We start from the raw sequence: 60,357 nt of genomic DNA on the forward strand, positions 1-60,357 counted from the left end.
TTTAAAATAGTGTTAGCATAATGTACGCTAGTTGAAACAGAAACACTACAAACTCAGTGTCAGTGTTGGAAAAGTATTACAGCAGGTGAGTAGGTTAGTTGACGTCTGTCAGGCCCTTTCAACTGCAGACCCTGGGCCACCCATCAAGTCAGACCGGCCCACTGATCAGTTTACAATACAATTTAAAACCTGATGAAAAAAAATCCCACAAATGACAGACATTTTTGACACAACAAATCCTTCAAACCAGCAGAGCGCACCTGCACTGTCAGTAACAACCAGCCATTTGTGTGGTTACAATGTCCGGCTCAACGTACATCTGCTTCTCTCACATGAACGCTATAAAAATGAATGCTCGTGCCTCCTTGACAAACCAGTGTTTGCATCAATTGCACAATCAAACGTGTAATCTCTCTCATTGATAGTCTATGCTAGGCCTCTCTGTGTTTTCTGATTTGTGAGAGTTACAAGAAATTGAATGGATGCGGAGCAGGTTAACTGATGTTTATCTGTTTAATATAAGTTAACTGAAGATGGAGTAGACAGAAAACAAGATAGATGTTATAAATGTTATAAATGTAGCTTTTGTGTTTTTTAGTTTATGATTTTAGTATATGCTACTTTTACGATGTACTGTAGCAAAATAAAGCTTTTGAAAAGGTGGCTGCGTGTTGTGTCAAGTGTACATTCATTAAGAGAATAATAGCTCAGGGGTATGTCTACTGTAGTGACTGTTGTTGTTTGGATCATGCAGGGACGTCAAGGATTTTTTGGCTTGGGTTGTCCAGCTGGTGCTTTAACTTATGCAGAGGGGCATGTAGTTGTGTATTTCCTATTTCTGTCTCCACTAATTATATTCACCTTAACTTCTTACATCAAGGTGTTACATTCCTGTGTACGTATTTTCTTTTTTTTTTTCTTTTTTTTTTTTTAAGTGCCAACATAAACATGTTCTCCAACTGTCAGGGTGAAAAGTACCAATAAAAAGAAAATGATACATCAAAAGCTTCCTGTAGCTGGTTGCCAAAAAGTTGGTTTAAGTCCTCCTTAAGTACATCTGACCAGACAGAAAGCAGATCATACTGTAGTTTATTGTGTGGCACCTGGGGTGGCCATTCAGATTTTATAGGGGAACCAATCCACCCCAGGCCACCCCGTAAAACGCCCCTGGCATGATGATTTAAAAATTCCTCCATAGAGTAGAAAAAGTGCCAAAAAGTGAACGTGCCATTTACACTAATTTCTGCAAACAAACTCACAATGAAATGCTATTTATCTTTAGATAAGGAAATTACTGTTGTGTTAAAGAAAGTGTCTGGAATCTATATTTGTATACTGTAAGAATGAGTGAGTGAGTGAATGAATGAGTGAGTGCTTTCAGACATAGCCAGTGAACGTTCTTGGAGCTGGGTGCAGCCTGCAAGGAGAACTCACAGACATTACTCAGGGTTGAATTTTCTCTTGCCAACAATGTTTCTTTTTTTTAACTTTCATATTTATTAATATTTGAGGCTTTGTTGTTGTGGGAAAATGAATAACTTCTGTCACAAGAGATCAGCAATAATGGCTGTGGTGTTTTCCCAGAGATCAGCTGTCAATCAAACTCTTATTTTTCTTGGACGTCTGTTGCTGAGGTGGTGCTCTCTGTCTTGTCTGTTCATCTGTGAAGCTCGGCTAATGTGAGCTACCCAGTGCTCCAGGTTCTAATAAAAAAAACTGGAAACATTTCACACAAAATCTCAAGTGCTAAAAATGATCACCAGTTTAATATAATAAGACCCAGTTAAATAATTAGCATCTTCAAATCTTCAGACTTTGGATGGTTTGGTATCATTAAATAATTTAAGTAATTTGATCCCAAGCTAGTCACAGTGTGAGTGATGCATTTCTTTTTCATCTTTACCTGAACACATTTCATATCAGGAATAAGATAAGATGTGTATAGGCTGCCTCATAGCATTCACAACGTTATAGAAAGCCTAAATGTTGCATGTTTTCCTCCACAGTTTATAAAAAAAGAAATACTGTCCTATATGACATCCCAGATCTCAGCAGTTAATTTAGTGAGTACCATGTTAGCATTACCAACAGAATAAACAAAACAAAACCACTAATTGAAACACCAATTAAGAGCTGTAAATCCTTAATACATCTAAACCTGTGCCTTTATATAACATTTTAGGGTACTGTATTTGGTACAATGTGTTCAGAGAACTGGCAAAAAAATGAGCGCTGAAACATTAACAGCTCACCAAATGTGAGTATTTGCATTATTTTATATCATATGAGTATCTTTGAGTTGTGGACCAAAAATAAATTTGAAGATGACACCTTCAGATCTGGGAACTTCTGTCATTTGTTCATTTTAGACACATTTGACATTTGTATATATTGTATTGTAGACTTGTATATATAATTCACATATTTTAAATAGGTTGCAGTGGTTAGTGCTGTTGCGTCACAGCTGGAAGGTTCCTACTTCAAGCCCCGGTTCGGACATAGGCCTTTCTGTGTGGAGTCTGCATGTTCTCCTCGTGCATGCGTGGGTTCCCTCCAGGTACTCCGGCTTCCTTCCACAGTCCAAAGGTTGTTATGTTCATTGGTGACTTTAAATTGACTGGTGATCAGTCCAAAGTGTAACCCCGCCTCTTGCCCACTGACAGCTGGGATAGGCTCCGGCCACCCCGTAACCCTGAACAGGATAAGCGGTATACAGTATATAATGAATGGATGGATGGATATTTTACATTTCTTACTTCTATTTATAGTCCTTCATGCTGCTTGTCTGTATAAGAGCAACTGTAACACCCACATTTCCCCCGGGGTTAATAAAGTATGTTGGATACTGATTCTGATTTCGACTGTCTGTAATTTTGTAGACTAATTTCAAAATCAAACATTTACAAAAAATAATCAATAATCATAATAATCGAAAAATCATCATGAGTTTCAGCCATAATCCAGAGTACATGAGTATTTGTTATGTGAAAGCTGCACAGTGCAACAACCGTGACTGCTTCTTTGACAAAACAGCCCCTGAGAGAATCAAGTGGTGCTTTCAGGGTCCTTATTTAAGGAGCCTCTGCAAATCCACCTGTTTGTACTGAACACACCAACCCAACTACTAATACTTGAGGTAATAACATGACTTCCCCTTTAACTTCAGCACTAAACATGCTCTGTTTAGCTTTAAGAGTCAGTCTGAACGATAAGAATCAGCAGTCAGAAGTGCAGTAGCTCCAAAGGCTCTAATGTTTTCTCACAGTGTTTCTTTGCTGTTCAAACTAAGTTTCCGCTTCTTGGGTTTCATCTGTTTTCATAATCTGTATCACTTAAGACACAGAGGGCTTTTGCATGCTTTCGACCGTTTAGTCAGAACAGAAACACTTCACATTATCTGCTGCATCTAAATGAGAAGCAAAATATGAACACGATACACATCCATAATGAATTATGTTAGGATTTAATGAGAAATGAAGTTGTTTACACACACTTGTGCTGTGATAAGATGCCGCTAGTGAAGGATCTGTCCAAACAGCTCTTTGCAAGCAGTTTGAAGAGGGCATGTAAACCCGTCATGACATTTGTATTTTGTTTTAAATGTTGTGGAGGAAACTATTAATCAGTTCCTTGATCAGACTTTTCTTAAGGGGAAATGTTATATGAAATAAGTGCATTAGGTTTGGTTGTGTTCTGCAGAAAAAAATAAAAGAGTAATCTTTGTACAACTGGCTAAATTCACTGGCAATGCACCATGGGTAACATATGTCTTGAAGTTGTTACCAAAGATAGATCGCGGCCCTGTCATGTCTTGCTTCAGGAAAGCCCTGGAAAGAGGGATTGACTTTCATGCTGGATTTTGAAAGGGAAGGGGTTTTGCGCTGTAATTGCTATATAATGAGGGCTTCACTGACCTCCTGCCACATCTTTGCCATGTTTTTTTATTTACTCGTCTAGCGAAAGGCAACGACTCCGTTAAACAGATGGGAAAAATATGTCTCTGCACCTCCTGCAGGAATTTGATTTCTCCCAACAGCTGTCTTGCTTTATACAAGCATGAAGTCAGAGAATCGCCCATCTCAAATCAATCAGGCCAACTGACGTTTCCTGCAAACTGTGCTCGCAGGGCTGACTGAGGGGGCAGAGAGGGGAGCATCTTCATGGCTGATGGGCTGATGGGCTTTTGTTTATGTCCTCTAATGTCTTCTGCCATTAGCTGCAATACTGAGAGCTGTGATCTGAGACAGGAAATCACCTGACACCTGCAGGAGGAAACTTTGCTTTGACTTCAGCAGGTCTGAAAAGGACTACGGTATATTTACGCGTTGAGGTGATGATGGACGAGTTTGCTTCTAATAAAAATAATATAAATATTTTTCATTTTGTAAAAGGCAACAAGAACATTAAACCCATGATATTTCTCACGATAAATGTCTGTTTTGCTTCTCACAGAAAGCTGTTATATTCACTGCTATTAACACAATGATAAACATTAACTACCTTTGCAGCTCTATAATTGAAAAGGATTTTGTGATTCAGCACGAATAGATTTTGTGTTGGTTTAGGAAAATGTATCCAAGGTGCACAGGCAAATGATAATAATTTTTCTTACAGTAACACAAACAACCCTTCTTTTTTCTCCCATACAGGCGGAGGCTGCGGGAGTAATTGAGAATATTTTTTTCATTTAGATGCAATTAATGAATTAGAAGAATTAATAAATTTTTGATTGTTGTGACCTGCAATTGCAGAATATCTTGTCATGTTACTGCCACCTGTAGATCAGTGATCAACATTGTCAGGAATGTGTGTTGCATCACCTACAGGCTCGTGTGCATGTGCATCATCCAGCACGTGCAAACTGAACAGGGACTCACACAAAGAAGAACTGTGTCAAAGTCAAATGTCATGTCAAATGTAATTTTTAACCGTGATAGCAGATACAAATATTGTGTTTCATTCACTTCCATTGTCTTGATGTAGCAGTGGAACCTGAGAGGGAGATATCTCAACACCTGGACGGATTAAACAAAATATATCTGCATGCATAGATAGGGTCATTTAAGAAACATTTTGCCGAGGAGACCAACAAAACAAGATCAAAATGCTGAGTATTAAAATGTTTCAAAAGCATTATTATTATCATGACAGTACTATCACTGTATTGTTTCTTCACAGCCAAATGGTGCGTATCTGAAAGAGTAGGACGAATACGAATAGGCTGAATGCTTTGAGGAAGAAATACGATTACATAATTATAAAATATTTAAATAAATATTTTTTTATATGATTAACATTTCAGCTAGATTGATCATTCTGGTCATTGTAAATTATAAAATGTGACTGTGAGATGTGGAGATCTGACTACACATATAAAATGGTATTTATTTAAAGTGCAGTCCTGTGAGTGCCCTCTCACTGGTGTAAGTTGTTGTAGAGACTGAAACAGTCAAGACTTTATTCCTGCACACTTCAAACTGCAAACGGTACTCTGCAGTTCATTTCAAGTCCCCCTCAGAGTGCTGAGAGCTCAGCCTCATAATGAATGGGAGTCACACTGAGCTATTTATAAAGCTTAGAGTCTGTGAATGCATCACGTGTCATGACTGCAGCTAATTGCCAAAAAAATTGATTATCATGCAAAATGTTTAATTACTTTGGAAATTACTTTTTCTCTCAGAGCATGTTTAAACCTCACCATGACTTAAGAAGACTGGAATGGCTTGGCAGCTCATCCATCATCCTTGATACTTTGAGGTTTTTCTAGTACTTAAATATTAAACGCTCAGTTCACCCACATTAACAACACTTCTCACTTACCTTTTGTAGTATTAAGCCAGGCACATATTCTGCTTCCTCACTTTTCTTCTTCACGTTTTGCTTGAGGATTTGTGGAGGGGAAAGGCAAGGCACCTGTTAACCCTTAATTCCTCCTACTTTGACTGTATTTTACATAGATGCAAAAAGAAAAAGGACCACCTCAAAGTTGCAATCACTGATTTTTTTTGTCTGCCTGTCAGCAGCAAAAACAAGACATTCTTACTGTGGGGAACATGTTAGACAACGTTAGACAATGTTAGGGTTTATTTGGTTCAGCGTCCACTTTTTGCCATTAGCTTGTTGTTTACTTCATCCGTCTGCCGTCTTGGAAGTTAGAATTAGCTTTGACACTGAAAACATCTGCTTACTGTTGGTTGATGAAGCGGTGAGAGTGAAATCAAATAGTAAAGCTGTGCCTGTAAAAGCAAATAAATAAGCTGACAGACACCGACTCACTCTTTAGATCTGAGGATAACTGCAGAGTCCTGTGATGGTTCTCTGTGGCTTCAATAATATATGTGAGGCCTTTCAGAATAAGTTGATGAAGCCATTTAATGTTAATAAAAACATTGATTTGCTCAGCTATAAGGCCCATCATGTGTGCTTTTTATCTTAAAATCTGAGTCTATCAAAGCAAAACAAAATAATAGGTCAGATACCTTGAAGAGGAAATGTGTTTTTATTGTTTTGGCAAATTTAAAGGGCCAGTTCGCCCTTTTCCAACCTCAGTCCTATCATGCTATTATGGGGAGCTAATATCATTATGGTAGGAAAAAAATGCAATTTGGCTCTGTGCCTTTGGAGGACGCTATCCGCTTCTCCAATGGGCCCTGGAAAACCTCCGCCAGGCTACCTAAAACGCGTCATCTGGCGGAGGCCAGGGAGCTTGCTAAACTACATTTCCTCAATCTAGGACGCCCTCCTCCGATGCCATGTCTCGTTCCTGACCTGAAGATTCCTTAGACGATCCACCGGTATATTCTCGTCGAATTTCGGATTCTGTACCTCTCTGAGCCATTGCCTGCAGCGAAAACGGTAGTATTTCCCTCCAGTGTCTTTGCTGGGCCGTTCCTTTCAGTGGGAGGGGCACAATGCACGCTGGGTGTTGTAGGAATGTAGAATGGCTGTTTGTACAACTTTCTTCACAGCTATGGCGCCAATTTAAAATATTATTGCTTCTATTGATTACAGAGAACACCAGCTTTGATTGACAGTGGCTTTTTCCAGGGGAGAACTGCTCCTTTAAACTTTGATTTTCAGATGTTATAGTGCTCACAGGATAACAGGACTTACCTAAAGAATGACGTAATACAGTTTTTTCATATTTAGCTCATCATCCTGAACCACATTATCTGTAATATTTGTAGACTTATAATGACATGCTGATTTAGTTTAGCAGTTGTCTTCTCAGTCCATGTTGGATGTATCTTTGTGCTGTCCTGGCTGTTTCAGTAATGTTTCTCCTCTGTTTTTTACCATCCAAGCCCCCTGCCTGTATTTCCATCGGTTACATATTGAACAATGATAACAGGCCTCCCCACAACATCAACATCACTCAGTTAGAATTATCCCCACAAGCAGCAATTGTAGCAATCGTAGTTTTAAAAAACAGCCGTGTTGTCGGGGAGCGTCCAGTGAAAACAAAGAGAAGAATGGCAGAGCTAATGTGAGCTGGGCCTGCACAGAGTTGGGTTTCAGTCTAATTGGGATCATACGCCGCATGTGCAGTTTTGGCACATACGTTAGATTAATCAGGGGCTCTTTAATCGTGGAGAAATTCTTCTGTGCGTGGCTGAGCAGACGCTGGGCCCCCCTTCACAGACCCCCAGCCTGCATGGGCTCCTTCTAAGCACAGACCTTTTGACTCCATAAACACCCGCTCTCCAAAATTGGGGTCAACCTCTCATTGCTAGCACCAGAGCGCTATCATGCCACCACAAAGGGTCCCCTTAATGATTAAATTACATCGAGTGTGGATGTTCCGAGTCTGCAGATTCCTGGCGGCTGACTCTTCCTCCTGATTGTAATTTATGTCGGAAGTCATTGCTGTCCAACACTCGGCCCGTTCAAAGCCCAGGAGAGAGGATGTGCACGTGGATGAAGTCTGCATCATGCAGCCGGCTGCAGCTTTAATCTGCTCCGAGCAGCAGGGGCGACCTCACACAGTCACCTTGTTCCATTTACAAACTGACAATAGTCATAAATGCATGTCTGAAATGTGCTCATGTTTTTCTTTCTTATTGCCGGGACTCTTTGCCAACCTCAGCTCAGCCCTGTTGTTTAGGTTAACCTGTCATTAATCTGCATATGATTAAGCCCTGACATAAATTTGACATTCTGGGCAAGGACTGATTAGCCATTTGCTTGGATGATGATGATGGTGTGTGTTTGTGTGTGTGTGTGTGTGTGTGTGTGTGTGTGGTGGGGACTCACAGATGGCCATGTGGATCTTTAGGTGAAACTGAGAGCTGTTATATATGAGACCACCGTGTAAAAGGAGAGGTGCACTTTGAAAAAAAAGAAGATATTTGGGATGATTAGCAGGAATTTGAAGAATCTGGATTCTATAATTTGTAAAGAGCTGCAAGTGAAAATTATTATAGAGAGTTTTTGATGGCGTAAAGGCATCACTGCCTCTGCTTCCTCTACTAATAGGCTATAAATATTGTAAACTAGGTTCCATAATTTAGACTTGAAGATTTTCCACCCATGCAATAATTCAAAATATGCAGCTATTCAACATAATGAAAATTCTTTATATAGCCTATTATAGCCATGATAAAGGGGTTTTGGTTTTACATAATAGTAAGGCTCAAAAAAGCTGGTAATGCTGGTAATTCTATATGAAAGGAGGGTAGCTCTTAAGGATGGATTTCAGGAAATAATAGGCAGACGCCCTGTACAAGCCTGAAAGTATAATGTGTGTTGATGCAAACTAAAACATTTCAAACACCAAATGATGTGTTTTGAGCTTGAACCAGCAGATAAAGACCTTTAATTTCCGTATTTAAGATGCGTTTAAGCCACATTTCCTTTGAGTGAATGATCCCGGCGCTCTTGCTTTGTTCTTTTGTTTACAGCACTTTGAACGCGCTGACATCAGGGTTCGTGTTTGCCACATTATGAGCCAGCTGCTTATTGATTCCAGCTTCAAGGACAACACCTTAACCTCAAGGTCATCAGGCACAAAACAGAGCTTGAAAACAGACAGGAGTAAAAATTCAGAAGGACAAATGTTGATCTGCAAAACATTTACATGCTTCAGCCCTTTTAGTTTCCAGTTTTGTTTCCTGCTGACTTTCACATAGCACAAATGATAAAGTTTTGAGAAATATTAAGTCATAAATTGCATCTCAGGGGGAGGTTTTGTGATGTTAAACGTATTTCCAGACTCCACTTGAGACTTAAACATCATATCTTTGAATCAATGGGGTTTTTAAGTGATTAAAGTAAATCAAATGCCATTTTAAAGAACATTTCCTGCTATCATAACACAGATGTTTCTCAAATCATTTCAGCTTCCAGTGTCTCTTGGTTTTGCACAATTCTCATGTATGTATAACAAAGTCAACTGTGCTTTATTTGTATATTTAGGTTTAAATATTTTCTACATATTCTACTCATTTTCTATATCCTAAATTTCTTCCTACAAGCTCGTCGTTCAGGCAACATTTACCGGTGTCTGTACAGTACGCTTCGTTTTATTTTTATTTATTATTTTCTGGTTTTTAGGCCTTTGATTTAGGCTATTATTGTTTTTTTTGTTTCTTTTGTTGTCACGGCCTGTGTTTCATGTGTGTCGTTGTTTGGCTGATCGGGGAAAGTGGGATGTTAACACTTAATACATTTTAGAATTCTGTGACGGCTTTAATATATTACATTTAAAACAGAATACCCTGAGATAAAAAAAAAAAAGACCCAAATGTTTTCAGAAAAATTTAAATCAGTAAAATTGGCGGTGACATTTCCCAATATCTGTCAGCGCGTGCATCTGCTTTGATCATGAACACAATCAATTGAGGGTTTTATAGCTAGTTAAATTAACAGCGTGGCTAAGGCTAATAAAATTAAAAGCTGACAGTTTGACACACAGATTTTATATGACTGCTTCGGCCTGTTCTATAAAGTTGTCTTGCTTTTTCACGCGGTAGCCGCTCGTGCAAAATAAATATTTAATACAATGTTTCATTTTCCTTCATTAGAAATATGAGTAGGCCTATATGATAACAAGCCATTATGCCGTTAGTGAGGCTATTAGGGTATTCCAAAAGAAAAGAAAATAGTCTCAGGCATGAAAAATTGTCTTTAAATGACCTTTCTGTTTAACACACGCAATCTCCTTGTTAACTACAAACACTGAGCCATAAATCTCCAATGAAACGCTTTATTACTGATGATAATAATAATAAGTAGCCTATTGAAAGAGAGTCTGCGTGATTTTAGCGGTGATTTAGAGCAAAGATAGTCCTAGTTTATTAATATCACACCGCAGTGCTCTGAGTCTGATCCGCGTGCATTAAAGCTGGTTGGGTGTGTGTGTGAAACCATCATCCCGCAGAGTCGAGTTTCAGCGCTTTGTACTTCACACACTCACACACACACAGACACACGCACACACACACACACACACACACACACAAACACACACACACAGAGCTGGTGTTATGAAGGGACAAAGGAGGAGGCCTCGAAAGTTTACAGTCAACAAGATGCGTTCAGATATATGTTATTTCACCAGCACAGGCAGACTCAATAATGTGTATCTTATATTATCTTATCGTACCTTATCTTAACACCAGAGAAAAGGCCTCACGCCTTTACGCATCGTCCCTAAAGAGAAGCCAAGTTCAACATACAGACAAGGACACATAAACTATTGAGCCGCCTAGATAAATCCAAGCACAAAGGAGTCCTCTTCACCCCCCCCCCACCCCCACTTTTTTATTATTTGGTTTATAGTTTTATAAAAATAAAAAAAACTCGTATAAATTGATTATTGTTTACATTTAATTATTACAGTATTTTTCTGTTCGGTGATAAAAGCAAAAGATTTTTCGGACACTAAAATCTAAATAATTCTTCGACTCCGAACACAGACTGAATTTAGGTTATTGGTAAACACGTACACCTTGCAGACCTGGATATGACGATGTCATCTGCTGCGATTAAGCTGCAACAAAATTCCTAGTTTTTATTTAGCTTTCATATTTCCTGCGTTTTAGGTGAGCCTGAACGCGTCCGACACTAATTAAATCAAAGGGCTTGTGAAATATTGACGAAATAATAATTAATCGTGTATGTATGTGGACACGATTTACGCTCGTTTTCTTTGTGTCAGTCAGCACTAATTGCCATCTATTCATATTGTAAAGACATGTTTACCTCCAACACGACACACAATGGGTTTGAACAGGTGGCCAATATCCTCCCACTGCTATAGAGACTTCAACAGCAAGTGTTAAAAATAGACTAAGAAACGTCTTATTTTCGAGGTTCGAGGTTTCTCGTCACTGCTGAATCTCATGCGGTGTTGAAGTGTACATTGTTCACTTTCTTCAATCAAACCACTATTATTTTAGATAAATGCATTCCAACATGTAATTGGCTTTTGATAAACTGTGAATAAATGTCAAGAATTAAAGCAAAGCTTTGGCCATTTTGCTGTAGGCAGTGGCTTAATAACAACGTACTCATCTTGATAGCTGTTGGCTCTTCCTAAAAACTTTCAGTGAATCACCACACCTCATGTAAATATTCAGCATGCTTTCTCAGCCTGCAGCAGAGTTTTAGAATAATTTGGGGAAATAAGAAATAAAAAGCAAGACATTTCTTTGCTCTTCAGAGACAGCGTCACTTCCCTATTTCAGAATGACCAGTACAAATGCATGTGTGAATCCGCATCTTAACAAGTCCTGCATGTCTGCTGTAGAATCACATAATGGGAACATTAAACCAAGGCTCATATTCCACCAAAGATTTGTTTGATTTCCAGCCTGGATTTCCTTCTTTGCATAAGAAATTGCAACAAATCAGCTGCATTTGCCACTATCTCTCTCTCTCTCTCTTTCTCTCTCTCTCTCTCTCTCTCTCTCACTCTCTCTCTCTCTCGCTCTGTTATTTCTAACATGTGGTATATGACTTCATAGCTAAATATGAGAGGAATCAATGAGGGAAGGTATGTGACCATATTAGGCCCTGAGCCATGAGAGCATGACTGTGTGACCGATGAGCGTGTAAACTATCATCATTAAGTACTTGTGCTGTACACATGCTGCACTGAGAGCTTATCATGTCCTTCACAATAAACAGAGTAAACAGTATTAGTGAAAATATATTTAATAATTAAACAGAGTTACACAAAAGGAATGTAAAACAGACGAGTGATAGTGGATCCTTAGAATATAAAGGTGAGACCTACTGCAAAGTTTGAGTTCCCTCCTCAACAGCAGCAAGTTCATCATGAGGGAACACACACACGGCTGTTACAGTTCAGGTTTGAGCAGGGCCTCAGAGTCTCTGCTGTCTGCACACGACGGTCAAGGAGCATCAGGACATCCTCTCCACGCTGTGTCGGGATGTCGCCCCGTCCAAAAGTTACACACCGAGCGTCCCAGAGTTCTGCAAATAGAGCTAAAGTTCAGCAGGGCTGCAGCCGGGTCATTCCTCCTGAGTGCTCTCTGAGTGTGAGCTCGAGCCCTCTGACTGGGGGTCAGCGTCAGTCACAGATCTCTCCTGCTCCGAGAGCTGCTCGCTGCTGGGGATGGAGTTCTTCTTTGGACGGCCTTTTGGTTTGGTGGGCGACTCCAGGCCTCCTCCCTGCAAAACCTGCAGGTGGGAAAGAAAAGGCAGGTTTAAGATCTCACTTTGATGTAAGTTTAGGTAAAAAAAAGGGGTAACATATAGTATGTGACAAATGTAAAAGTCGCAATGCATCACACCAACACAGATAAAGAATAACAGTTTACTTGAATTCATACAACCTCCTGAAAAAGTTTGGGCAATCCTGCAAATAACAATCTGTCACTTTTGACTATATATTTAATTTGAGCCCTCTGCAGCTACACCGTCAACCTCTATCTAATAAATACTTTTTTATAGCACTTATTCTTTCTTATTGTTTTAGACTATTGTATTATTGCGTTAGACTAGATAAATAATACAGCATGCTATTCTCAAAAAATGACCACCACCACATCATAATCATCATCATTATAATCACATATTCATGAAAATAACTTACAATTTTCTTCCATTTCATCCTTCTGTTCTGGTACCATGTTTTCACTTGCAGCTGACTGAGACCCAAAGACTCAGCGAGGTCTATTCTGTGAGGAACAAACACAAGGAGAGGATCAAACATTTAAAACCCACATCTGATCAGTTTCCTGTTTTTTTTCTGTCTGGGAAAATAATTGGAAAAGCAAAAGTGCAATTTATGGTGTGATTTAAGTTAACAAATAATTAATGTTTAGAGGACCCTGTTAGGTATTCACAGTAACTGCCTGATGTGACCTGCAACAATTTCACATTGCCAATATAATATATATAATGCCAATGCCAACAAGAATGTACAGCCTGCCATCAACACTGAGGTCATGTCCTCTGTATTTCATTTTGAAATTGACTTTAATCAAAATGGGAAAGATGTTCTGTCTACCGTTAAAAACCCCAAATAGTGGCTCATTTCATAGGTTCTCCAGTATTTTTCAACTGCATGTATATCTTGACCACTTTTAGGCAGAAAAAAATAAAATTATAGCACCAAATAGAAGGCTTTGAAACATTATAATTTAAAGAAATAGAAAAAGCGGGCCTACAATTAAAGAGTCAAAGGAGAAATCTCTTTTTTTTCTTTCTAAAGTGGGCCTACAAATGTATATATTTTCTGGTTGCATTTCTGGTGCCAGCTGCCAATTACGCTCCACACCGGCTTCAGCTCACCTGTCAGGCGTGGAGAGATACTTCTGCTTCTCGAAGCGTTTCTCCAGGCCCATGAGCTGCAGCTCGGTGAACACGGTGCGGCTCCGGCGGCCTTTCTTGGTCTTGCTGCCCCCGTCGGCTCCGTGCTCCAGCTTCCCGCGAAGGTGCAGGTCCAGCGGCAGGTGGTGGGACGCCACGCCGACCTGCAGGCCCGGAGCCGCGGACAGCAGCGGGGAGCCGAGCGGGGAGCCCAGCGAGCAGGACAGCGGGGATATGGGGAACTTGAGGAGGCTCGTCTGGTCGGCTTTTAGCACTAAAGGGACCGAGAAGGAACAAAGACATACGAGGCTTTTATTCTGGAAAATTAACTGTTGATGAAATGAAGTTTAGGCTGTGTAATATCTTTTTTTTTTAGAAAAGAAACAAATCATGACGGATCCCGGGGAGCAGGGTCAGTGAACAAGCTCACAGCCAAAGAAAAGCAATTATAAACACTGTATGCTCCAACAGTTTGAATTAGGCTAATATCAAATGAACAGACCGTTAAACTAAACTCCACTCTAATGCCAAACATCAACAACAATGACTTGGATGGGCCTAAACCGGAAGAATAAAGCAGGCTGTGCCATGTTATTATTATCATTGTTGGTAATATTTTTGCATCTGATTTTATTTCCATGTTCTGTTCCGGATTTATTTGTTTCTTTAATTCAGGTTGGTAATGGCGCATGGTTTGAGTTTCTCTTGAAGACTTATAAAAATGCATGCGACAAATTCAAAAGGCCTGCGTGTTAAAAGTAATCAACATTTAAGCACATGCAATTATAGTTTATTATAAATGACACAACGGATACATTTTTACGGCAGTTGTAGTTCTGTGAATCAGCGTATTCAGGCTTTATTTTAAACAGATAAACAAACTTCAGCCACATAATCTTGTTTTACAGTATGATATGTTCATATTATAAAAATCCTCTTTTATATCAGATTTTTCTTTTAATCCGATGAGCTCATTTGAGTTGCTGCTACAATGAAACAGGGGAGTGAATCCCAATTTTACGTATCACACTTAAAACGTGATGGTTTTATATCCTAGTATTCAAACTTGTTTATTGCCGTACGTTTTTTTTTTTTTCATTTTTACAAATTAATACAACTACCATACTTGAATGTATCTTTTTTCCTTTATTCGAAGGCACCGTTATGGGCCTGTCAAATGTTCGCTTAATTATTGCAAATCATGAGCTGTTTCTCGATTATAAAAACAATCCTGCGAGTGACAAAGGCTAAATTATTTTTGCTTGGAGAGACACTGTTTTTATCAGGAGGAAAATACGCACTCACTGTAATATTTACTATTAAATAAAACCTAATTACAAATCTATGTTACCATTAATATGAATACAATTATATCCTTAGGCTATCTGTTATTTCATCATCCTGCATGAAACCAAAGACGTCTCTTCTCTTACCTAGCTGGTTATGGAAAGGCCGGGAGGATAGGAGCGCATGTACCCCGAATTTAAGGAATTCTCCGGCTGGAGCCGAAGCTTTGTGCTCCGGATGATCGGTTAGGATCTCCTCTATCATGAAACTCCTGTAGCGATGAGTTCTGTGGTCGGGATGAACTTCCGGAGGATAGAAATGCGCCCCCATGTCCAAAGGATGCTGCATAATCTGGCTGTGCGGTCACCTACAGACACCAAGCGCGAACACCGATTACCGCTCCTTCAGTGGCCCAAGCCAGCTGTCATATTCCCTCTGTAGTGCCTCTATGGTCCGGAGCTGAAGACTGTAGATCAAAGTTATCCTCAGGGTCTGGATCAAGGCAAATAAAGAAGCCTACAGGTAGCCGACTTCTTTGTGCGTCTGTGCGTCTTAGTTGTTTTTTACGCGTTACTTCTGGCCGGATTTGGTTCTTTTTGGAGAGGAAGTCTGGAACAAAAAGCAAACAATTGACAAAATCTCCCGAACTCGGCCGTGTTCATGCCCCCTCGCTGTGTTGAGCCGCGGAGGTTAGGAGCTATTTGTCAGCCGCTCTGCACGTCACCTTGGCAGTGAGTTGAGGAATAAGCTTTGGGCTTTATGAGTCTCGTCATGGCTCCACCTCCTCTCAGGGTTTGTCTGCTCGGTGCCTTCACTGAACCAAAGTTGAATGCAAAGCTGCACTTGTCTAGCATGGATTTATATGCAAAAGGGAAGAAAATAAGGGCCTGAAAGGACGGAGATTTTAAATAGGCCTCTCTGTAGATGACTTTGCGAGTTATACATCAGTTTGAAGACGAGGATGACGCACGCAACAAATGCAACACGGGAAGGTCAGGTGTTCAGGTAAAGTTAGACAAATAAAACAAATACGAGACATTTGGTGCAAAGTCATCAATACTATATTATTGTTGTATAAAGATTGGATTACGGGGCATTGCATGCTAATAAAAGCATTCATTTGTTGCATGTAGCCTAGGTGTATTTGCATGCCTGCATGTAGTGTCGAGTAGGCCCATGCAGGTTGGACAATAATCGTGCATATTTTTGCCAAGAAAAGGATCAAGAAATCAGTGTTTTTGTTTGCTTTTCCTGTTGCGTCTGATTATACCTTGTAATAATGTGTTGTGATTTTATTATTGCCAAAATGTTGTTTGTAATGACATTACAGACTTAGAGAAGAAGAGCTTTCTAAAAGAAAACTCTTGTGCTGAAAACTTCAAAGAATCATTGAATGCTTCAAAGTTTGTTTTGTTTTCTTCTTTTTTAAATCTCATTTTCTTTGAATGTGCTCTTTAAAATATAACTAATACAGTACACACATGATATTGGAGCAGTGGCTGTTGTGACAAACTCATGCCAAGAGCACATAGCAAACAGCCGGTTGCCATCTCACTAACACATTAGGGGAAGAGCTTGCAAGTAAAAAACAGTTTGTAATCACATAAACATTTTGGTATCTAGTAACTGGCGTGCAAGGGAGAAGAGGTACAAATGTGTGGCACTCAACAGAAAATTGTAGTTAGATATAAATATATCACACAGTCATATATATGATCAAGAATTTATTTTTAAGATAATTCATTTTTAAGATAATACATATGATCAAGTAGGCTACTGTTTGCCAAAAGTATACCTCTTTATGGACAGGAGCAAAAACCTGCTTTAGTTTAAATAAATGTATAAATCTCTAAGTGCATGTGTTGTTTGGTATATAAAATCATGTTTCAGAGGAAAGCAAAGATTAGACATTACGTCATAAATGTGTCTTTTTCAAATGAGGTTCATAAAAATCATCATCAGTTACTTGTCATATCCATTCTATACAATGTAAAAAGCCCGTCGCCTCAGTTTGAACTAACCTTTCCCTTTCACAAGCCATTACAAAGTCTGCCAAGTCAATTAAACATTCTTGCTTAATGTGCGAAGAAACTTATTTTATCTTCTGAACAATAATGGATTTGTTTAAGTGTTTCTAGTGTGGGCTACATGTTGCCTAAATTATGTTGCAATCTTCAGTTTGATTGCCTGTCATTGTTAGAACATCCTCCCCTGGTGGTCACTTGAATGAATGAAACACACAAAACTTAATGATAAGCAGTAACATGTCAGGTATCAGAGAATGAAGGTATATCTCTTTTACTGGGAAAATGTACAAATATAATATATTTGCTGTTTAGCTTATCCAAGCCTCTCTGCCAATGAGAGCCCTGTATCTGCCACGTTGAGTGTTTAGGCCATAATCCGTAGTATCTGCATTCCTGACAAATATACCATCTCTGTATCCAAACAATTATGTGCATATTTACACACTATACACATAGGAACCAGCACCTGCATTTTCAAAATCTCATAACATTCCTAATATCTTTGAAATGTATGTTTGTATGATGTAGAATCATGTTTTGCAGAGTTCGATGTTTTCACATTTAGCCACTGCAGAGGATGCTCAACTAATCTCAGTAAACACCTGGATGTACAAGTTTGATTTTTGTGACATTACGAGTAGTTTGGAGCCAATTAAAAAGTGTGATGTGTGAGGTGGAAACTTGGAGTCTCTAGGTAACACGTTGACAATAGATTGGTCAGTGAAGAAGTGTTCTGTAGTCAGACTTTTGAAATGAAAAACATTTGCATATTTACAGATCCTGCATTTGAAATTTAGGATGAGGGACAGTTCCTAGAATTTCTAATGAGGTATTTGTTTTTTTTTCTTTGTGAAAAACATATCAAATTAAAACCTGTCTGGAGCTGATCTATCTAACGTATGTTTTTTGTGCATTTCATATATGTTTATCATGCTGACACCTGCAATAATAATACCTTTGTACGGCTGTGGACCCAACCAGTCATGGCAGATGCTGCTGATTTAATTATTGGTACACATGTACCAAATTAGCACAAAATTGCATACAATTAATTCTGCTCCATTAATTATGCATTACTTATGCTCATAAATTGTAGCCTGTGTTTGTTATTGAGATGTATTAAACAGCTGACTTGCAGTAGGATGAGTCATCTCTTTCTCAGTCTGATGATACCCAAGGACCACAACGCTTCTTTAATTTTTTGAATAGCGTTTTGTAATAAAAAATGATTCCGATTTTTTTTGCTTATGTATGAAGTACACCTTTTGATATTGTTCAAGTATAGAAATAAATGAATCAATCATTTATCTGCAGTTTTTCAGTGTTTGCGTTGCAAGTGGACTTCATCATTTTAATAACCAGCCACTAGGCTGTACCAGAGGACTTCAGAAAAACAAAGTCAGCAGCCTTTCATCTCTGAGGTCCTTATATTGTTTGCCAGTGGCAGCTGAAACAGTGCGTCAGTAGAAGAGTGAGGAATGGTTATTTCAAAGGTTAGGAAAAAATTATTCATTTTCTTTAACATCATTGTAGAATTCAATCATACCCCTAAATGAACAGAAAAAACAATGCCAAGTAAACTACATCTTCATGTTTATATCTTCTCTAATGTGTCAGGATGGCATAAAATAACTTTCCATTGAGCACAAGAAGTTACGTTTATTACTGACTCAAGTATAGTTTTAATCACTATAATGTTTCATAATAATGGGTCTACTTTGATTTTAAAGAAAATCAGTGAGATTAAAGAAAAACGTTGTTACGGAGCTGTCTGACAGAAAATGTGTAATGTAAGTATAGATGTTCACCAACAGAGAGCAGAGAAAATCTACTATTTCCCTTTTACCGTTGAAGAAAATATAAACAGTTTTATAAAAAAAAAAGGTTTAACAAAATGTTTGAACTAATGTATTCCAATTGCCACCATATAATAATTAAAATACGCTGAGCGCTGTCTGTGGTCACGTGACATAACGGGACCGTTCTACATGACAACATGTCAGGTTGCTAGGTTAGCTAGTATGCTAGCTGTACTTAGCAGACCAAATGATGTGGCTAGAGGAAAATCCTGGTTTGCTACGTGCCAGCGATGAAACAACGATGGCTGTAACGCGATGAATAGACTGTGTGTAAACTGTAAAGGTCCCCGGACTCAGACGTCAGGAAAACGGTAAGTAAGGCCTTCTTTAGCCGCAGTGCTAGCTTCAGCTAACGCAGTACAGTAGGCTAATAAGCTCGCGTTTTCCGCTTGCAGCATCAGCACCAGACCCATACTGTAAGGATAACATTACACAGTACTGAAGAAGTCCCTCAACGTTTGCCATTGGTGGCCAAAAGAAGCGTTGTTACTTTTAAAGTTGTCAGTGAGTTTTACACACACGCTTATTAACTTGTGATTTGACGTAAAGTGACATTAATGAAGGAGCTGGCGTTTAACCTGTTGCAGCTCCTAAGACCGCTTCATAGCTGACAGAACTGTCCAAACATTGATTTGTATTCTCCGACATATAGTATCAGGAACTCAGAACTAATTAACCCATAACAGCATGTCTCTCAGAAACCCTATCTGCCTCTGATCTCTGTATCGTTACTGAAACCACCGCCAGATTAGGAGGAGCGTATGCTTCTCAGGTTGCAACTAGGTACCTGCAGCTGTAGTCAGGAGGTGCTGTGATAAGTGCTATTATAAAAAAGGCTATTTGTACTCTGCTTAAATTGTCAAATTGTTTAAGGGACATGTTTTAATTTTGTAACTCCCCACTGTGTTTTCCTCATCATCTTATGTGGATGAGAATATGCAGTTCTGGATCCAAGATTAGTAATTCTTATTAGTTGCAATACATCTTTGTCACTGCACACCCTTCAAAAACACAAGTGATATAACAACATTTATGATGGCTCGCTCGAATGAGACATAACAAAATGAACAGTACCAGGAACCGGAACTGGCACACTTAGCCTAAATGCAATGCCAACAACATTATCAGTCATTATTTTTTTGTCATCATAACAGCATTGCCTTTACTGCTAAGTCAAATCAGAGGCAGTCTGAAACCACTCCATATATGTTTCAGCTATCTGAGTGATTGAGTGTGATACCATAATATCCTTAGAAATCAGTTAGTAATAATGCAAAAGTCTCTAAGGTGCCTGTTTAATAGGAAATAGTGATTGATTGGATCAGGAGAGCGATTTTTGACACAGCCAAGAATGTCTGTTGTAAAGAAAACCTACAGTTGTCCTGGAGTTTTTATTTGCTTTATTTGTTCTGTTATTGAACACCTGTTGCTGTAACTTGTATCCTCTGTTCAGCCTTCCCACACACAGATAAAAATTACCGAAACAATTTTCTTCAACACCTTTTGCATCATTTTGTTCACATAAACTCCTACATAAAATTAAGCCTTGTACTCCACATGTGAATTCTTAAATATTACTATACCCCTGCTGGATTAATTTCTTTAAAATGCTGATCTGGACCACTTAACAGACCTACAGACAGGCTTTTTTAAAAGAACATTCTAGAACATTTTTACAATTTACTATTCTTAGCCCTGAGATCCACTCAAGAGTTATAATTCATGTTCGATTTTCTCGTTTTAGCAGACCCTTTCTCTTCATATCCAGTAAGATGAGATCCCTCCTCTTTCCTCGCTCCTCTGAAGTAAAAATAAGAGCTGTTGGGCGACCTGAAAGATAGCTGACCAGAATGACTTCTGTTTCAAACGAGGAACCAAAGGGCGAGGAAAAATCAAAAAATAGATTTGGGATGTACCCATAGTAATATAGACTGCGAAGAACACCATCTTGTGTGCCATATTTCTTTATTAGCACACTCAGTGGAAATGACTCTCACATCCCACACTCTTTAACAGCGTCTCTGAAAGCTATCTCTCAGCCTTCACACCATCTCTGTCATGTACGCCAACACGCTGGCATCCTGGTGGACATGAGCTTATGGATCCATCACAAATGTGTGAAGCCTTGGTTAATTTGTTCTTGATTAGCAGATGAGTAAAGGAATTAATTTAATTTGCTTGGGTTCAAAGAATTGTTCATGTTTGATTTACATTCATCACATTTACCAGCTAGTCCTCGAGAGCCTCCTATTAACATTGCCAAGTGGTGTCGGGCTCCAGCCAACAGACTGCTGAACCGATTGGGTTGGCTTCTTTATGACTGTAATGTTGGAATCACTTCAACCAGTGTTATACTGGGTTTTGGTCTAAAATTGTTAAAGATGCATTTCAATTACAACTTGTCTCCCTTTTTATAGAAAAATTGTTTTAGTAAATAAAACAACAACTTAGCTTAAGCTGTAAAGTATAATATTATTCAGATAGTGGCCCTTAGGCAGCAGAAACTGCTATCTATTCTTCTATGTTTAGAATTCTTATTTACATTTCTATTTATTTTTTTGATTGATCAGTGAGTATCAACACTACAGCATCAAATAATATATGACGTACTGAGAACACTCAACCTCTACACAGGTGACGTCAGGAATTCAATGAACGTTGATAAATATGATAGAACTGTTTGAATGATGTGCCAAAAACAAATTTTCTCAGTAAAAAGACGAGAAAATTCATAGTGTTCATTTAGTTTAAATGTAACAACTTTATCACTTGCGAGTCAAAAGTTAACGTAACTCTTTAGTCATATAATAATAATGTTTGTTGTGGCTATTTGTTATATTCTAAAAAGGTGTTCTTCAAAAATATTTATGTTCAATAAAAGGCCACTGATGCACTGTGCCAGTTGGTTCGAACACCCCTGCATTAAGAAGTTCAATGTCCAATGTCATGATACAAGCTGATTTATTTCCACTTTAAAGCAAACATCCATGTTTCCCGCTGCCTCTTATCGTCCTGGTAAAAAAAAAACCTGCGTCCCCTTCCTGGTGCATCACCTGACAGTGACACACCTGCTGCGACGCACCTAGCTTTATCTGAATCCTGTCAGTGATTGGTCAGGTGCTTAATGCCCCCCTGTGTTTACAAAGAAAAACAAAATGCAAAAATAACAAATAATTGTCTACCAATGAAATAGCTCAATAGCTTTTAGCTCTCTGTGTTTTATCGAAATCTATCAGTGTTAGTAAGCTGTCAATATTCACTTGTTTTGCTGTCACACTCATATTATTATTCTTTGCTACATTCATGTTCATTTCACAGCAAGATCTCGCACATACGGAACAACATTCTCATCTTTGACAGCTTGGCTCTCTTTTTCTATTTGTATTTTCTTGTCCATCTAGGATAAGCTAGCTAACACTGACAGGAAGGCTTTTAAGTAACATTGAAAGATGATGATTTAGTTGAAGCGTAGTTACTTGAAGTGGACATTGCTGTACCATGGCAGGAGCTGCCATTGTGTTTATGCAGTGCTCCAAAATATACCACTTAGCTAGGGGAAATAATGTGCATAATGGACAAACTTTAGAGTGAAAGGTAGTCTATGCAAACGTTAACTGGGTCCTGGTATTGTTTATGCTCACTGTCATACTGTTGTTACTTATTCGGACACATGAATAGAACAGACCCCTCGTTTTGTCATGACCAACACCTGTGCTCAATTATGGCACACAGGTAAAACTAACTCCTAGAGTCTCCTTGCTCTTTGATTAAGCCCTAATGTACTTTATCAAAGAGGAAGGAAAACTCATAGGTCAAGGAATCATTTGCCCATCAAAAAGTTAGTACAGCGACCTCGCTCAATTGTTAATGAGCCACAGTGAGGCAGAGAGCTGTGAAGGTGCAGAGTTTCACTCCTGCAACAAAGTAAGCACAAGTGATGAGGCCTATTGGAGCTTTGGGTGTAACGTGAGAAACAGTTGGTCCCTGGAGTTAAGCTGACACTCTGGGAGATCTCGGGCTACATAAATCAGTTGTACAAGTCAACTTGTGTTGTTCTGCAGCTGCACAATAGCAGATGGATGTGTTCACTTGAATAATAGATGAATTGATAGGAGCCCAATGAAAAAGGAGGGATCTTTACTTAATCTAGAATTAATGAAACTCAACACATATTGAAATGGAGCTTAGAGCAACGATTCTGCATAACTGCCAGCTCATTCTGAGGCCTCTCTGTTTGTCCTGTGTGAGTGCTGCTGAAGTCAGTGCTTTTTGTAACTCAGCACCTTGGATCTCGGATGTGCCCCCAGCTCCCGCTGTTGTCCCCAGGCCACGCCCACCTGCTCCCAGAGGTGCTGCGGTCAGACTGACACATGAGCTGCTGACATGGTGGCTCAGTTTGCACATTTCCCTCTCTCTCCTGGGTTTATCTTGCCAGGCAACGCGGCTCACATCTCATTTGGTGTGCGCCTTGTGACTGCTTGCGTTATCAGCACCACCAAAGCTTCTGCTTATAAGCTGCTTTTTTTTGTTTTCTGATTCTGCCTTTTGTCACACAATGTTTATTCACACCTTTCAGCTCCTGCCATGGCAGCAGGTGTCAGCATACTGAGTGACCTGCCTTACTCGATGACTGGAGCACGCACTGCAGAGATCAGCACAGAGATGGAGCGAGGTAAGAGAGATATTCAACACAAAAACAAAACAATTTAAGCTGCATGTTTTTTTTATTTTTGTATTTTGCAAAGAAATGGCACGGGGCTGTTAACTTGAAATGTAAAAATGATATGGTGTGTAAGTAGCTGCATCTTTTTCTGTAAGTTGGGGAGTCATTTCTACAAGATGGACATGGTAGACTATAGACAGGCTTGATATGGGGGGCAGCAGTTCCATTTTCTGACCAGTGTTGTTGCTCTAGTGTGTGTCATAAGAACTGAAGCTGATGGTTAACAGGTCATGAAACACCTATCCACTCCATTTCCATCAATAAAAGATCAACATTAGTGTATCTTTAGTATTGATTAGACATGTGTTGCAGTGCAGGACATCATTATTATGGCAACAAAACATGACATATTATAAAGACCTGATAGGTGCCACGAGGCAATTTTTTCCCATATTTACTTTAAGTTTTTGTGTTGGGTGCACTTTTATCAGTTAGTCGCCTCAGGCGCCATTTTCCTTGGTAGACTATCTTTAAAATGTTTTCATAATGAAAAAACCCAAACACATTATAAATCTGTTGACAGGCGTACGTGTTCTGTTTTTAATGATGCAACTAAACTAAAAGAAAGGGAATCAACAAAAAAAAAGTTAAAATTGCCTTTATACTATATAATTTACATATGTACAAACTCAGTAGAGTGAAGGTAAAACAATATGGCCATTCCTGATCAGTATAATTGATTAATTTGTTATTACTTAAAATAAAGGGATAGCCTTGATATTTCAGAGACCAACACATGACAAAGAACAGTTAAAAACGGCTGTCTTTTTATATGTGCATACTGTAGGCTATTATTAGCTATATTGGGGGGACTTGGGAAGAAAATTAGGCCTGCAATTCATTTATTTTTTTTATCTTAGCACCCTCAGTTTGTTGTGTATATTATAGGAGAGAAATAGCATTACTCTGGTCCTGATTGTAAGAATAAATAAAATGGCAGTTTATTTTGTGATCTTAATATTAGAAGCCAGTCCTCCCCTGCTGTCTGCTGCTGCAGCCCTCTGTCATCTTTGCTGTTTGTCAGTCTGCCTGCTGCTCCCACACACTGAGAGCCTCAGTTAGCCGGCAGTATCATTTCACCTTTTGGCTTCAGCTCGATAGAGGACAAACTGCTGAATTGTTCAGCAGGCTTCAGGCACAATGTCAGTTTAACAGTTACATAGACTCCTCTTAAACCAGTGGATACAAGTTTTCCTTTCTTACGGCTCTTTGATTGATATTCAAGTATGCCAAATATACTGTATTTATTCACATAGCGATGCTTTGAATTTAAGGATTGTCTCACTTCATTTTGTTTCATTATTAACTGGGTATTCTTAGACAAAATAATCATCTTACAGAATAAACGTAATCAGTTTAATTTCGGGCAGTATTACCTTTTCATAAGATATTTTTGATAATAAATACTACTAATGTTACCAATAATGCCTTAAAAAATTTGTTTTATATTAAAAAACCTCATAATGTTACGCAGCATGTTAGATGTGTAGTTAGTTTTACGTAAATCACTACTACAGTTTCTTCAATCACAAGCAGAAAAATATGTTTCATTGTTAACAGTTCTCCACCAGATGTATGGCCTTCTATGCAAGCATGTACTGTGTTTTCCTCTCTCATTAACAAGCCGCCTGCTTCAGATCAGTACATTGTGTATGTGTGTAATTTGTGTGCACAACATTCGCCCCCATCTACCTCCCACTGACGACTTTGGAGATGGTTGTCATGGTGACACTTCAAATGCTGCAGATGAACTCTGTGCCAATGGGTGATTGTTGTGTGATGATTCACCATGGGCACAGAGCTGTCCAGCCACGAGCTGCTGTCAGTGCAGAGACGCTCACAGTGCAGGCTGCAGCACAGTCCGCGCTGCAAGATGCCGCTGCACAGCGGACGTCACTCCTTAGCCGGGGAGATGGCGGGCAGCACGAGAAGACACAATCGCAGGCACTCTGCCTCGGATATCCTGCTCAAGGTCCTGCAGCGAAGACGCAGCTCCACCCTGGCGTTCCTCTCCTCCTCCTCCCACAGAGTCATGGTGGCCGTCAGCATGAACCAGCCTGAGCATCGCTCCGAATGCATGAGCCAGAGATGTAAACACACTGATAAAATAACATTTTTCTTTTTTCCATTTAAGGGTTTGATGATGACTTCAGCCACAAGGACAGCATGCGGTAAGTGCTGATCAGTAAACCGTTCTTATGTGTCCTTTTTCTGTCGTATATTTCTGTCCCCAGCCAATGCTAGGATCCCGACAGCAAAGTACACCAAGATGGGGGAGACCCTGAGGCACGTCATCCCCGGACACATGCAGTGCTCCATGGCCTGTGGAGGGAAAGCCTGTAAATATGAGAACCCCTCTCGCTGGAGCGATGAGGAGCAAGCCGTCAAAGGACTGTACTCGTCCTGGTACGTTGGCCAGTCTTACCAATACCTTATAGACAGCCCTCGTGTTTATGTACTCCTCTCAGCGCTGTGCTCTGTCGGGGCGGGTTACTAAAGTCCACATCAGTAGCTACATGAAAAGTCAATACATTTGTCCTGGTTTTTGCCCTGCACTACGTTCTGTTTTAAAAATGGAATCATTGAACATGTGAGAACTTTAGTTTCACTCCATCAGTATGCTTGCAGGGTCAGTTAAAAGTTGTGTTTAACCTGCTAAACCGTCCTAATTCAACATTTATTTTTTTTAAATTTTACTGTATGTACTGCAACTCCCCCTAACTTATCATATTCTCCACTTACAGGATTACTGACAACTTGTTAGCTATGGCAAGGCCTTCCACTGAAATCATAGAGAAATATAATATAATTGCACAATTTCAAAGGTACAGTAGTCTCTTCCTCACATCTCATTTCAATCAATAATTTTTTATTTGTTAAATAACATTTTTTGATTAACAGTGAAATGGAGGTTGTTGCTCTAGCTTTCCATGTTGACCTACGTGTTAATAAAGGCAGTGCAGAAATATATATATATATTGCTGACTTGTTCTGTGTGGATGGTTTGTACTTTGACGTTGACCTGTTGCTGTCTTCAGGTGCGGTCTGAAGACGGTCATAAACCTGCAGCGGCCTGGAGAACATGCCAGCTGTGGCAACTCACTGGAGCAGGAGAGCGGCTTCACTTATCGACCTGAAACTTTCATGGAGGCAGGCAGTGAGTCTCTATATCTCCCCCTACAGAAGAATGCAATGTATAAATGATAGCAAAGCCTTAGTTTCTTCACTTTTTGTCCCTTTCGAAATTACCACTTTGATGTATTGTTTCAGCTCCTCTTGAGGCAGTGGCAGTGTTTACATTGTCGATTGCTTTCTGATTGGATGCTTCTTGGAAGTTTCCTAGCAACCACTATATATAGATGATAGTTTTACTATATAAGACCTTCCTTAATAGCAGTAGCCATGAAGAATTTAAATCCATGATTTAGTTAAAATCTACACTTAATCAGTAGTTCAACAAGATGTAGAAGAGACTGTATGAGTTGAGAGTACTGGTAGTACATGAGTTGCTATAAAACACATTTAATCTGTAGCTTAGAAAGAATTATCTGAGAGACTAAAGGTAGGTCTAACATTTGTGCTTGGACTTACTTAAGATTTGTGTCTTTCCTACATGTGGAGCATGTGAGGGTCTCTGGTAACCAAGTCATTACAGAGTGATTACACATTTGTTGTGTCTTTGGAGGATGGCAATCTTGATTCCATTTCCTAACAAGCACCCCTGAGATCTTTCCCCGAGTCACCTCATCAAAGCGCATCTCTGTGCTGTCTTTCATTTGACTCAGTTAAAAGCGCCAGGTATAAACACTGGCTTGTTATCTTGCTGGGAGAGCTGTCAAAAATATCAAAACTTAAGTAGTTTTTAAGTAGAAATCTGATCGTGGCAAAAGTACTGAATCTAAAAGCTGAACACAGACCCACAAACAGATTTCACCCAAGGCTGCAGCGAGAATAGTGATGCTTGAAGGAGAAAAGGAAGCAGTGCTGGCAAGAACTACTGATTTTTCTCAAGGCTGCTACATTCTGAAGTAGAAATAAACACGCCCACACTTCTTCTCAACCTTGTGGGAAGGTGTGGAAAAATAGAAAATGCAAGCATAGGGCAGGGTGATTACAGCACATACAGACACCTCCACACACTTCTAGTGGGTCAGTGTGATGATTGAGAAAAATTGCTTTAGTATGAGTCTATTGACCACACGGCGGCCATTTGCCTCCTAAATCATGCACAGGGTGGGCAGATCAAATGCTGTAATAATGTCATAATGCTGTATTCCAGTTTGTAAGTTGCATTAATGTAGGAAATCAGATATAATTTGAACCCTTTCCAGATTGATCAGCAACTCAAAAGACAATAATCAGTGAAAATCTAAAATAACGTTGGACCATTCTCCAAGTTAAAACCTCATATTTGATAACCGAGTAGCTTTCCTACTTATTATGTCCTTAATTACTATTTATAATTAAATAAAAATAATTATAGTGTTGGTTTGTGTGACTTGTATTTTTTTTTCCTGGTCCGGTGTCTAAAGATTCATTGAGTATCACTGTAGTTTCAACTTTTAATGAACTAACAAGTCTCTATAATTCATTTTAACATTTCAGTCAGGAGAGACTTCATTATGAGGGAACAATTATTTATTTACAAGTTTGGAAAGATCAGAAATGTGCAATGTCTATTGGTGATTAGACCCCATCGTGATGTCTTCAGATACTCGAAGGGTTAGTGAGGCGGAGAGCAGGATAGGATACCCCCCGAGGGAGTCTAGACACTGGTGTTGGTGGTGAAGAAGGATGCATGAGCTGAGGAGCTGATGAGATGGATTGGAGGTGAACGTCATGATTGGTCGATAGAAGTCGAGGCTAAATGTGGTCTGTTCAGTACTTTAAATAGTAGACGTCCATAATCAGCTGATCACCAGACAGGAAGGACTGAGAATGGGAAAGCGAGAGAACATGTAATGAATGAATGATGACTGAATGAATGAATATGAAACAGTCTTCCTGCTTGAAGTTATGCTAAGCTTCATGTCTATTTCATTTCTGAATAAGCATTTCATGTTAAAGTCATATCAATCAATCAATCAATCAAATTTTATTTGTATAGCGCCAAATCATAACCAGGGTTATCTCGAGACACTTTACAGAAAGAGCAGGTCTAGACCGACTCTTTGTTAAGTTATTTAAAGAGAGGCCCAACATGAATCCACCATGAGTAGCACTTGTTATATATAGTCATATGAGCAATCTCTTTCAACTCTGCACAAGTCTGAAGGGACTGCTGTCGGGTTTTTAAATAGTTGGTTATGTAAAGGCTTCATAATTTAAAGATTATTTTTTGGGCTTTTGCCTTTATTTGATAGGACAGCTGAGGTGAGACAAGAAATGTGGGGAGTAGAGAGTGGGGGAAGACATGCACCAAAGGATCGACAGACTGGGAATCGAACCTGCGATCAGTGCGTTGAGGACTGTAGCCTCTGTATGTGGGACGCCTGCTCTACCAACTGAGCTAAACCAGAGCTCCAAGCATATCAAACTTAATCTATGTCTGAACAGTTGCACTGTGGGTAACGTGGGTAGTTGGCATTTTTTGCCAAGGAAAAAGAATGTGTGAAATAAAAAAAACATTTTCTTTAGTTTGCTCCATTTACTTTGATCATTTTATCAACTGTACTTCACTGGAGAACTCCTGTGCTGTAAGATGAAAACAAAATGAGCCATGTAATTAGGAATTCTTCTGCTTTTGTGTTTTTCAGTTTATTACTACAACTTTGGTTGGAAGGATTATGGCGTGGCATCTCTGACTACAATCCTTGACATGGTCAAAGTCATGTCATTTGCTATCCAAGAAGGGAAACTGGCTGTCCACTGTCATGCTGGCCTTGGAAGAACAGGTTTGTGACACCAACAATTTGGAATTGCTCAAATCTTAGTTGTGCGTGTACAATATCAGTTTTTTAGTTTACTTTTCATCATGTAGGTGTGTTATTGGCTTGTTACTTGGTTTTCACGTCCCGGATGAACGCTGACCAAGCCATCCTGTTTGTGCGAGCCAAGAGGCCCAACTCCATCCAGACCAGAGGCCAGCTCCTGTGTGTCAGGGAGTTCGCCCAGTTCCTGGTTCCTCTCCGAAGCGTCTTTTCATGTGCAGAACCCAAAGCGAGTGCCGTCACCTTGTCCCAGTACCTCACCCGGCAGAGCCACCTGCTTCATGGCTACGAGGCTCGACAGATGAAGAATGTGCCAAAGATCGTCCAGCTGGTGTGCCGGCTCCTCGTCGACATCGCAGCCAACAGACAAGTGGTGATCGAAGAGGAGTGGCTAGAGATCCCCGACCTCACAGCTGAAGTGGAGAAGACCGTTTCCCAGCAGGCGCTTCAGCAGCTCGGGAAGGAGATGAGGGGGAAGGGGATTCCTGTGCCACCTTGTTTATCTCATCCTCTCAGCCCACCCCCTCTGCAGTCCAGACCTCCTCAAGATCAGCCTGCATCCAGTGATAATGAGCTCGACCCGCTATGGAGAGAGCAGAATGAAGAGAGCCCTCTGAAATCCTCTTTGACCAACAAAAGGAGCCTCAGCTACAGCGATTCTGTCCTTTACAAACCTGAACCACAGCAGTACCATTTAGAAAATCTAAAGAGCTACAAACCAATAAACTGCCTGAACAAACATTCCTTCTCCCAGAGCAGCCTTACAGAATGTAACACCCCCAGATTGTGTGATCTCTCTCCTCAGGACATTATCAGCATCATTCAGGACCCCAATACGGATGCAAAGCAAGACATAGGACCACCCTCCTCAAGAAAGAAGCTACACAAGTGGCATCATAGTTTATCCTTAGATCTCTCTGAGCAGAAGAGAAAATCCCACTGTTACTCCACACTAGCAGCCTTATCAACCAAGAGCAAACTGGTGACCACTGAGGCGCAGTCAGAAGTGGATGTGTCAGCAGATGGAGAAGATAGAGGGAGTGTTGCAGAAGTTCCCTTCATCACCCTTCCTTCTGAGCTCTCCGCTGAGAGCAGACACCTGCTGGTGGCCAGAGCTCTGGCCATGGACCTGACAGACAATGATCTCACCTCCAAGGTGTCACTGTGGCAGGTAGGCTACCCCATACTTCCTAGTTTACCGTCATGTAGCAATACAACCTGTCGACTACTTTAGTTTTGTGTACCTTTGGTAAGTTCAAGCACATTTTCACTGCAAGGAAAATCTGAGTTTTCCAACTAAGAAGGGAAAGTAAACTTACTGTGGTTTTCTGCAATAGTGTTGCTTCCTCTTCCACAACACCAACCTGGTATCATGCAAGCATGTTGCACTCAGTGTCCTGACGTGTCTTAATGAAGCCATAAGAAACATGGATTTGTGTCACTTTAGGCTTTTGAAGATCCAAACCCTCAAAACACACCCAGACTGACATTAGTGAATTATTTAACAGACAGAATTATCCCTGATTTTACCCTGCATTTTTTTTTGGCTATTGACACTTAATTTCAATCAGTTCATTGTCATCTCTGTGTTGTGATATGCAGACAGAGCTGAACTCCAGAGAAGGAGCGTGGGAGAGGCTCTGCATGGAGAGAGATCCTGTGGTCCTGTCTGGTCTCATGTGGTCGTGGCTGGAGCAGCTGAAGGATCCCGTCATCAGCAGCGAGGATATAAAAGCCCTCAGTGAGAAGAATGTAAACCCACAGAACGCCCTCGACTCGCTGGAAAAGGTAGCCAACTTGGATATTTTCCACAACATCACTGTCTGAAGCAAACAATGACAAAACTGTTTTTAGACTGCAGTTTAACTCAGTGTCCAGTAACACTGTAAAACTTAGGTTTGGCAAAAATTAAAAACCTGGTAGTTTGCAAAATATTTTAGGTCCAGTTTTCATGATTAGTTTTTAAAAAGCAGTCCAGACTGGAGAGATGCCCTTCTTTTCTACAAATTTCTTTAGTTTTGTACTAAGCAAAAATAATGTTCGGTATGTAATGTAAATATTTTGAAAAAGTTATAAAAATCTGGTCAAACAAAATATTTAATTATCTTCATGTATACTATTGACAACATTGAAACTCTGCTCCCATTTTTGCAACATTGTCCATTCATTTTACACGTTCTAATCTTAATTCTGTCATTTTCCATTAAGAATATATACTTACTTACTTACTGACTCACAACATTCAGAATTATGTTTTCTGCAGTTTGGACAAAGTGACAGTAAGGATTGGGAATACAGCTGCACACACAGGGCCTTACCTTCACATATACCTACTGCTACTTGCCATCATTTAGCTTGTCACTGGGCTTTCTTTCTGTTTGTATTATTTATTTAATACAGTCATTTTTTTTATAACCAAAAACATAAAAATGTTCTTATTTAATCTGATAGTATTGTTCATCCCCTTCCCTACTGACAGGGTCACAGGCTCACTCTGCTGTGTATCCTCGATTGTGCTGCTCATGTGCTGCCAATGCCTGAAAAAGTGGAAACTAGTTTTCTCAACCAAACAATTAAAGTGTTTACTAAGGTGAGTATTAACATACGATGTATACGAAACATATCAAGATGTGTGTTTTGGATTTATTATTTATTTTCTGTATTGTTCAGATTGACCCTGCCTTGGAGAAGAACGAGTCTTTGTACAACACACTTAAAGCAATCCTGACTCCTATTCTTCATGAGCTGCGTGACAAAGCTGTGGAAGAGAACGAGGACTCCTGATGCAGCCTGAACAGGACCATTGTGACACGAGGACTAGAGGACTAGATAAAAGGGTTCTACTCTTTATTTTTTGGGCATTACTGTGTTTTAAGCCAGTTTCTGCATCAGTTACTGCTGAGATCTGCCAATCGATAGTCATTCAAGTTATTTGAAGACTATTTTATTTGAAGGTTAAGCATTTTATTTATCTTAAAAGCTCTTAATAGACTTTAAGCACTGCCATTCTCTATTTTAATGTGCCACTGTGCTCAGTTTGAAAGCATTTGTTTTGTTCTACTGTAATATTTGTAAGGGACTAGATGTTGCTTTTATTATCTAACTGGTAGTTGGTAGAATCATGATTGAGAAACGATCTCATGATGTTAGTATAATGTTATTTAAATGTGTAACTCAGCTGTCAAAGCCGCGGTAAGATGGTTGGGTCTTATTTAAACCAAAATATGTTTTTACACTGTGCAGATGCTACAATGTGTCTTATTTATTCAGATCTTATTTGAAATGCAGCATTTGGTTCAATAACTATAAGCTGCTCACAAGTTGCAAGGTCGCTTTGTTCATGTAGAATGTACCGTGTTTTCTTAGAAGCAAACGCAAACTGTGGCCATTTTTATGGCAATGCAAATTCGACAGGCCACACTGCATTTGCTTTTTCCAATCAATATTATGTCCTTAATACTGTGCTCACCAAAAACCTCTCACTGTGCTGTTCTCTTTTACATGCATTTGTAAAACATTGATCTGCCTCCGCTGCTGCATTTAGCAAAATGCTGTCTGCCTCAACTCAAATGGCCTCTGTCCTGACTCATGCTGCTGTGTGTATCGCAACTCGTCTGTGTGTGTGTGTGTGTGTGTGTGTGTGTGTGTTTAGCCGGCGAGACGAGTCAATGGCCACGTCTCACCTCATAGATGGACACTATAGATCTACTGTCACACGCTGAATGTGTAACACTAATGATAATAATAATAATAATATGACGGACATGAGACGTTGTACTGTGGGGATTTTCAACAAGCACTATTTTTTCATTGTTACAATGGGTTACTTCTTATAGAATTAAACACAACTTACTGCAAGCTATGTGACACGAGTCAGTCTCTCATTGAATCTTACTGTAAAGGCTTTTCAACAGTAGAGCTTACAACCCAGAAAGAAAGGAAAGTGTGCCTCCTGGTGTTGTCCCAGTAGTGTGACATCCATATCTTTTATTCAACACGAGGTATTCACCATACAGTCTCTAACACGTGTTCCACACCGTTTACTCTCACATTCATATAACTGCCAAAAGTCAAGCAATACATTCAGTCATCTCTGTAAACATTCAGATTCAATTTGTTGGTGAATTTGTTTAAATGTCGGAGATGTGAATGCTTTGTGATGTCATCCCTTAAGTTAGAAAACATCAGTTGAAATTTATCGTGATCATCACACTACATTATAACTCCAATTTGAATTTCACTCCACCAAGCTTCCCTATTTCTATTTCTTACAACATCTTAGCTAAATAGATGTATGTAATGTATTAACAGTAAGCAGGAGATAGTGGGAAAAACATCCTTTTACAAATACTCTTAATAGTAGGAGGACTCATGTTATTCTATTTTAGAAATACCTAACGTAATAACATATAAAAATAATAATAATGATAATAATAATGAAATAATTTAAACTTTAATCCTTTATGTGAAAGAAATTTTAAGATTCAATCAGGTGATTTTAAGTAGTAGAAGTGCTGCACTTAAATATACTTTTACTGTATTTTTAAATGATTATTACTGATTAGTTTAATTCAAACATTATAAGAGTTACTGTTGTAATTTGCGCTCCGAAACAGCAGGGGGAGGTAATGCGCCTTTAAGGTCATTGTAAGTGAGTCAATAAACCACGAAGAAGAAGCAGTCTGAGGGTGGAGGAGCGTTTCGACATGGCAGACAGGTGGGTAGACTGTATAAATCATATATTTTTTAGTAGATACACCTCAAAGCTCCAACTTGTATTTTTGAAAACATTTTGTAGCAACACTTGATATTAATTTGTTGCGAAAGAGCCAGCTGCTGTACTTTTATCCGACGTTTGCTTTCCTGGACAACCATGCTGGAACGTGCTGCTAGCTAACTGTTCGCTCGGTAGAACGAGCTAGCAAGCTGTAAGGAGTGGTTCACTGATGTAGCTGGCAGAAAGCGTTGCAGCGATTTGAGCACTTTGAATATGCTTTCAATTGCTACATTTAGCGGTACTTTCCTTCAGCTGAAAATAGACAAATAACATATAATTTAGTTTTTAAGTGACCAGTCACGTTGCCTAGTTATTAGAACTAGCAAGCTTGTTCGCTTGCATGGCTTGTTGAAGGAATGTCGATTCTGCTCTCAATGGTGAAATCTCTATGAAACGTTATTTAAAAATCAATTCCTTCTAAACCTCTTAATTAAACGCAGGTCAAATGATCAAAATTATAAAGAGGCCGAGCATGAAAATGAGCAGTTTTTCTTGGGTGGCCAATTAGCAGGCAGTAGTTTAGCGAATTCGTTGTCTCCTTTCATATGATCAGTGAATAACACCCGTGATTTCTTGAGGAGTAAATGATATGCTGGAGAAAATAGGTGAATCACGCCCATCATCTGAGAAGGTAACGCAGCTAGCCCACCTGCTGGCAGCTGGAAATGCCCCTTTCCTGTCTGATCGGGTTATGATAAGTTAGTCATGAGGCAGAATTTTGAGGGTTTTCTTCTTGGCTGATTGTTCTTGAATTTACTAATTTCTCAAGCAAAAAGCTTTATTTAGAGCCAAATCTATTAAGAGTTGTGGTGCAAAATTTTTTTGCACTACAGTATTGATAGAAATGTATATAGGCTACATATTTTAGGTGCTTCATCAAGCTTAAAAGCAATATATTCTGTAGTTTTAAGTTCTAAAGTGAGAAGTTCACCTTTCGGTTTTATGAGTGTTAATTGAACATCTCTGAGTTTTTAAGACAGATTTGTCTGATAAATTGGGGTATATTTCAGATTTTGTAGACTAAATGACAAATTGAAATTTGACAAAAATAATTCTCTAGGTTAAAATTCTCCTCCTACAATAACCTGCTCATTTAAATCATACAGATCCTGATTCATCTTCCCTGAAGCTTAATTGTAAGCCTAATTAATAAAATTATAATATTTGCTTCTGAGGTAAGATGAGGCCGTTCTTATTGCTGAGCAGGTGGGGTGTAGCAACTGCACTGCTGCATTTTCATTTTATTTTGAGTGTTGAAAACTGAGGTGAATTGAGTCTTTTCGTCCAGTTGGGTGGCGCCCATTTTGCTGCACAGTAGTGTTGCCCTTCTAGCTGCTGTCCGTGGTCCTGAACTTCAAACGACCACTACACTGTCTCAGTTTGGCCGCCACCCATCACGTTAGTTTTGTAGTCTGTTTAAATATGCATGAAGCGGTCTACAGTTTTTATTTTACAGCGACCTCATCAGTCATGTGGAACAACACATTTATTGCCCCTTTTAGTTATCCTCTGCAGTTCCAAGCATGAATATCTGCCAGCCACATAATAGATGTCACCATCTGTGTCCTTCCCATAAAACTGTGTGTGGGGGTCAGTTCTTGTTGGCTAAGATTAAAGCAGCTTGTCACAATACCAAACTGCATCATGCTTCTCTTGGAAGAGGGTTTGAGACTAAGGCTGGAAATCATCCAAGGTTTTTGAGTACATTTAATACCAGTATTTTTTTTGTCTAAAACAAAACTGACTCTTCCCCACTTCACATCGTTGTACAGTTTAATCTTACATAAGTTCCATAACCTGGTCACAGAAGAACATATTAGATCTTGTCTAGAAAGTAGTTCCCATATTGAATTCTCTCTCGACTTCAGTTATATTTTCCCCTTATTAATTTTACTTAGAGTAAGTTTGTAAACACTCTACAGTGTTCTCTTGGTTCATACCTGTTTAGAACATACATACAGTAAAGTTTTCTGGATGTAGAACCTAACTTCTCTCCCCCATGTGATTATTTCTCCACAGCTGTCGTGTCAGAAGATTTGGACACCGCCAGTGGCTCTCCTTGTTCTGAGGAGTCTCATCGTTCAGTCCGGCCTGGTCGTCTCTCTCACTAAAGACAGCTCTGTTAGCACTGTGGGATGAGGTAGTAGGTTGTATAGTTTTAGGGTCACACCCGCACTGGGAGATAACTATTCAACCTACTGTCTTTCTCAAAGGGCCAAACACACATCTAAGTCAAGCTTCCATGTCTTCTAGAGGCCAGTTTTCTGAACTCTCTGTTTGAATTGATTGAGATGATTTAAAAACACAGATTTATCCCAGTTGCTCACACAGTGTGAGGTAGTAGATTGTATAGTTGTGGGGTAGTGATTTTGCCCTGTTTAGGAGATAACTATACAATCTATTGCCTTCCCTGAGGAGTGTCGTTTCTTCTCTTCTTTTCATATTAAACCGACCTTATACATTCATCTTGTGAGATTGCATCAGGGACCACCATGTTTTCTCTGTACCATTTTTTATGGCATGTTAACTTTTCAGCTTTCTAGCTCGGAGACTTGTTTCTGAGCATCAGTTATGGCTAAACTTTGTACAATATTTTATACTATATTTTTATATTTTGTATTTTATATTTTAATAGCTTCAATGAGTTGTGCTTGCACACAGATAATAAACAAGGCACGTTGGTGTTCTCTTGGAGTTCCTAAATATTTAAATATTCCTATACTTGTATATTGCTGTATATTCCTCCTATTGAATTTTATTCATCTTTATAATAAAGACTGATAAAATGAGAAACGGTTGAATGGGTTCATCAGCATGATACTAAATATGTATGCCCTTTGATTTTCAGTCTGGACTACTCATCCTTTCTTAATTTTGGGTTTATTATCCTGCAAATACACGCCTTGTGTTGTATTAAAGAAAGTGTGAAGCGATTTCAACAAAAATTGAACACTAACCTCAACACGCCGTTTAAGGTAGAATATATTGCCTACCTGATGACACTGCAAAAGAGCATTTCAGGAAAGCTTCGATTGAAACCAATGTAAATCTGACAGAAAGTGTGATAGAAGTGTAGAGCAGCATTACATGGCTTATTCTGAATATTTAAAGAATGATGGAGGTATAATTTATAGATGGACCTTTATTGTCATCGTAGAGCACGAGTACAGTACAACAAAATTGGATGGTTGTCCTTACTGATGCAGAAGAAAATTATAATGTCAATCAAGCCCGCTATGTTCACACCCACTAGATTCTGAGTAGAGGTCTGGTCGGCAGGTTGAATTATTCCACCATAGAAGCACTGGTGGGTTTCTCTTAGTTGGTGCGCAAAGTACCTAAATGGATCCACCTTGGTTTTTTTCACACATGATCCCAACCTACCCATATCCACTCATGCAGAGGCTTCGAAGATCATAATAGTAGAAGTTACTCCGTTGTGTCAACAGGTGGGGGTATAGTCCTTTAACTCAATTTACCTTCACACTACTGAAGACCAGCATGGAGTCTGTGAATCACTAAACATGAAATGGTCATAGATGGTGAGAAATCAGGTCTCAACCTGACTAATATGCTGTCAATGCTAATACTATTAAAACTCTCATTGTTGGCCACACTTATAGTGCTCTGAATGGCCTTGATTAAAAAAATCTGGCTTCAGTTTACTTGTTTACTTGTTGTTTTCCAGGTTCTAACATTTTCACTGAAAATAGCATTTTCCTTATTACCCCCAAACTGTGTGAAAGTACAGAAGCTGACGTTTGGCAGACAACATGTACACTACCATGTTGAAGACATTCATTTGTAATAATGAAGATGTGGACTTGTTAGTGGTGGAATGAATTCTCAGAACATTTTAAAGTACAAATAGCAATACAACAAATTATTAATATTTAAAAAATGATTACATTCATAAAAAATAAAACACATTAATTATCAACAAAATGTACCTATGTATAAGGATAAGTAGCCTACTCATGCAGATGCCTGTTATTTTGCCTGGATTATTTGTATTGGAGCATTACCATGTGAGCAGTATGGACTACTAATGTTGCAACTTGTCGAGCTGAAGTTGAACTTCACATAATTTTTTCAATCTTTACCATCACATTTCATTAACATGGACTTCACACAAGTCAAGTGCAAGTATACCTTCAAATGAAATTGCTGTACGCCACTAGTTGTTGCACTTAATTCGTGAACAATCGCGCGCATCACTTGAAATGCGATCTGATGGGGAGTTTAATGGGTGCCAAGATGACAGTGAATCTGTGGGAGGGGCCTCATTGTTGTAAAAAAAAAAAAAGGTCGTGAAGTGTCGGTGGATGTCTCTCAGACATGAAGGGAGCGCGGATGATCCAGTGTCCGTCGGGAGAAGGACGCGACATGAAGATGTGCAGAGCTGCAGGTCAGACTGGCTCCTTGTCTCAGATGTACCCAGCTCTGCAGCTGTGAACGTGTGTCAGACAGAAGGACAGATGAGCTGAGCGTGTACCTGCAGGCTGAGAGTGTGTGAGAGAGAGCTCAGAGGCAGATCCTCTGCAGAACACGCCCTGATAGAAAAGGTAGACACACTCGCACACAAACACACACACACACTGAGCCTGATCACTGAGGAGCCGAGCTGCTTACCTGAAAACAACAGCCCCAATGCTCCAGCACAGGCTCACACCACCGGACAGCTACCAAATGAAAACCCAGGACGAGTTGATTTCCACAAACTTTGGTTTGTCTCGAGGAGTTTTATTCCCGCGTGCAGCCCGGAACACCTGGACGGCCCGCGGGACTCGGTAGAGAAATAAGGCTGGTTGTTGCAACATCAGAGCATTAATCCACCGGCGGGGCTGAGCACCATGAGTAGGAAGACACGGCGCTGGATTTTCCATTTTTTCCTCTGCCTGGGAATTGTGTATTTAAAAATCGGGTGAGTTTCAGAGATGTAAAAGGCTACAAGTTGTCTGTGCTTTTTCTCACATGCGTAATTAAGACTTTAAAACGAATGCAGGGAAAATATTTCTGATTTTAAGCTAATGGAGATTTTATAAGTGCTTTCCAGTTTTGACAGACCCCAGAGCTGAAGAAAAATAGGCCCTTTCTAGCTGTTTTGCACTTATACATAAATGCATTACCTTGTGTTAAGCTACATTCATTTTGACTGAAATAAAGGAATGTCATCACACCAAATGCACTTATTATACATGCGTGATAATCTTTCTATTTTGTCAGATTAGCGCCCCCGCATAGAGTTTGTATGAAAACACCTGCACAACCTCTTCAGGAAAAAGCCACATTTTAACCTCTCACCTCCACCGCAGGGGTCTCTCATCGGTGGTCGCTCTGGGAGCGAGCATCATCTGTAATAAAATCCCCGGCTTGGCCCCCCGTCAGAGGACTATCTGTCAGAGCCGGCCCGACGCGATCATAGTGATCGGAGAGGGGGTTCAAATGGGGATCAATGAGTGTCAGTTTCAGTTCAGACACGGGCGCTGGAACTGCTCGGCCCTGGGGGAAAGGACCGTGTTCGGGAAAGAGCTCAGAGTGGGTATGTTGCACTTTGATTTCATATTAACGTGCTGATTTATTGCGCAAAAGTATGTTTTTCTTGTCAAAATGGAATATTTATACATTCTTCTAAGGGGTTCTGTGATTGGTTCGATTTTGTTCTTTATTGTCATAAATAGCAGACTAATATTTCTATAGGAGTCTATGCAATTCAGGTGCATTGAGTATCAAAGACACAATCTTCTAAATACTATTAAATTCTTAAACTAAGAGCTCTACTTCCACATTGAGTTCTTCTTTCATAGTGCCATAGAAGACATTGTTGGAACATGTCAGCATGCCTTCATTTTCATAGTTACAGAGCTCACAAGATTGTTTTTCACTAATAAAATAGTTATTACAGAGAAATAATATGGTTCATATTTACATGCCTGCATAATAGTACACCAGCGGCTTGATAATTTTGTGTTGCTTGCACACAGATAATAAACAAGGCACGTTGTCTTCATGTACCAAGTTGTATGTTATTTTTGCTTTATTTTAAGAAGTAACAGGAAAGTTGAAAAAGTTTGGAATCGCTATAATTTGTCCAGAAGTAGAATTTAAAGGCCTCTGAGGTACTCAAGCTCTGAATCTTTCACAAATGTCTGAAATTCTGATGCTCAGCCTCAGTGCATCGGCTCTCTGTGGGAAAAAAGGACACAGATTTGATCTTGTGTGTGGAATAAGACTCGAGGCGATGCTTGCTTCAAAAACAAGACTGCGGAAACCAGCGGAGAATCCTATTTAACACACTGCTGTTCCACTGTGTTGTCCTGTACGTTCACCCTGTCATCTCGGAGACAGATGCAGAGCTCGGCTGTCATTTTTTTCCCTCTAGTGTCATTAAGGATTATAGCTCACATCTTGAGCCTTTAATTTATGCCGATTGCTGTATGGTACATGGCAGATTTCTATTATAGTTTTTTGCCCGAGATGGTTGTAGTATTAGCTGCAACAAGCATGAGTGAAGTCTGAATGACCCAGCCTGATTTGATTAACTGGGATAGACACTGTTAAACGCTTCAGGATACATAGTTTGCTGTGTGAATGAGCAGGTCTCTGCGTTATAGGTCAGTAGATATGGTCGTAAAGCTTTTTGTGTTAAAATAAGGCATTGTTGTCTTTGGTCTAATTATTTTAGTGCATTTTATCATAAATGCACACTTCCACTGTATGCATTTTCTGCAACCTTTTGTAGCTACTCCATGGCTTGTAACATGCAGACCCGTCAGACTCTTCATCTACCCTCAGCTTAACCACCTTCATGTATGTTCATAAAATACTTTTCTCCCAAAAGATTCAAGTTGAGACAAGCACTTTCTTCTAGGTTTACAAATTTACCTCCAGGTTCTACGGATTTGGCAGGGCATGTTCTATGTAGAACAATTTTGCTGCAGCTTCAGGAAAGAGCTACACTTCTCATGCATAACCTGGGATTAAAACAGAGTTTATTTAATCATTGCACAATCCAGATTTTAGCCAAATGTAGATGAGAATCAGGCCGGGCTCCAGGAGACAGCAGGTCAGCCCGAGCGCTGCTGTGGTCCAGCTGCACAGAGTCTGTCTGAATCCATTGTCTTGTTTCAGCAGACTGGAACACTGATAACTGTCAGAATACATAAATCTGGGATTCTTGTGTTGCAGCAATGTACAGTATTTTGGCTTTAGGATCAAATATCCTCCCCGTCCGGCAAGGTGGCTACTTAAAATAAACTGAGAATAGGTAATGTCTGCTTCTTAACTGGCTGTAAAGGCAGATCAGAGAGTTGGTGTATTATCCATGGTTTGCATTTTTGATGCCAGGATGCTTCTGCATTTGATGTTCTGTCTACTCTGATCTTAAAGATTGACTTTAAATGTAAAGCAAGTATAGCAGCAAACAATGTCGTCCACTTGTCGTTCAGCAGTTGCACATAAATTTCTTGAAGGAGAGCACTAACCTCAAACGTCGAGAACAGTTTGTATAGCACTTTAATTGTTAAAGATGATGACTTTATTGGAGCATTTGCAACTTATGATCATTTTTGGATGCGTTCCACATTTGCTCCAACAGGAATTATCTCCATTTTAATTAAAAAGCACAGTTGACCTGAAGCACTCTGATTTATGGAGTAGAAATCCATCTATGTAGGGAGGCTCTGCATGCCTCTCAGAATCACCTCCACAGGGTGGATCCCAGACTGACGGATGCTGGGACAAGGGCCAGATATGATGCCTCAACATTTAATTTTCTCACACATAGTGTGCTCAAAAATCATCTCTGCCAATCAAATCTACTCAGCACATTGACTGTTAAATGGTATATGTGATAGATTTATGCATATGACAGAATCACACAGGTTCTTTAATCACAATTTATCACAGGGACAGTAAAACTGTCTTGCTTCCAAAAATTAGTCTCCTTCAGGGGGCCTTTTCTCTTTTCTATTCCAAACTGCTCCATTATATAAGACTCGGATCATTCTGAAGTTTATCGGTTTTGAGAGAGCTTGATGAATGAATTAGACTTGGCTTGGCTCATGTATTTTATGATTTGGTTTGAGGCAGATATGCCAGGTATGTAAGGAGGCTTGACAGCGCCTGAAATAGTGAATCCTGTTGTCTGCAATTGTGATTTAAGATATCTTTTGTCTTTATCACAGGCAGTAAGGAGGCTGCATTCACCTACGCTATTATCGCTGCCGGGGTCGCCCATGCGGTAACTGCAGCCTGTACGCAGGGGAGCCTCAGCGGATGCGGTTGTGACAAGGAAAAGCAGGGTTTCTACAACCAGGAGGAGGGCTGGAAGTGGGGTGGCTGCTCTGCGGATGTCCACTACGGCCTGGGTTTCTCTAAGGTGTTTGTGGATGCGCGGGAGATCAAACAGAATGCCAGGACTCTCATGAATTTACACAACAATGAAGTGGGACGCAAGGTATGTTTATTTTCAATACATCTTTTCTATTTGAAAGCCTGTAAGCAGTGTTTTATGCAAAACGCATTATGCACAAATACAGCCAAACAAGAGGAGGATGGCTGAATCAGGGGTGCTGCCATAGACTGTTAAAAAAACCTGCTAATTATATGATAGTAGGCCACAAGAAGTATTTTAATATTTAGACAAGTCAAAGAATATCTCATACACTGACATCTATACACACTGCATTACTTGCTGTTTGCGGCTGCAAAAGCTATCCCAGCATGCACTGGCCGAGATTCCTGGCTGTAGTCTGTCACAGAGTTACCACTAGTGATGCACTTAATATTTTCTGGATTGTGGATTGATCACGTGTTGACCGACACAATATTCAGAACAACAGATCAGTGAATCCCCAGTTGACGTTGATGTAGTTAGCTTAACATACTCACAAATACAGCAAAGCCAGCTTCTTCAGTGCAGGGCTAATTACTAAGCCACTAAGGCCCCGTTTACACCTGGTATTAACATGTGTCATGAGTGATCATCACAAGTGGACAGCATTAACGACAGGCCTAAACGCACCCAAGACACATTGAGGACTCTTTGAAATCTGATCACTCAGACCACATTCGTTTGGCAGAGTGTATGCAAATGTGTCCTGGGCCAAATTGAAGGACCGCTTACTCTTTGTATCAAGGGCAACAATTAGGCCTGACTCAATGTTAATGTTGTATGATTCATTACTTCTCTGCTGTGTCTTGTTAAAATCTTTTGACTTATTTTTTTTTTACGTCATTCCAAGCATGTGCAAACATAGTGTATCCTTTTGCCCTGCAATGATTCAACATGAGACAGTTTATTTTATTCTATAATATGGGACCGTCCTGTACGGACAAGGGAAGTGGGATGTGAGTGAACACTCGCTTTCACTCTCTCTTTCTCTGGTGCAACACCAAATTGATTAAAGGGCCAGTTCGCAGATTTTCAACCTCAGTCCTATCATGCTATTATGGGGAGCTAATGCCATTATGGTAGAAAAAAAATGCAATTTGGCTCTGTGCCTTTGGAGGAGGCCTCTCCATTGGGCCCTGGAAAACCTCCACCAGACTACATAAAATGCATCATTTGGCGGAGGTCAGGGAGCTTGCTAGACTACACTTCCTCAATCTAGGACATACCGTAAAATGTAATCTTTTGTTCCATGAGGTGCCTCGATGTAGGCACAAGGCGCAAAGCACGCTGGGTGTTGTAGGAATGTAGAATGGGTGAAACCACGAGCTGTTTGTACAACTTTCTCCACAGCTATGGTGCCAATTTCAAATATTATTGCTTCTATCGATTACAAAGAACACCAGCTTTGACTGACAGTGGGGTTTTTTTCCAGGGGCAAATTTCTCCTTTAAGATTATGCAGGCTTCTTGTTTATTTTCATAAAGAGTGAGATCTGATTTCAAGTGGTCACTGGAGGCGCATTTGGAGCGCATGTTAATGCCAGGTGTGAACAGCCATGATTAGAGTTAGTCTACTTGCGAATGGGGCAGCCAGGACATTTTAATGCCAGAGGTAAACAGCGTCCATGTCAGGCAACACTGAATAGTGTCTGGAGATGAAAGTCTGGTGCTGAACAGGACACTTTAAGAACTTCTGTGAATGTAGGAAGTTTATAAAAGTGTCTGGTGCTTCAAGGCAGTGGAGCTACAACAGAACTGTTGCCCCCTAAAGTGAAATTTAGCTAAGAAGTTAGCAAAGGTTGATGTAAAGCTAGAAGGATGTGAGATCAGAGACCCTATTCTGGGCTTAATAGGAAAATATTTTTATAGGAAATGTGTCAAAATTTTAGTGCTGGGCAATAATTACCCAAAGCAGGTTACTGACAGATGATACACTCTACAGAGAAATGAGGGATATGTTGTCTGAGAGCAGAAACAATATTTTCTTGAACTGAAGAGTAAGTAGGTATTTACAGGGTTTAAAACAGGGCTCGGTGAATCAAATGTATTAAACTTCTGATAACTTACTCAATGGTCTAAAAGTAAAAAAAAAAGGCGATTGCTGGAACACCAAGTGATACCCAACCAGAACCTCAACTGACCTGTCAGCCAACAGCCCAGTGTCTTTAATTGGCCATAGAGTAATTCAATCAGACAAACGTACAAAAATTAGAACAAAATCAGAAATCAGTGTGGTCAGATCTTACAGACATTTAGAGAACATTACTAATGCAGAGTCAAGAGGGAACAGTGTCTGACAAGATACACAGTGAGGTGGACCCAGGACGGTGACCATATGAGAGTGCATTTGCAGGAATATGATGTTGTTTATGAGTGGAAAGACGCAGGGAGTCTAATGACAGATCAATAGAAACTGCAGGACTATCCACAAAGTTGCCCCCACAAGAAAGCAATGTATTGGAAAAAGCCACAGCAGGCACATCATAGATAAGTGGAATCACTGGCCCTTGAAAACCTTAAGTGATTTTAAAGCTGAGGTCTTTAAAAGAGTCGGACTTTAAATGTTAATGTAAATGTATCTGTTAATGTAAATGTATCTGCACTTAATTTGTCCTGAACATTCAATTAATTGATTGAAACAATTGAAGGGTAGAGTTATACCCCTCTCATATTTGTATAGTAAATATGAAACTATACACCATGGCCAAATGGCTGATCTTAGCATAAAGACTTGAAGCAGAGGGAAACAGCTAGCCTGGCTCTGGGCGGACAAAATTGTTTTGGATCTGAAAGTGAAATTAAATTAAATTAATTCAATTATTTGTGTAGTTCTGAAGGGTTAAGATGTTTGAACATGAAAGTGCAGTGCAGTGGTGGGGTTGAGGGAGAAGGTTGCCATTTGTCTTATAAGCTCTGATTAATTAGCAGTATTGCATGTCTCAAAGCAACAAAGGATGGTATATGGTCTGAAAAGTGTCTTTGCTAAATTAAGAATGTGGTTTCGACATGACTTGAGGAAAATGCCAAGATATTTATGGGTTTCTTTGATGGTTAGTGTTTGATGGATATCTTCAAGCAATAGAAATACAAACAACTGTATTCTTGTTGATAGTTCTGAGTTTGACATCAGGATTTGAATAAAAAAAGAGATTACACCAGTATATCTTTGGCATTAGGTGAACAATTCATTGGGAAAGTATACAATATACACAAGAAAAAGCTAAGGGCCCAACATGCTGCCTTGTGGAACTCCTAATTTACATGCTTAAGGCAGAGTTATGACAAGACAGATTTTGCCCCGGGGGGATTTCTTAGATACATACGAGGAAAGCTTTGGAGGAAGTTGAAGTCAAAATCAATAAAATGGTTCAAGTGACTTGTCTGTTGTTGATTGGAAAATCATTTTGTTCAGTAAATAATAATAAAACACAAAATGGGGTGGAAAAACATGTTTCAAGTCACTTAGGAGATTATTTATTTCAATTTATAGAAGATATCAAAAAATAAAAATAAAAAAAGATAATAATTTCAGCATCAAACTTAGGTACTATTGAATTTGTTTGGGACAAAGTGTAAACATGGCTTCTTGATGTCTGACACTAAAACAGCAGAGATAAATAACTGAATGGATGTCACACCTCCTCACCATGCATATCTTGAAGGTGGATGTATAGATATAAGGTTAAAAAACTGAACTGTGAGTGATACTGAATCCAGTTGGGTCCTTGGCTTATTGATAGAGGTCAAGCTTTATTGCTCTAGCTTTCAATAATGTTGATACATTTTCCTTCCATTCCAAATCAGTCAGTTTCCCCATTTATCAGCTTGTTAAATGAATTATGTCATTTCATCGCTAGAATGTTTTATAAACTACTGATAGCGGCAGATCTCTGCTCCAAAAGTGGCCATATGGCTGCAAATTCACAGTTTGCAAAGAGGATCTATTCAACAAGTCAAGATAGTGTCATTGTGTACCTGATATCATTTATATATTTGAATTAATTAAACTTAAGACAGCTTTAAAGTATGGCATTATCATGTGGCCTGAAAATTAAGTTTTTTCACTGTAGACCAAATGAGACACATTTTGAGACATGAATTCTCCAATCTATGATAAATAAAAAACGTATTCTGGCAATCAAATGAGAAAAAATAAAATCTACATTACAAATCATGTAAAAATAGCACTATCAGTACCTGCAACGTCAATTGTAGTGCTAGACAATATCCTCTGTTGTTTCTCTTTGTGGGAATTCCTTAATACGTACTACTTTCTATCAGGGGAATATATATGAAAGCGTGTATTTAGAGATACTCTCATCACTCTGCATTCAACTTTTTAAGTGTCATAATTGAGGTCTGGCATCAGTCAGAAAGTGATACGTTGTGTGAATCTTTTAATATACACTTACTAAACTGATACCTCTGTAATTATTGCAGTAAGGCTTTCATGTTAAATCGGTGATGATGTCAGTGAGTGCCAACCTTCAGATTTCTTGAGAAGAATACACAATAGTGTAAAAGGTGCCACGGGAGGCTTACAGGGGTTCTGTTAGTCAAACATAGCAGCTTCGTTGGCATTTCACTTCACTGAACTCCATGAATTAAATGTTTGTCAGGTCTCGGGGCATGACCACACTAAGCTGGATGCATCCAAGGCTTTTGACAATTACCCCACGAGACTCCAGAAAGTCTGAGGCCACATCAGAGTGGAATAATTAAAAAGCAGGGTGAGGCTTCTGCAATGCCAGCGAGGGTTCCCACTCAGTGAGGAGGAAGGAGGTTAAGCTGATGTCATTCAGCCGGAGGCACACAGAGAATACCCCGGTAGCTTTGCCAAACACACCGAAAGGTTCCACTCTAACCCTGAAAAGGCCTTTCACCACTGCCAGTCTTCTCGCTGTAAATGCCTTAATGTGGTGACAGACAAAACTGTCTCTTCAGTCACAGGAGCTTGTAAATTAACCAGCTTCTGTCTGAATGGATCACCTTAAACTGATTTTTTTTTGCAACCACATATGCAGAATTCTTTTGGGTGAAATAGTTTTCATTATTATTTCAAATTCGTTATTTATTTCTGTAGTAAAGCAGATGGTGGCGATCCATAACACAAAACCCTTTGTTTTAATAATTGAAACAAAAACAGACCCATAGCAACAATTAATTGTCGATTATCTAGAAAAATCTGTACCTGTTTCTCATTTGCTGAAAACAATTATTAAGTCTTCTTTAAAGGGCATGGGTTTGTAGAATTTGATTGAACACTTGCACACTAAATAACAGGACATGAATGCAGTCACAGAAATTCCATGCTGTCATGTGAATATGCTTCTTCTGAGTGTTTTCTTGTAAAAGAATGGCACATACATAGCTACTAGCCATAGGGTGACGTACTGGAGCAGCTCTGAGATCTCTGGAATGCTTACATTCATTTGGAATGCTTGAAAACTTTTGTCTCAACCTGTTGAACTATTCATACAATATGTTAGTATTTCTGTGAACTCATGTTTCCTACTTGCTCATCATGGACAGATAGGATCAAACAAACTGAAAGAAGTTTTGTGTGGTGTTAGAACCTCTTTAATTGTATCTTTTGCATTTGAAAACATCTTTGATCTACACAATGTATTCGGTAAAACTGATGAAGGCGTCTCAGACAGTTTAATGTAATGTAAGAGGTATATGAAAGAATATCACTGGGCAGTTGTAACTCTGTACACTTTTAAGATGGAAACCTTTAACCTTTAATCTGACCCTTTCCTCCTTGTTGTAGGTCCTGGAGAAGGGCATGCGCCTCGAGTGCAAGTGTCACGGTGTGTCGGGATCCTGCACCACCAAGACATGCTGGACCACGCTCCCGAAGTTCCGTCAGCTGGGATACATGCTCAAGGACAAGTACAACCAGGCCGTGCACGTGGAGCCTGTGAGAGCTAAACGTAATAAGCGTCCCACCTTCCTTAAGATTAAAAAACCCCACTCCTACCGTAAGCCCATGGACACGGAGCTGGTCTACATCGAGAGGTCGCCAAACTACTGCGAGGCAGACCCTCTGACCGGCAGTATGGGAACACAGGGCCGTCTGTGCAACAAAACGGCTCTGCAGCCAAACAGCTGCGACCTGATGTGTTGTGGTCGAGGATATAACACACACCAGTACTCCCGTGTTTGGCAGTGCAACTGCAAGTTCCTGTGGTGCTGCTACGTGAAATGCAACACCTGCAGTGAGAGGACAGAGGTGTATACCTGTAAATAGAAATATTTATTGGACGTGTTTCAGACGCACTTCTAGACTGGACTAAGTGCGTGTGTTGTTTATGTACTTCAAAATAAGGGTTTGCTGAGGCTGATACATCAACCAGTGCCTCTACCATGTGTTGATTTAAGTGATGCCAATGGACATCTGCTATGACACTGGACTTAACCTATGGGCTCATACTTTTTTGTGTTTAATTCAAATGCCATTTCATGCCTCTGGCTTGACTTCTCTGCAGGCCTATTGCTCTATTGGCATGACTCACCTCGAGCAGTGATGATTTATTTTTCTTAGACTAATAATTTATTCAATGAAAAAACTACTGATGATTTTGAAAATTCACTGATGACTTTATCTGGTGAAGTTTTTAAGTTGGTTTAGATGTCATAGATGAAAAATATTGCACACTTAAAAGCAAAAATAATTATTTCTTACACACTGGAGCTAAAAACTGAAATGGTCAGAAATGAACTCAACTGAATGACACTGCATTTTTTTTTTTGCATTAAGCCTAGCAAAAGAACACAAAACTACTGATTCTGGGCTTGGTATGATAGTATTGTTTTATACTTGTTTCTGTCCCCCTCCCCCCATAGTTTGCTGCTAGTTTTCTGGAAAATTATGGAGTTTGTGACTGCGCAGCCGTATTGACTCTTTAAGCTAAGTTGACATCACCAGGAGCAAACATGAGCTTCCAGACATTGCCCTTAATTTTGGTTGATAGAATATATTTTGTAAAAGATTATTTTTATATAATATTTTTTATTTATTTTCTATGTAAGATATTTTCCCTTAGCATATCTAACTGTACAGTTACTGAGTTTTCCCAAAGGAAATGACCCACTGAAACACTGTTTTAAAGATGTGCCTTGTCCCTCAGCAGTAGAATACTATAATGTTACATTGAAATGTGCAGTATTGTGATTTTTTAACTAGTAGGAAACTATTATCTGAACTTGCCATGCTTCAGAGAGCTAAAGTCCTGACGTCACCTCCAGGCTAGCAACTGTTTCACCAACGTTAGCTTGATTTACTCGGGGCTATCAAGGGTTTCTTTCCTCCGTATTTCTAAATGTAAAACCGGTTTATGTGGTTATTTATCAGTAGCCTAACATAAACAACTACCTGCTACATCATTTGCTAATGAAATTGGAACCATGGCTGGTTTGAACAAAGGGAAACAATGATTTCATTGTTAGCATACAAATGCTATTGCTACTATGATTTTTTAACAGTACCAACTACAGCTTCCACTCCCAACTGTTTATTCCTTATCCAACCACTACATTTTGCTCTTTGTTTAGCCAAAATCTTGAGTGACCTCCTGTCCACAATATTTATGATTTAAATAATATCAAAATAAAAGTCAGACATAGATCATGAAATATCTCATCAAGTAATTAAACAAGACAAAAAAGCTGACCAATAATTTGATCCCAACTGTTGATACTTGACAGTTTTAATATATAGTTTCACTGACACTTTCCAGTTGCTACTCAATGAGTTTCCTGCAGTCACAATACTTGAATATAAAAAATAGTGTCCCTGTTAAGCTCAAGAGGTATCATGATGGTAAATACCGTAACAGGTTGGTTATAGATAGAACTGTATTGTAACAAGCCTTCATCACAGGGTGCATTTCATGGTGACGGCTGTAGAGCAGTTTTTTTCGTAGTTCTCTCTTCTGGTTCTTGAAAAGAACGTTTGTGCCTGAACTGATGAAATGTTTTCACCAACCTGCTGCAGTGCTCTTAAATTAGGTCAATGTTGACCAACTTCATGTAAAACCACATTGCCTTCTCATTTGTCTTTGGTTAATAAATGTTGTCTCAGAATTAACTGACAGTATTTTTTTATTTACTGCACATTTTTGAAGTCTTATCACAGAGTGAACAAGGTTTGATTGAGGGTTGCAGTGCAGAGGGTGTCACAGTGAGGCACACAGTGAGCGGTGGGAGTGCAGAGCTGCTGGCTGATGGATTACTCTGACATCTGCTTCATTCACTCCTCAACTACGTTGCTACAACAACCACACTGTGCCCCCCAAAAATGCTCTTCGTCTCATGGAGAGGCCAGACTGCCCATTAACAAAATGGTAACCATGCAAAACCCAGATAAAATTTGGATGCTATTTATTTTGTGGAAATGGCAAATGGGACGAAGCGGCGAGAGGGCTTTACAATTGCAAGGGGATGATGTCAAGAAGGATTTCAATCTGAGCAATAGAAAAGGTCTTAACTCCCAGAATAATCGGAACAAAACATTCCTCGGCTAAACTTTGCCTCAATAGAGTGACACTCTCAAAAGGCAGCTGGCCAAACAGCCCCGGTTAGAGTAACACCAACGCTCTGTCACTGAGAGCTCAACAACATTATCTGAGTGTCTCACTGGGCACTGGCTTGTTGCATGCCTCACTTTTCTATTCACATCTTAAAAGACATGGCTGCTAACTAACTCTGACATTAAAAAGACACATAACAGTCAAAGATGGAGAACTGTCACATAAACATGCTTATTATCTATAATGGTATTTGATTTACTGATGCGTTATGGTACTGTTATGTCATAATATAGCATCTTTGCTGTTAGAAATATTTGGCTGGTTAATTCTTAGCCATAGAAATAACAAGTCTCACCACAGAAGTTAAATGGTACTTCTATGGTTTACTATAACATGGTATGTGGCATAATCCAATCAAGAGTGCATACTATGATAAAATCAACTTCCAATTCCAACGTCAACAATGAATTGTCAATCTCATTTTGAAAACAACATTATCAACAAGTCTTTATAACACCCAGGACAATGGTTATTTTATGTAAATTTCATGTTCGCGTTCATGACAACTTGGCAAAATCTGCTGAGGCAGATTACGTGACATCATATGAGCAGCTATGAAGTGGACCTCATGGTGAGTCTTCCTTAGCTGAAGTTAAACCTCCTCCAGCATCAAACACATCTGCTTCCACATTCAAGTGCCTCTGGAAGACCCTTCCAGAGAATAATTTTAATAAATGGATACCACTGCAGAAATATATACTTATTCCAGGTATAGAGCACTAATGTGATAGAAGCCACCAGTGTTTATTTTAATAAAACAATCAACAGCAGCATAGTTGCCACTGTGCATTGATTTGTACTCCAGCAGCAAAGTTTAAGAAATCAATTCAAGCATATTTTCTCCACTTTTTCATATTTGATAATCATACATGTTCTTAAATGGTATTAATATAAAGCTTGCACTTCTAAGATTGACTGGAATTGGCTACAGGCACTGCAGTTGTGAGTCAAAGCACAGCACAGACTTGTCCTCTACAGGCCTCGCTCTGTCAAAAACCACACACCAAAGAAGGATCATTGCAGCACTAATGAACTGCTTCATAGTGTTTTTCCTGTAAACACCGGTGCATTACTGCCAAGGTCCCTGAAGCTTAATGCCTCTGCTTGCTTAAGGGGGTCTGGGACTGCCCGTGCTAGCCCTGCTAGGACTGTCTGTGTGCGGTGCACCTGTGAACACCTGCATTGAGGCAGTAGTCCAAAATGTATGACTTTATGACTTTATTCCAGTCTTCCACTTAAGCAAACTGCTGGTGCAGCAGCTGCCTCATCTCAGTGTTTGTTTTTGAAGCTGCTGAAGTGCCACCCAGACTCTTCAAACTGTAATCCAGGGTAAATGTGTTGTTTGTGCAGAGCTTAATTCTTTAATGTAGAACTTTCCAGATCTGCTCTTGTAGCATGGAAAGCTGACAGCTTGGTGCTCCACTGCAAACAACACTGGAAGCCGTCACGCTTGGCTTGTGCAGGAGAGATTCTCTGTCAGAACGTTGATTATTTAAGACAGGGGCTGCTTAATAACTATCATTACAGCAGTACCTTGAGAGCGAGGGCCAATCAGGGTCCAAACAGAAACCTCCTCTGCCAACAATGACGTCGTGGCGGAGGAATGAGAGAAACAAGGTACACATAATTTGGAATACCAAAGAGTGTTAGAAGATTTTAATTGAAGGACACATAAATCAAACATTTCATATCACATAAACGGCATCAACAATAAATCATAATTTGGCTCAGAAGTGATTGAATAATGAAGGATGTGTTATTTGTTGGTGAAAATAGGCCAAGGTTGGGACACGCCAGGTAATGATAAATCAATAGCCCTAAGCTAAACTTCTGCAGTTGTAAAATGTTTTCAGTGTTGAAATGTTAAAGCGAACGCAATAAAGTTGTTGTTAAAGTGCTTCGCATGGATTCTTGGACTGTTTTAAACATATTTTAGAAGTTATGGCCTCACTCTTGATCTTGCATCTAGGTTTAGCAATTGCGAAAAAAAATTGCAAATCTCTCTTGTGGCTTTTATCTCTGCAGATAGTTTTGTTTTTATCTGATCTGCCTTAGAGATATCCATCTTTGAGATTCCAGCCTCTCCCACAATACAATAAAGGTGAATGGAAGTTTTATCGTGATTCACAAAGCATGGAGAAAATTAAAATCTGTTTCACGGTTACAGAAATTCATTTTATTTGTCTTGTGATTTGCCCATTTAAAGGATTAGCTGGTCAAGTCTATCCTAAAGCCAAAACACACACTTATATGTTTGTTGAAAGAGTTCTTAGTTGCTGTGCTTATTTTCTCGTCCATTCTGGCTGTGAAGAGATCACAGTGGGATGGAGGACCAAAATCCCCTCAATCATTAACAACATATTTAAGGTCTGACAAAAGCTTATTGCCTTCTCCTGTGTAAAGGGCAGACATTTTTATGCACGGATGAGATGGTAAAAAAACAGCAGTCAGTGTTGCCAGATTTGTTTGATGCCAAACAGAGCTGTGAAGCTGCCAGATCGTGACAAAAATAGTATCATGATGTTCCGTGCAATCAACACACAACTGGCTACAAAGAGACTTATAATCAGACAACTATAATAAACACAAGCACTCTAACAGTGTTTCATGCTTTAATCAAGCAGTGATGGGTTACATGCTAGTTTTATTGAGCCAAATCTTTTGACTCAGCACTTGGCGCAACTTCGCCACAATTTCTAGTAAAATACTATTTAATGAGGTTTTCCTTCCACTGCTGTGTCGTGAATATTAAGAGTTTGAGAAAAACAGTTGATGGCACGTTTTCTCCTGTCTGATACATTTTGACAGTGAGGGGCACAACAAGATGACATAATTACAGGAGAGTCAGTCCAAACTTAAGCATACAAAAGAAATCGAATATGATGAAAATATGACATTTATATAATTTGTGGAATGTTACAGTGTTCTTATCACTTCACACAGATCTAATGCTGTTACTAAATTGGGTCTCTGTCAGTAATATCACCTGCTGTGTATGTTAAGTGTCATGAGATAACTTTTGTTATTTATTATGATGTTGACTTTGCATGAAATAAATAATAACTGGTTGAGCAATTGATCGCTATTTTTAATTTGATACTGTAACTTTTTTGCACTCACCAATATCCTGCACATCTGTACAGTTTTTAATTATACTTGTTGTATATATTTTGTGTTATACGTATTGCCTTTAATATTTTTATTCCTATTGCCTATTTTTTTAACTAATTCTATTTAAGTATTTTACTTATTTTCATTCTGTTCTGTGTTAATTGTTCTGCACCAAAATCACCAAAACAAATTCCTTGTGTGGCAATAAACCATGATTCTGATTCTCCAGCTTTTTTGGGGGATTTTTTCCTAAATATATGGGGTTTCAGATGTTTGCAAATTGTGCATTAGAACAGATGGATTAAAAGACATTTTGCAAAGAGAGGGTCTGGAGATAAATAAGAGACACATCCAGAGTGTCTAGTAAGTTTTGAATTTACTAGAGTGTGTGTGAGGTGAAAGCATTTCACATGTCAACAGTGACTTTAAGTTAATTTGATATGATTATGGTCTGTAATGTGTTCTGCAGCTGTGGATGCTTTTTGTGTCTAATAAACACAGATTGAAAAACAGCCACAGGTCAAATTTTCACAAATAAACCAGGCTGTGAATTCACTTCCTGTTTCAGCTTGAGCGTGGTACAGATCAACAACTGAACACTTTCTTGAACAGAAATAGCTACTACAAAAACTAACTGAATTAATTTATTTAAAGTAACAATCTCGAAGATTTTCATTTAAATAAATGTCTGTTAAGTCACTATCTATCGCCGAATGAGGTAACACAATGGTGATTGAGCCTATGGCACACTGATGAAAGCCTTTGCACTTGCAGTATTACGGACTGGGTGACTGGTGCGAATTTTGCGGAAAAAATCACAGGCAGCGCCCAGTTAGTGACGCGTTTTCCATCACCCAGCAGTGGTTGGTCTGCCAGAGAGGGTAGGCGGAGCTAAAGGAGAAAACAGTTAATAGTAATCTACTAAGGCTGAACAAACAAAGATAAGACAAAGAAATTACCGTTTATCGCCATAGGCGCCACCAAAGAGAACGAAACTCAGATCGTCAAGATTAAAACTTTACCTGAGACTGCTGACACCTCATATTAGCTCTGGCTAATATTTAGAATGCATTTTAAAGGTGGATTCGAAAGGGTCCATCGTATACACTGGGGTTGAATAATGACCACTAACCTCACGGCAAGCCTGAATCAAAGGAGTTACCTTCTGTACTGCAACAAAACATAACAAAATAGGGCGTGCAAGTTTTGAATTATGATAGAGTTAAAAAGATACAACCCTGTCTTGTGTCCTAAATGACGTCTACCTTCCATTTGTTACAGTTTCCCTCCTAATCTTACATGGGTGAAGGTGTCATACTTTGGCCACAATGCTCTCATGATTTTCGTGACTAAAACATATTTTTGTTAATACTTCATTGAACTCTATATTTAAAGGATTATACAGGTTTCTAATGTTGCAGTCATGCCAGCTACCTGCTTTTTCCATCTCAAACAGAGATCAGTGTGTGGAGCAGGTTGACATCTCCCTCCATCGGCACAGAGGCGTCATGTAGCTGTTCTGTGGTTACGCACTGAGACATGAAGCCATGCAGGAGGTCCACGGCCCCCTTTGTTTCCTGCAGTGATTGACAGGCAGCTTAATCCCAGAGAAGCCAAAGGAAATAACACCGAGATGCACCTAATTACACTTTTTTCTCCTGCAGGCCTTTCTACCACATGTGTGGCGTGTATCTGAAATTACACTCCACGTATGAAAAGGATTAGAAATGATTCTCATGCTTGTGTTAGCTTGCAGTTCATACCAATTTGTGGGGTATATAGAAGAGTATCATGCTGTTATTAGAGCTTACAGCACAGGGGAACTAAATTATGACTTGTCCCTACAAAGGTTTACATCAGACACTACACCCTCTGCTCCTTTGACTGTAAAAATGTGTGAAGAATGCAGTAATGACACATGTTGTGCACCGTATTAACCGCTGTACTGACAGCACATGGGAGGTATGTCCCTGTGGCCATGCAGACATGAAAACCAAATAAGCAAGCATCAGCTACACAAACGACTTCCTGCTTTACGCCCAGCAAGCTATAATTTTTCCCCAAATAAAAGGATGTTCAAATTTCGTGAAGCTTATAGAGCCATTAAATGATGAGAAAACTGTGATGTCTGGAGCCTGGAGCAGAGTGTGGGCAGAGTTTGAACAACCAACTGATCCGGTATCCTGTTTGAATGATTCATCATCACAACGTACTGAGAGCAGGTATGCTTTAAGTGACGCATAAATTCCTGTGTTGAATTTGTTCATTCTTGATGGTTTCATCACCTCGAACCATTCACAGATGATTTAAGCTGAGAAATGCGATAGACGATCCTGCAGCAGAGAGGGGCAGCTGGGGGAGCTGAAAACAGTTGTGACAGTCATGCTAAAATAAGTCTGAGTAATGAACAGCCTGATGACAGATTAATGCCATATCAATAATCCCAAAACAGTTCTCTTCTCTCTCCTAATGCACTTGACAATGAATGAGAGGCAGGCATTTATGAGTACTACTTTTGCACAATCACACAGCCTGTATTAAAGCTATCAGTTAAAACCATTCACAATAAGACTTTTTTTTTAATGGGCCAGATGCTTGCATATACACCATTTAGCCATAACCATATGACCACCTGCCTCATATTGTGTCGGACCCCCTTTTGCCACCAAAACAGCCCTGACCCGTCGAGACATGGACTCCAGCAGACCTCTGAAGGTGTGCTGAGGAATCTGGCACCAAGACGTTAGCAGCACATGTCCTGTAAGTTGCGAGGTGGGGCCTCCATGGATTGGACTTGTTTGTCCAGCACATCCCACAGATGCTCAATTGGATGGTGATCTAGGGAATTCAACACCTTGAACTTGTTGTCGTGTTCCTCAAACCATTCCTGCACCAGGGGTGTACTTAGTCTGCAACAATGTTTCAAAGTAACATCCACATGAATGGCAGGATCCAAGGTTTCCAAGCAGAACATTACCCACATCACACAGCATCCTGGTGCCATGTCTTCTCCAGGTAAGCGATGCATGCAGACTCAGTTTTCCTTCCGTGGACGACTTTTGGTAGGTGCTGACCACTGCAGACCAGGAACACCCCACAAGAGCTGCAGTTTTGGAGATGCTCTGACGCAGTCGTCTAGCCATCACAGTTTAGCCCTTGTAAAAGTCTCTCACATCCTTACGCTTGCCCATTTTTCCTGCTTCCAACACATCAACTTCGAGGACAAAATGTTCACTTGCTGCCTAAAATATCCCACCCACTGACAGGTGCTATTGTAACAAGAATCATGTTATTCACTTCACCTGTCACTAGTCTTAATGTTATGGCTGATTGGTGTAGTTAACGATCAGTGCGAGACAAATATGATCATAAAAGGAAGTTATTTTGATTTTTTGCACACTTTAAACCTGCACTATATAATATATAACAATATACAATACATAACAATATTTTTACATTAACAAATTAATTACTGCATGTACTGATATCACCAGGACATAATTACCCAGCTGTGCAGTTCCCCTCAGCTCTACTAAGAATTTTAAGATTTTCTACTTAAGACCTGCAACTGTTTTCATTAGCTTTTACAGCTCTCATCAGCCTTCTTACCAGCAGCACCATGCAGCTGATTTTACTGATTATACCTGAGCAAACCCATAGTATGATACCTGCCCTGCAATATATGACACATAGACAGAGTTAGGGGCTGAGTGGTTAACATAGAGGCACCTTCAATTTTAATTGAATACAAATATAGCCCCTTGAGATGTACAAAATAAAAAAAAATACAAACAAAATACAAGGAAAATTTGTTCACAATAACTGGAATAATAAATTATATAATAAAATGTAACCAGTTTGTCTGATTATAAGTACACACAATTGAAAGGCATAAACAGGATGTTTTAAAGGACACAATAAAGTTGTCCCGGAGCAGTTGAAAGAGGAAATAGATCTAAGAAAAAAGAGGAAGATTATTCCAGTCAGATGGATCTTTGTATTAAACTGACCTGTGTCTAACTTCGACAGTCTGGAAACAAGGAAAAAGGCATGTTGCACACATCTGAGTGGAGGCAATTAAAATAAACATATAATAAGATGATGTGATGTGTAAAGGGATGTTATGTTGCTGCTAAAACATTAACCATTTCACCTTTAAAATGACACCAACCCTATGACAAATCAAACTTTATATTCCTGTGAGGCCTCAGTGGACTTATCAGCTCCCTGACGTCTCGCCCTGAGAATCAGGAGCAGACAGGAAACCTGAGCTGTGTTTTCCTCTGAGTGCGGGGTGTGCTTACACTACCTGTGCAGGACCTGGCCACATGTTATCTTAACGTCAAATCAGCTGTCTGTGTTCACGTATGCATAGCTTCAGTTAGGAAACTATTCTGCTCACATTCATCAAGCACGTATCTTTATGAGCTTCATGAGGAATTACTGAGATAAGACACGCTCATATTGTAAACGTGCATGACTCTGGAGTTTGCTCTTAAACGGCATGCTTCAACAGCCTCTGTGATAGAGCTCTTAATCACAGAGGAAGAAAGTTTTCTTTTCTTTTCTGCTCGTAGAAGAATGCAGCCGCAGACTTTTTTTATACCTGTGTAAAAAAATGTCTTTTGAATTGTCAGTTTTAAGGTTCACGGTGAGGTCATTATGGCACAGCCGTATAAACTGTGGAAAATAAGGAGATAAGTATAATAATGATGACAGGCTGAGTCATTGGGCTGGAAACATTAGCCCAGGATTGAGTTGTGAGATCTCCACTGTGTTGCTTTAAAACAACAAGTTTTAACAAGTGACAAGACAAGAGTTCTGAAGGGAAAAAAAGAGCTCAGCTCTCTGCTGTGCCAAATGTCATGCTTTTGAAGCCGAGGCAGCTCTGACTACCAGTTGTCTGTGAACATTATGCAGAACCTTTGTGGGTTCTTGTGACATATTAAAAGCCAGATTGCATGTCAGCTGTCAGGGTAATGATACTGCAGAGAAAACAATAGTGACAACAACATAACTGTACCTGTGGGTTTGGTGACCTTTCATCTCGCTGCAGCCTCTGATGTTCAGACAAAGTCTGGCAGAGGTAAAAAGGGGAACAGAGATCAAAACCTTCGGAAGAACTATAATGCAATTATACTCCTTTTCTCAGGTTGAAAGAGATTCCCTTGTGGTTTGTATGGGCCTCTGTCCTGAAACCTGCCCTAGTAGCCTTGTACACGAGGGATGGGTCGACTGCTTGTTATTGTTTAAAGAGCAATTACATAAATCTTTCAAGGACAACAGGAAGCTGACTCACTCTTACTTAACTCACCAACTGGACTTTTTGTAGAAGTATCCTGGGGAAGGATGTTCATACTGGACAATTCTTGAAGTCACTGCTTTAATGCTAAACCAGCCAGCAGCTGGCTGTAAGTTTAAACAGCTGTAGCATGGGTTAGTGGTATCAATAACCTCACTTAACTCTCTCCCAGAAAGCAAACAAGCATATTTTAAAAGTGAGAGTCGTAAATAGTCAGATACTGTTGTTTTTGTCAATAGGGTCGGCTTATTATAGGTTTTGATAGAAGAGAATATAAAATTGTAGTGTAACAGGTAAATTAGTCACTCACAACCAGTTGCCTGCACTGTCTGTAATCGATGACGTCTAACTGATAAAGAACCCTGCAATCAGCACTGACATTAACATTGTTTCTTCTTCTCTTTGCTTCTGTCAATGTTGTATGATATTGATAACATTGATAATATTCTAATCATTTCATAAAAGTGACTAACATTAGTGTGTAAATGTAAATACGACAATGAATGAATGGGTGAAGCTCTGCACCTGGCAAATTGAAACAAGTTGCATAAACACGTGAGGGATCTAAGCACAT

At 39.5% G+C, this 60,357-nt stretch overlaps 3 protein-coding genes across 3 annotated transcripts; 2 read left to right on the plus strand and 1 right to left on the minus strand.

The window, feature by feature from the left end:
* Positions 1-12,181: 12,181 nt before the first annotated feature.
* barx1 (BARX homeobox 1) lies at positions 12,182-15,747 on the minus strand. The gene is made up of 4 exons (XM_069678888.1): positions 15,213-15,747; positions 13,762-14,053; positions 13,061-13,145; positions 12,182-12,645 (listed from the first exon to the last, which is right to left on the minus strand). Exons 1-4 carry the CDS (start codon positions 15,412-15,414, stop codon positions 12,478-12,480), a joined length of 747 nt encoding a protein of 248 aa, XP_069534989.1. The 5' UTR covers positions 15,415-15,747; the 3' UTR covers positions 12,182-12,477.
* A 3,354-nt stretch (positions 15,748-19,101) lies between these two features.
* On the plus strand, positions 19,102-33,458 carry ptpdc1a (protein tyrosine phosphatase domain containing 1a). The gene is made up of 10 exons (XM_069678387.1): positions 19,102-19,263; positions 23,529-23,624; positions 25,910-26,081; positions 26,420-26,500; positions 26,714-26,832; positions 29,432-29,569; positions 29,656-30,776; positions 31,208-31,393; positions 32,085-32,195; positions 32,276-33,458. Exons 2-10 carry the CDS (start codon positions 23,537-23,539, stop codon positions 32,387-32,389), a joined length of 2,130 nt encoding a protein of 709 aa, XP_069534488.1. The 5' UTR covers positions 19,102-19,263; positions 23,529-23,536; the 3' UTR covers positions 32,390-33,458.
* A 5,537-nt stretch (positions 33,459-38,995) lies between these two features.
* wnt7aa (wingless-type MMTV integration site family, member 7Aa) lies at positions 38,996-50,855 on the plus strand. Its single transcript, XM_069678073.1, has 4 exons — positions 38,996-39,306; positions 39,698-39,924; positions 42,569-42,840; positions 48,550-50,855. The coding sequence occupies exons 1-4, from the start codon at positions 39,236-39,238 to the stop codon at positions 49,027-49,029; spliced, it is 1,050 nt and encodes a 349-aa protein (XP_069534174.1). The 5' UTR covers positions 38,996-39,235; the 3' UTR covers positions 49,030-50,855.
* Positions 50,856-60,357: the final 9,502 nt, after the last annotated feature.

This window comes from Semicossyphus pulcher, unplaced genomic scaffold, assembly GCF_022749685.1.
Source record: "Semicossyphus pulcher isolate SPU_LCO1_2020_fin unplaced genomic scaffold, fSemPul1.0.p SCAF_3, whole genome shotgun sequence".
Taxonomy (NCBI): domain Eukaryota; kingdom Metazoa; phylum Chordata; class Actinopteri; order Labriformes; family Labridae; genus Semicossyphus; species Semicossyphus pulcher.

Bases quoted from the DNA above. Each gene is read 5' to 3' on its own strand.
- barx1 (XM_069678888.1), bottom strand. From the start codon at position 15,414: ATGCAGCATCCTTTGGACATGGGGGCGCATTTCTATCCTCCGGAAGTT. The intron at 14,054-15,212 runs GTAAGAGAAGAG...CGGTCCCTTTAG, and splicing joins GCCTTTCCATAACCAGCTAG to TGCTAAAAGCCGACCAGACG. The intron at 12,646-13,060 runs GTAAGTTATTTT...TCCCACCTGCAG, and splicing joins GGATGAAATGGAAGAAAATT to GTTTTGCAGGGAGGAGGCCT.
- ptpdc1a (XM_069678387.1), top strand. From the start codon at position 23,537: ATGGCAGCAGGTGTCAGCATACTGAGTGACCTGCCTTACTCGATGACT. The intron at 30,777-31,207 runs GTAGGCTACCCC...TGTGATATGCAG, and splicing joins CCAAGGTGTCACTGTGGCAG to ACAGAGCTGAACTCCAGAGA. The intron at 31,394-32,084 runs GTAGCCAACTTG...CCCTACTGACAG, and splicing joins CCCTCGACTCGCTGGAAAAG to GGTCACAGGCTCACTCTGCT.
- wnt7aa (XM_069678073.1), top strand. From the start codon at position 39,236: ATGAGTAGGAAGACACGGCGCTGGATTTTCCATTTTTTCCTCTGCCTG. The intron at 39,307-39,697 runs GTGAGTTTCAGA...CCTCCACCGCAG, and splicing joins ATTGTGTATTTAAAAATCGG to GGGTCTCTCATCGGTGGTCG. The intron at 39,925-42,568 runs GTATGTTGCACT...TCTTTATCACAG, and splicing joins CGGGAAAGAGCTCAGAGTGG to GCAGTAAGGAGGCTGCATTC.